This window comes from Telopea speciosissima, chromosome 2, assembly GCF_018873765.1.
Source record: "Telopea speciosissima isolate NSW1024214 ecotype Mountain lineage chromosome 2, Tspe_v1, whole genome shotgun sequence".
Lineage (NCBI taxonomy): Eukaryota > Viridiplantae > Streptophyta > Magnoliopsida > Proteales > Proteaceae > Telopea > Telopea speciosissima.
Genome location: NC_057917.1, coordinates 75,346,697 through 75,407,644, shown reverse-complemented (window position 1 = coordinate 75,407,644; position 60,948 = coordinate 75,346,697). Strand labels below are relative to the sequence as shown.

The 60,948-nt window shown below is 38.3% G+C and overlaps 3 protein-coding genes across 6 annotated transcripts; 1 reads left to right on the top strand and 2 right to left on the bottom strand.

Annotated features, from left to right (window-relative positions):
- The first annotated feature begins 605 nt into the window (after window positions 1-605).
- On the top strand, window positions 606-22,145 carry LOC122652373 (glutamine-dependent NAD(+) synthetase-like). The gene is made up of 14 exons (XM_043846089.1): window positions 606-717; window positions 1,994-2,198; window positions 3,011-3,316; window positions 3,765-3,988; window positions 7,272-7,375; window positions 8,040-8,174; window positions 9,514-9,682; window positions 14,423-14,558; window positions 15,047-15,185; window positions 18,431-18,607; window positions 18,976-19,143; window positions 20,090-20,185; window positions 21,481-21,609; window positions 21,708-22,145. Exons 2-14 carry the CDS (start codon window positions 2,005-2,007, stop codon window positions 21,930-21,932), a joined length of 2,202 nt encoding a protein of 733 aa, XP_043702024.1. The 5' UTR covers window positions 606-717; window positions 1,994-2,004; the 3' UTR covers window positions 21,933-22,145.
- Window positions 22,146-23,182: 1,037 nt separating this feature from the next.
- On the bottom strand, window positions 23,183-42,343 carry LOC122652237. 2 transcript variants are annotated; one of them, XM_043845924.1, is made up of 8 exons: window positions 42,156-42,343; window positions 41,473-41,638; window positions 38,950-39,055; window positions 32,378-32,560; window positions 25,390-25,881; window positions 25,172-25,258; window positions 25,016-25,096; window positions 23,183-23,526 (listed from the first exon to the last, which is right to left on the bottom strand). In XM_043845924.1, exons 2-7 carry the CDS (start codon window positions 41,518-41,520, stop codon window positions 25,032-25,034), a joined length of 981 nt encoding a protein of 326 aa, XP_043701859.1. In that variant the 5' UTR covers window positions 41,521-41,638; window positions 42,156-42,343; the 3' UTR covers window positions 23,183-23,526; window positions 25,016-25,031. The 2 variants fall into 2 exon arrangements, with proteins under 2 accessions (XP_043701859.1, XP_043701860.1); XM_043845925.1 differs by having other exon boundaries at window positions 25,390-25,878; window positions 42,156-42,342.
- Window positions 42,344-56,330: 13,987 nt separating this feature from the next.
- LOC122652991 (beta carbonic anhydrase 5, chloroplastic) lies at window positions 56,331-60,269 on the bottom strand. 3 transcript variants are annotated; one of them, XM_043846895.1, is made up of 10 exons: window positions 59,917-60,108; window positions 59,182-59,249; window positions 58,431-58,492; window positions 58,150-58,302; window positions 58,018-58,066; window positions 57,715-57,828; window positions 57,510-57,563; window positions 57,110-57,192; window positions 56,908-57,013; window positions 56,331-56,651 (listed from the first exon to the last, which is right to left on the bottom strand). In XM_043846895.1, the coding sequence occupies exons 3-10, from the start codon at window positions 58,445-58,447 to the stop codon at window positions 56,448-56,450; spliced, it is 780 nt and encodes a 259-aa protein (XP_043702830.1). In that variant the 5' UTR covers window positions 58,448-58,492; window positions 59,182-59,249; window positions 59,917-60,108; the 3' UTR covers window positions 56,331-56,447. The 3 variants fall into 3 exon arrangements, with proteins under 3 accessions (XP_043702830.1, XP_043702829.1, XP_043702828.1); XM_043846894.1 differs by lacking the exon at window positions 58,431-58,492 and having other exon boundaries at window positions 56,908-57,010; window positions 59,917-60,269; XM_043846893.1 differs by lacking the exon at window positions 58,431-58,492 and having other exon boundaries at window positions 59,917-60,267.
- Window positions 60,270-60,948: the final 679 nt, after the last annotated feature.

Below are 60,948 nucleotides of genomic sequence, written 5' to 3'. Positions count from 1 at the left end.
CTTCAGGTATGATCGTCTTCAGACACTACTTCAGCTTTCATCCAAACCAGTATACGAAACCCTAGTTCCTCTTCTTCCTCTATGAACTAGGTTTCCTTCTCTATACCAGAATTTAAAAACGATATTGGTTACAGTTCTAATATCATATGAAAAGACATATCTATCCCTTTGTTTCGAGGAAGAGATATACAATTATACAAGGGAGTGTTGGCGTAGGCCACACTAACGGAACAACTTCCCCCCGAATTCTCTTTTCTTCTGCCCTTTACGATTTTGTTTTCTTTTTCTGTCCTTCCGAACAAAGCCTTAGCGTGGCCAAATCGAAACTAGTTTGGTGAGAAATTTGAGGCTATTTATTTGGTGGACTTGGGATGGGCCAGTTGAGCCCAAAATATATAGTGAGTCTCACAAGTCCACAGGACCTTAACCTGGATCTGTAGGGTCAACGTGGCACGAATCACGTCACTGCATGTTTCAATGACGGAACACGTTTGGTCATGAGTGACGGAGAAAGAATTCTCCCACAAAAACGCTATCTTTCTTCCTACCCTGGCGGAATATAGAATTTACCGTTACTTCTCTCGTTTGTTATTTCCGTTATACAGGATCCTTCACTATTTGGTGTTCATAGCTTCTTCCAAGACCTCTTCTGTTAACTTTCATTATTTTCTCACTAAACTTCTCTATCGGAAAGGAAGTCCTTGTAGAGACAAGAAGGTGATAAAATCTCATTGATTTTTGTTTTTTATTTTGTTTAATTTTTCTTATATGCAATGAACCTCGATTGTTTTCTAATTGGGTTTCTTCTATTTTGAATGATCAACTAGTCTTGCTGACGGCTCAGAGTGAATCAAATGATTTTAGTATCTTCTGGGTTGTCTCTAATCCAAACGTCTGCCATCCATTTGATTTAATTTTTCAATTAATTAATAACTTCAAGGAATGCTTCCCATAATCTTTATAGTATTTGCCTTATCTTTCACTATGTTCTTTTACATCCAAGGAATAGTGAAACAGTAAGTGGCAATAACAATTAACCAAGTTTGGTGTGATCCCTTGGTTGAGGATGTAGACTTTTGTATCAATTTGATTTCCAATGAGTCCAATATACTAAATAAAACAAGGATGAAGCTTATGTTAAGGTCACCAATTTGCTGTTAATCTGGAGTCTTGTTTCAGCCTCTATGGTGTTTCTTCGATCTCATAGCCTCAAAACGACTATTTTAGTTTGGTCAGTTTCTTTTAGATAGTTATATCTTAGTTTAGGATCTAGAATTCTCACAAGTTCAATGCTTGCTTGCATTTGAAATTTAGAACTTCTTGTATTATTTTGATAATTCTAATTAGAGCTGTTGCATTTGAAATTTAGAACTTGTTGTATTATTTTGATAATTCTACCATGAATGTATTTGGATAGTTATGTCTTAGTTTGCTTTTGATTCTTAAATAACCAAATACCTTAGTGGATGAGCTGGCCAGACAAGGAGGTTGATGGCCTTTGTTAGTTTTTTTTAATAGCATATACATTGTAACTGGTTGCCTTTATAAAAGAATCTTGCCCGTCTCCTCCTCTCCCCCCCCCCCACCCCCAAAAAAAAAATAATAATAATAATAATAAAGGAAAAGGAGGTCGTGCTTGGCGCGTTAGTCAAGTGCTCACTTGCTGAGCACTTGGTCATGGGTTCAAGTCCTGGAAACAGCCTCTTTGGAAATAGGGGTAAGGCTCCGTACATTTGACCCTTCCCAAACCCTGCTAAATGCGGGAGCCTTGTGCACTGGGTACGGCCTTTAATAATAATATAGGAAAAAGATCACCACTGTTACTGCCATCATTATTGTCATATTTTGATTTATGACATATCCATTTTGTAGTTCTATTTGAGTTGTGCTCAATGGTTGTTTCTTTTGTTGAATCTAGATTATTATAAGAGAGGAAACATATTTCTAGTTATCTGCCATGATGTTGCTGAAAATGTGAAATGTTTGTATGCAGATCAATAAACGATGAGGTTGCTGAAGGTGGCGACCTGTAACTTGAACCAATGGGCCATGGATTTCGATTGCAATTTGCGGAACATCAAGGAGTCAATTGAGAGAGCTAAAGAAGCAGGGGCAGTAATAAGGCTTGGGCCGGAGCTTGAGATTACTGGCTATGGCTGTGAAGACCATTTCTTGGAGCTTGATACTGTAACTCATGCGTAAGTTTTACTGTATTGTTGCCTCCCCTTTTCTATCTGTGTTGGATTTGGACTCTGATTAAAAATGTGGCAGGAGAATAAAAATGGGAAGTTTAGGTTTTCTAATTAAGACAGAGACTCAGACTTCAATACTGATTGTTCATCAGTTGATCCTTTTCCTGTTCAGCTGCGCCTTTCCTTTGATTTTCTTCTTACTACCTATTACTAATGTTAAGTTTGGATTAATATGGTTTATTAAAATGCTAGTGGGAAAATAGGTAAGCTCACCAATGTGGGGATGCCTTGCAATCCTATCTTGAGCTGATGCATAATTGAATTATTGGAACTAGATATCTATTTTAACTTGTAATTATCCCTTGCAATGCTTTATGGGGTTGGTGCAAAATTGAATTCTGAGGACATAAGAGTATACTTTAACTTGTACTTTTGCATGAGCATGAAAGGTATAGGTATACAGTTACACACTAATAAAACTCAAAACTGAACTCTGTCCTCAGAAATTTCTTTTATACAACCATTGAGAGAAAAATGGTAAAGGATATGGAATAAGGGGTTAATAGACAAACTTGTACCTCATGTTCTAGAGGTGTTAATTTGGATGATCTTAGAAATGGTTTTATTTCAATTTTCTGTCATGTTGCTGAGATTTCCATCCAATTGATATACATTTTTTTAATGGTTCTGTTGTTTCTCACTCTGTGCATCACCTATTTCTTATCCCCTTGATTGAGAGTACTGATTTTGGATTTGCTTAATGGCAGAGATCTCACAAGATTGGTAGTGTTAATTTTGTACTTCATATGTATGTGCAGGTGGGAGTGCTTGAAAGATATTTTAGTTGGTGATTATACTAGAGGTATATTATGCAGCATCGGTATGCCCATCATTAAAGGATCTGAGCGCTACAACTGTCAAGTTCTTTGTTTAAACGGAAGAATACTCATGATCCGCCCAAAGATGTGGCTTGCAAATGATGGCAATTACAGGGAACTCAGATGGTTTACTGCATGGAAACAAGAAGACCAGCTTGTTGACTTTGAGCTCCCAAAAGACATTTCTGAGGCTTTGTTTCAGCAGTCTGTACCTTTTGGTTATGGATACATTCAATTTCTAGACACGTAAGAGCCAACATCAGTTGTATCTTTCCTGTTGATTTGGAAAATTGCCTAACTCTTTGTATTTACTCTAGCTGTTGCATTTGTTCTTCTCTAATATTAAAAGGAAAAAAAGTGTCTAAAATGATCCTTGAATTAAAAGTTTCTACAGAATTTTTTTTTTCAAGATATCACTTGTTGTTTCTTATAGATAATTCTTAGAGGAAGTATATATATGAGAATTATTCTACAGAACTACTACAAATATGTTCAGAGTTTGTTGTTTATGGAGCCTTTGCCCTGATTAATCTTCCTGGTTGAGATTCTTATATATGTTGTTGGAGTAGTAGAAATTTTTCATGAAGATTTATTTATTTACTTTTTAATTTTTTTCTGGGACTGGCGTTGTTGTTCTATCTAATAAACTATATATCATAGTAAGCTTATTCTTAACTGCCTATATTCTCATTAGAGCTGTTGCTGCTGAAGTCTGTGAAGAGCTTTTTACACCTGTACCTCCACATGCTCAGCTTGCACTGAATGGTGTGGAAGTGTTCATGAATGCAAGCGGAAGCCACCACCAATTAAGAAAGCTTGATCTCCGTCTTCGTGCTTTTATAGGTGCCACCCATACCCGTGGAGGGGTTTACATGTACAGTAATCACCAAGGATGTGATGGTGGCCGTCTTTATTATGGTAAAATGCATGCCTTTATTTAAAAAGAACTTGAACATGAAACTCTAATTCATATTATTTCTAGGGAGAAAGAACACTATCTGGGCGCGTGCGGTGCGCTGCCCCTGTGCCCAGACACAGGGGCGCACGCAAAATGACCACCGCACCCCCATGGAAATGCAGAAATTTCTGGGGGCACAGCGGTCATTTTGTGCCCGTGTCTGGGAGCAGGGGCAGCACACCGCATGCACCCAGGTAGTGTTCTCTTTCCCTTATTTCTATTATTAAAAGTTTATTTTACTTTTATGCAAGGTCCTTTCCTTTTTCTCTTCTTTTTATTCCCCGGCCATTATCAGACAAATCTGTCATTTTACAGCTTAATTCCATTGTAAGATAATCAAATTATTAGCATTCCCTGCTTTTGCTTTTGAGTTGAATCCAGTAGCATTGGTGCAGTGTAAGAGCCAGGTCACAAGCTTTTGTATGAGAGAGAGAGAGAGAGACAGAGAGCTGATGTTGTGGATGATAAGAAAGAGTTTTCATGTTGATCTGTGGGGCTACCTTGGGCCTTGAAGGTATGAGGTTTTATTCAAGCTGAGGTTCGTTGAGATCTGATGTTGTTTGTTGAGGCTCCAAAACCAGTCCAGAATTGCTGTGGGAGACAGCCTGTACTGGTGTAGGCTGGGAAGATATTTATCATATTTCATGGGGCAAGCTTGTTATATGCATGGAGGCTTTTGTGGGAGTGTTTGTTGCTTGCATAGAAGGCTTTGAGAGGTATTATGTGGGGCCCATGGACAGCTTGGCATGGGAGATTAAATCCAAGATATGATGATCTTTTAATAGACCTTGTGGGACCCATTAGCCTTGCGTGGAGCAATTGAAGATAAGATTTCTGTGTTAAGTTTATTTTGTTAAGCAAATATTTAGTTTCCTATTTAATTGTAACTAGAACTTAGTTTTAGTTTTTTTGGGTTTCTAAGTGATAAGGGAAAGAATCTAGTCACTATTTGGGCGGCCCTCTTCAGACCACGCTTGTAATTCCTTTTTCACTTTATACTTGCAATATTATAAATAAAGATGTGACTATTTCAGCCTCGAGCGATTTTAGATGAATGAAAACTGAATGTTGCTTTGTGCAATGGCTGTGAGAGACAGGTACGATGAAAGGCGGTGGGTGAGAGACCCATCCCTATCCTTTCTTTCTTTCTTCTCTATATTATGTTTATCCTTTTGTTCTGTTTTATTTTTTTAATTCAACCTATTCCTGAGAAGCATTTGAAGGCCTGTTGCTACCGCTGAAAGTTATTGTTGGACAGCCTAGTGATCCCTACTGTAGGATAGGTTAATAGTGCCCTATTTCTACATTAGTTATGCTGTTTGTTTTTTAAGTCTTTCTTGCATCTTCTGTTTTTTTAGGATCTACCCTTTCTATTTTTTTTCCAAAATGATTGGAAATATTGAAGAGAGTAGCACGTTGACTTCCTTACTTTGATACAGGGACCCTTCATTCTACCTATTAGTATCCATGTTGAACAATACCCAATGTGGATATTGGAATGCATGTCAGATCCTTCGAAACTGGATGCATCTTTGTTTCTCTTTTTTTGGAATGTGGTGTTTATCCATTGCCTGAACATGCGTAAAACATAATCTGTGACATGTATTATTACGAGTCTGTGCTCTTCTAACTTTATAGATTGTAGGTTTTTCTTCCATGATTACATTTGGAGTTCTTAATGTCATCTTGTAAGTCAACAATTTGCATTCATTTCTGGATTCAAATAATGAATGCAGCTGTCAGGGATAATCCCGCATTAACTAACTATGGGACCTTGGATGACTTCATATATCAAATGGGTTTTCTCCACCTAATAGCTTAAGCTTGTGGATTAGATAATTAAAGAGAACATCCGTGCAAATAATGAATGCATTAGATTAGTGGGCGAGCCTTGGTGCAACCGTTAAGTTGAGGTATTGCAACCATTAGGTTGAGGATTCAAAACATGGCAACAGCCTCTCCTCGAAGCGAGGGTAAGGCTGTGTACATTTGCCCCTCCCAGACCCTGCAGTAGCAGGAGCCTCATGCTCTGGGACGTTCTTTTAATGAATGCATTAGGTTATTATCTACCTTGTGCAGTTGAAAATTGTATACCAGTTTTATGTATGCAATTGGTTCTGGATTTCTGTAAGCAGGATTGTCAGCAGGTTCATCATTACATACTCTCTCTCTCTCTCTCTCTCTCTCTCCCCCCTCCCCAAAGAAAAAAACCATCCCAAAAGGAAGGGGGGTTAGAGCAGAGGATTCCTTGTTTGGTTGTTAGATAGGATCTTTGCCTTTTAAGAACTCAAAAATTGCTCGATGATGCACCTTGCCTCTTTTACCGCTACTCATCAAATAATGCTATTTAGAACCTCCAGACACAGGCTGAGTAGCTTGAACCTCAGATTGGTCCCTTACAGATTCTGTTAAGAGGTGAAGGTATGGAAGTATTGTCAAGGACTAAACCTTTGGGGGCGGGTATTTGCTCTAGTCAGGTCTGTGCATGCAGATAGAAGAAGGGCTTGAGATTTTGCTGGTAGGGGAATTAAGCTAGGGAAGATCTATTCTGATTCTTAGGTAGCTGCAGGCTTAAGGCTATTTCTTTCATGCTTTCTTTGTCCATGTTTGTCCGTGTTTATGGAGAGACAAATTGAGCGGGGCTCACTATTTTCACTTATGTACATGAAAGAGGTTTCTGTATGCATAGGTAGCTGCAGGCTTAAGGCCGTTTCTTTCATGCTTTCTTTGTCCATGTTTGTCCGTGTTTATGGAGAGATAAATTGAGCGGGGGTCACTATTTTCACGTATGTACATGAAAAAGGTTTCTGTGTGCATGGTTGTGTCTCAGCATCACCTCAGTTTTCTCTGAGGAAAGCTGGGCCTGTAGATTTAATCTGTTTTCTTGTTTTTGGAAATAGAAATTCTTCTCTCCAAAAAGAAAAAAGAATGCTTGATTTAATATTTTCTCCTTAAGAGTTGTTTGTTTGAGTGTCCAGATATTTTCGTGTATTTGGTTTTCATATCTCTTTTCTCCTCTTTCCAATTTGCGTTACACTGACATAGGATTGCAATTGTTTTATTATGTAATTTGTTATTCTTGAATTGCGTACAATATGATTATCTTCTGTTTTTTTTTTAACTTTATTTTTTTTGGTTGGTGAATGATTGGATAACTGTAATATTAAATTTTCAATATATGATAACATTATCATTATTTACTTTTTCAGTGGTGACACTGGTTCAAAATTTTATTTATGACAGATGGATGCTGTTGCATTGCGATTAATGGAGATGTGGTTGCTCAAGGATCGCAGTTTTCTCTAAAGGATGTCGAGGTTTTGGTAGCTCAAGTTGACCTAGATGCTGTAAGATGTAATTTTCACATTCTTATTCTTGTTTTGTAGTTGTAATGGAGACTGAGGAACCATGTCTTCTTGTAAATCCTAATAAATGGTATCATATCAGTTTTGAAGTTCATTAAGTTGAAGCATGAATGATATGCAAATCATTTGAAGGATGTATATGATTTTATTCCATACAGATGGCTTCATTCTACTTGCATGGCGTGTTCTGGGAATGTGAAATTTCTACATGAAGTGTTACTGTACAAAATATTCCTTCCAGCACAAGAAGATTATTTTAGATGATAATAAGATAAGAAAATGTTATATCCTTGGGGTAGTTGACATGGTTATCCAGCTGTAATCTTCAGTTCACCTGCTTTATGTTGCCCCCTCTCCTATGTTTTGTGTTCGCACAACCAACATAAAGCGTTTTAAACATTTTAACTCTTCACCCCCAAATGTTGGATAAGATCTTTCCCATGTGCTTTTATGTGTTGTGAGTCACATTTGAATTGTAACCTGTAGGAAAATCTGTCAAAGCACATTCATACTTTATCATCCACCAAACGTTGGGACGTTTTATTCTTAAATTTGTGGCTTCTAAACTCAACTCTGTTTTTTTTTTTTATATACATATCATACGTTAAGATTTTAAATTCTGGTTCCTTTGATTGCTGAATGGCAGGTGGCTAGTCTTAGGGGATCGATCAGTAGTTTTCAACAGCAAGCAAGTTGCACATCGAAGGTCTCAGCAGTGAAGGCACCTTTCAAGCTCTGTCAGTCTTTCAACCTCCAAATGTCCCTTTCCAGTCCACTTAAGGTCAGTTCTCCTCAACCTTTTGACTGTGCAAGGGAAGTTTAACTTCAGTCGTATACTATTTGTATTCCCTTTTATCCCTTCATTTCAGAGGTGGTTGATATAGATTTTCTTCAAGATGATGAAAGTGACAATGACAGTTGCTTTATCATGTTTCAACTTTCAAGAGAACCTTGGGTTCAGCGATGGGATGTTTTATAATCCCATTTCTAATGCTAATGATCAATGTTGTAATGCCTTTGCATTTTGCAGCCTCTTTTGGTTCATCTTGCTATTCTTTCTTCACCTTTGTGTAGATTGTCTCTTCTTCCTTCCTTAGAGTATGTACTTAAATAGGACTTTTGTGAACTGATTTGGGAGTTGAACCTTTTCGCATATAAAGCAGGGCAAAACAAAGACCTGTAGCTTTAAGCACGCTCCGAACCAAAGGAGGCAAATACATACTTATCCAAACATCCACTAGATGCACTTGCTCCTTTCATTCCTCTATCCATGATTCTGTTCTGCCCCACCATTCTCCAGAGTCAAGAAAAGGCTCCACTACTTTGGAAACTAAATAACTTCATAATTAACCACCTCGTCCACCCAACCTGTATATCATTATGCACAAGGTTTAAAATCTCATTTCATTTCGGTGTTTCAGTCACACCAAAATATCCGAAATACTCAAAATTTCGGATATGTTGACTTTTTATGATTTGATGTGGCTTAATATTGATTTTGATGACTAATGTTGATTTTTGATGACTTGATGTGGCTTAATGCTGGTTTTTTATGATATAAGGTACATATTGTAGCATACTAAAGAATGTTAGAAAAGAGGGGAAATAAAAAATAACACTTGGGCGCCTTGGTCGCCTAGGCAACACCTAGACAGGCGTCTTGTCGCCTAATCGCTTAGACACCCCTCCACCGTCTTGGGTCGCCTTACCGCCTTGACAACTATGGATGAATGTGGACAATAGATCTAAAGAACTCTACAGAAACTCCTATTTGTAAGACATGACATGGTTCTGAAACAAGGAAACCGCCGCATTGGAGTACTGAAACTTGGAAATAACCCTTATGGTGGAGTAGAGGATTGAACATAATTGTGCACGATTTACTGAACCTTAAAAGTCTGCATCTGCAACTGTGAGATCTTACATAGCTCTTGGCCATTGTAAGCATTAGGGCCCCCCCCCCCAACCGACCTATTTTCAGCAAGAGATTTTTTTGGCAGTAGATAGAGTTCTTGTCATTTCTAGCTGATAAAGATGATTTTTATTTATTGTGTCACTCATCTATTAGTTTGCGGACTTTTCCAGTCTTCTTTGCCAATTAATCATTTATTCTATTGCAGATTAGGTATCATTCTCCAGAGGAGGAAATAGCTTTTGGACCTGGTTGCTGGTTGTGGGACTATTTACGAAGAAGTGGAGCTTCTGGATTTTTGCTTCCTCTTTCTGGTGGAGCAGATAGTTCTTCTGTAGCTGCTATAGTTGGCTGCATGTGCCAGCTTGTTGTAAGAGGTCAGTTATACGAACTCTAAGGCATTATTGTTCCACTATTAACTTCTGGGATCACTCGCCTGTTTTGATTTGAATCAAATCATTAATTGATTTATAGTCTGCATTTTCTGTTTCTTTTATGAGAAATGCTTGCCTTGAATGGAAGATGGTAAGAAACCTCCCTAGTGACCCTTTAATTGTGGGTTGTCATGGTCATCTGGTTCTGATCAAGAATTGAGCACAGAAAATGTTTACATTAATCAGATCCTAGAACTAACCTTATGGCCTTATAGGCCTGTCTGCCCTTGTCTAAACATTCTACAGGAATGGTATCTAATAGTTAGAGAAGTTAGAACTTTCAACTCAGTCTTTTTCTCTGGGATATGTCCTCGTGGAAACTAGGGCTGCAACAGGGTTGGGCCTGGCTTTTAAAAACCCAGCACAATCCTGAGTCCCCCTTAGCTGGGCCCAGGCCCGGTCTGGCCCTGACTCAGGGCCTAAAAATGTTCAGTTTTAGAGAGGAAGGAGAAGAAGGAAACGAGAGGGAAAGAGAAGAGCACATACGGTTGTGTTTAATCTCATTTTTCTCAAACTAGAGACAAACTTCCTTATATTGAAAAAGAATAACTAATTACACGAGGGGCCCTGGCCTTATACAAATAACGGAAGAAACATAAAATACATGTGGTTATATACAAGAATACCCTTAAACTCCTATTCTTAACACTCCCCCTTAAGTTTGGGTGGTATATGTCATACATACCCGACTTGTTCAATAAGCGATCAAAGTGATGAGTGCTAAGTCCTTTGGTGAAGATGTCGGCCACTTGTTCATTCGTCTTCACAAAGAGTCTGAGATGGTCTTTGACTCAATCTTTTCCTTGATAAAATGTCTATCAACCTCAACATGCTTGGTCCTATCATGTTGCCTTTGGGTTGTGGGCAATACTTATAGCTGCCTTGTTGTCACAATATAAACTCATAGGTTTGAGTCTCAAATCCCAATTCTGAACAAGTCTCTTGACCACAAGACTTCCACACTCAGTGAGCCTATAGCTCTAAATTACGCCTCGGCCTTGACCTAGCCACCACAGGTTGCTTCTTACTTCTCAAGTAACAAATTCCCACCAACAAAAAGTACGATATCCGAAGTGGATCTTCGATCGAAAATAGATCCGGCCATCGGCATCGGTGTATGCTTGATCCTCAGTGACCATTTCTAGAGAAGAAGACCTTTTCCAGGGCATGACTTTAAGTATCGAGGATCCTATACTGCTGCATCAAGATGTCCCATTTTGGGTGCATGCATAAAGCCCGACTTACCACGCCTGACATAGGCTATGTCCGGTCGGGTAAGGGAAAGATAGATTAGCTTGCCTACTAATCTCGATATTTTTCAGCATCTACAAGGGGCTCACCACAATCTTCTCCTAGTTTGTGATTCGATCAATAGGAGAGAGGTTGGTTTACACCCTAAGTACCACTGTCTCTGTAAGTAGATCAGGACAAACTTCCTCGACAAACAACGATCCCTTGCTTGGATCTTGAAACTTCAATCCCGGAAAAATACTTCAATGGACCAAGATCTTTGATCTCAAACTGCGAGCCAAGTAAAGTTTAAGCTTTGTGATTTCGGTTTATTTGTTCTACGTGACCACAATGTCATCAACATATACAATAAGAGGTAATAGTGTTGCCCTTCCTTTGTATAAACAAAGTGTGATTAGCTTGACTTTGGATGTATCCGTGCAAGAATAGCTTGCCTAAACCTCTCAAACCAAGCCTTAGGAGATTGTTTAAGGCCATAAAGCGCTTTCTGAGCGACACACTTTTCCATTGCCACTAGGATGCTTGAACCCGGGGGAGAGTGCATGTAGACTTCTTCTTCTAAGTCACCATGTAAGAAAGCATTCTTTACATCAAGTTGGTATAATGGCCAATCAAGGTTGCAGCCATTGAGAGAGTACCGAATGGAGTTATGCTTGGCTTTGGAGAGCGAAAGGTTTCACGATAATCAATGCCATACACAGGTATAGCCCTTAGCGATCTTGCCTTATATCTCTCTCAGATGCCATCGGACTTGAACTTGTTGTGAATACCCATCTGCATCCAACGGAACTCTCCCTTTGGGAGTTCAACAAGATCCCAAGTGTGGTTCTTCTCAAGGGCCACCATCTCGTATTCATTGCTTCTCTCCATTTTGGATCAGCCATGGCCTCTACTACATTCTTAGGAATAGAGATGGAGGAGATAGCCCTTGAAAGCAATCCGTGGGGAGACGAGAATCATAGGAGACAAACTTGGCAATGGGATTAGTACAAGCTCGAGTTCCTTTGCGGTGAGCAATAGGAAGATCTAAGTACGAGGGTGTAGGAGTAGAGGAAGGTATACTGTCTCGGGGATGAGGAGACGAAGGAGGATTTTGGCGGGTCTTACGTATAGGGAGCCATGAAGGAGGATTTCTCTTGTCCTTTGTATACACAAGTAGCTCCCCTGCTCTCTGTTCACCTCTGCGCTCGGAGACTCCCCTCAACAACGGTATCCTCGGACCTTTTCTTTCCCTTGTCAATTTGAAATGGGAAATAGGGACGAGAGAGAGGAAGGAAATGGGGAAGGAAATGATAGAAACTCGGAGCCTCTTCAACCTCACTACCACGACCTCCCACGAAGAGATGAGAAAATACGGAGATGTTCAAAGAAAGAAACATCTTTGGAGAGAAGCCACCGACGGGTAGGAGGGTGATAACATGTGTAGCCTTTAGAGGTAGAGGAATACCCAAGAAAGATGCACCGAGGACTTAGGATCCAATTTAGTGTGGGCAGATTTGCTAAGATGGACATAGCGAGATGCAACCAAAGACCCGTGGGGAGTGAAAAAGAAGAAGAAAGTAAGGGTAAGACCCAAGAGGTACTTTGAAGTTCAAGACAACTGGAGGGCATATGATTGATAAGAAAGACTGCGTGAGTAAGGCATCGGACCAAAAGGTTTTGGAACATGCATTGTAAACCAAAGAGCCGGGCTACTTCCAATGAGGTGGCGGTTTTTCTTTCGAAACCCCATTTTGTTGAGGGTATCAACACAAGCCACAGTGGATAATGCCACGGTCGAGAAAAAAGGACTCCAAACCACCATACATATACTCTCCACCTTTATCGAACGGACAATCGAATACGAGTTTGGCGAGTGTAAACCAACTCATAAAAGTTTTTAAATGCAACATAGACATCACTCTTTTGTTTCAAGAGATAAACCCAAGTAACTCGAGAGAAGTCATCAATAAAGGAGACAAAGTAGCGGAAGCCACGTAAAGTAACGAGGAAGGGCCCCAAACATCGAGTATGAACAATGTGAAAAGGTGAAATAGATCTATTGCTAGAAGATGGATAAATGTCTTACAACTTTTTGCAAAAAGCAAGGTTCACAATGAAAAACATGATTGACAAGGAAAAGAGGTAAATAAATGTGGCAACATTTTTCTCATAATGAAAAGGAAGGATGTCCCAAACGCCGGTGCAAGCAAAATGTCCTCCGTATGCGTCCGCCATATTGCCCCACACACATAAGATTGAGCTATCGTCCGCAGGGAAAGCTGAGTGTCGAAACATATAATCCATCGGTTTCACGTCATCCGCGTCGCTCACTCTTCGTCACCAAATCCTGAAAAAGACAATGGGTAGGAAAAAATGTGACAAAGCGGTTCAAAGATTTAGTCGATTGGCTAATGGAAAGAAGATTAGTGGCAAAGTTGGGAACATGAAAGAGCAGACTTCAAAGGGATAAGTGGAGTAACTTGGACATCTCCCTTACCCGAGATGGAAGAAAGGGAACCATCGGCCAATTTTTACCTTATCTTTCCCGAACAAAGCGGAGTAGGAGTTAAAAAGCGAGACCTACGGTCATGTGTGATCCGTGGCCCCTGAGTCAATTACCCGGGTGTAGTGGTAGATGAAGAAAAAGGCTCCACAGGGTGGGAGCAAAGCTCCCAAACAAAGCTCTGTGAGAGCCCCACACTCTGGGGGCGGGGGACGGGTCCGGCCGGCTCTCCTGGTGCTCCCAATCCAACCCTGACCTGCCCTCGGGGTCGGGCGGGGCTGACCCTGATTAGCCCTGACCATGGGGAAGGGGAAGGGAGATGCAGGGGATGGGCCAGGCCAGGGAGAAGAAGAAGAAGAAGAAGAAGACAGGGTCGGGCCGGGCTCAGCCCAAGGCCTCAACCCTGGACTGGCCCGGCCCTGACTCAGGGCCAGAAATTTCCAGTCCTGACCCGCCCTCAGGGTCAGGGTATCTCAGCCCAGGCCCTGTTCAGGCTCAGGGCGGGACAGGTCCAATATGGCCAAATTTGCACCTCTAGTGGAAACCATTAGACTCCTAACACAACTTGCTGCTAAATGAGGACTATGTGCTTCCTAATGCTACAGTGTCAATGGGTCAGTTCCAAGTGACCCAGAAGTAGACCCTGCTATATGAGCCATGTACAATTTGGTACTCCTTGGATCAGGTCTTAGGGAACTCAAATTGTGCCGGCAATACTTTGAAACAGGTTTTGCGGCCAAAACTGCCCTAAAAACACAACTAAGTTTTGATTAGGATTACCAACATGAAAAAGTTTATGGCACCAAGTTCCAGACAAGTATACGATTTAGTAGGGTAAAGTAGCTTTGTGGTATTTACTACTTCTCACTCAAAACATTAGTCCTCTTGGATATCCTCTTTTTCCTCTTTCCATTTTGTTTACTTCTTGATGCCGTGTGTACATGCAGAAATTGCAAATGGGGATGAACAAGTAAAAGCTGATGCGATACGAATTGGTCAATACACTGATGGACAGTTCCCAACAGACAGTAAAGAATTTGCTAAGCGTATATTCTATACAGTATTCATGGGGTCTGAAAACAGGTGGTAACATGTACCAGAATTAGGGATTCTTGCATTAATTTATTTTGACACAGTTTGCTAATATCTCGTGGCAGAAGTTCTATTTGGACAAATTGATGACAGAGGATGTCTCCTTTCTCTAGTTTTTTTTTTTTTTTTTTTGAAAACAGTTTTAGTAGGTAATTTGTTTTTACCGTCATACATTTCTTTTTAGATTTATCAATTTAAGTAATGTGTTTTTTTATTTGCCCTCACATTCAGGTTTTGAGCATGTTCTTCTCTAGTGCATTGACATTATGTTGATTCATCTCTATGCAAATTTTCATATTTTAGTATCAATAATAGGATAACTTCTATTTTCCAGGTTCTTTGATATATGTGTTTTAAATTTTACCAAAAAAAAAAAGAAGATATATGTGTTTTAAAAAGCTCTTGAGGCTTAGACTCAAATTTACATATTTTGCCCTCACATTCAAGTTTTTAACATGTTTGCTTCGGATGGCCTGCAGTTCAGATGCCACAAGGTTACGGGCAAAGACTCTAGCAGATGAGATTGGGTCATGGCACCTTGATGTTTCTATAGATAGTGTCATTTCTTCTTTGCTCTCCTTGTTCGAAAAACTTACAGGAAAGCGTCCACGCTATAAGGTAAAAGTCAATAATCTAAATTCCTGCATTGGCTTGGGATCTAGTTTTCTGTGAGATCTATTGTTAAATTGAAAGAAGGTTTCTTCCATTTTTAATTGATTGGGAATTTTTGTCTAGCATCAATTTGGCACACATGGCCTGCCAACTCATTGATTAGAAATTTTCAATTGGTGGGCCAGGCCTAGAAATAATCGTAGGCTTGTAGCATTATCATAAACCATGAGTAGGATTAACTGATGAGGGTCCAAAGTCTAGCAAAAGAAAGAACAAGAATAAAAGCTTAACTAGTTAAACTAGCTGGGCATACTTGCTGTAGACCAGATTTGGATTTTTTTCTGTTCAGGTCCACTTGACTACTCATTTTGTGTTTATTTTTATGTCATTTAAGTAGGGTTTGCAAAGTAATATGTGTGGTTACAATATTACTCCTAGTTTCACCCTAAACTGTGTTTTATCTTCACTGCTTATGCTGCCAATATCCAAAGCAGCAATCTTTCTTTCTCTTCTACCATCAAGCCTAAGGCTAGTTGAGACTTAAACCCACTCCTTGAAGACAACCTTAGGGTTCTACATCATAAACTATAATTAAATAATCTTAACCTTCCAACATATGTTCATCATATTTGTGTTGCAGTTTTCAATTTTAGTTAGGCTAAATAATTGCAGCATAAAGTATAGGGCGAGGGCTCACTGATCGACGGCGCAACAACTGTTTGGGGAGTTGGATGGGATACAATCATGAGTCTGAGGACATTTCAGGCACTTCTTATATAGGGAGTTCCATTTACATGGTGTATTGCTCTAGACCACGGACCCTTTTAGCTGGTCGATGAAGCAGTTAACCTTTTGCCTAAAGCATATAATAAATTTAATATTATATTATGCATAGTAATTTTGGTAGTTAAATTTTTTAAAATGTTCCTTTTCACAGGTTTCTGCTTCCTGCTTCCCCTCCCCCACCTCCACCCTCAAAAGAAAATTTAATTGCGTTTAGTTGGGATATAAATTTTTTATTTGTAGCATCACAATACCTGAAGTTTGAAATATATTGGCTTTGGGGTATGGCCGTTTTCAAAGACAACCATATACTTTGTAATAACTGATATTTTTTGCAAATACCAGTGATTCAAGTCTCCCAACCAAGCAAACATATTCCCTGCTTGGAGCTGATTGTTTCCAGTTTTTGTATAAGCTGCAAAGAAAAATAATTATCGAGGAAAAATTATTGAATTTTATGAATGAATGAGTCAAAGACTGATTTATTATATATAAAGAAAAAGATGTGTGACAAGTGAGATAAAATAATGTTCTGGTGAAGCATTCATAAAGAGACATTGTCTCAACTTCTGATAAGGGGATACACCTTTGAAAGAAAGGAAGGTATAAGTTCTGAAGGTGGCAGAAAGTTTTTCATCAATTAGTTTAAGGATTGAAGCTCTTTGAAGAGTTTCTCCCACAGGTACATATTACCAGTTACCCAGTTCGTATGTTTCAAGGAAACTATTTGACACTTAATATTGTCGAAATCTTCTTACATCTTCCACTTTGGAACTCTTATTCAAGGATTTTTTGTGTTATTGTATCTCAGTTGAAAACTGAAGTGAGTTCTCTGAGATAGAAAAATTGATATATATGATTAAAAAATTAATGCTTTTAAGGATTTAGATCGGGCACCACTAGGTGACAAGATGGATTTGGGTTGATTTAGATGATTTGGTCACATGTAACAAACTGGTCAGTGCACCTTTGAGAATGAGTGACATTAGGTGTTAAACTTTTAAAAAAAATGGAATAAAAATAAACACATTCAATGGAACTTAGGGCTAGCACCAATAAGGGGCAAGATGGAGGGAAGTCAACTGAGATGATTTAGCCACATGTAACAAAGATCAATGGACAGCTCACAGAAAGACTGATAAAATTTGTGTTGAAGGTGTTAAAAGTGTAAGCGGAAGGTCGAAAGTGACTTTTATCGATATAAATATAGGACTTCTTATTAGTTAAACAATTGAGTTTACCCTGTTTTAAACAGCTACTCATGTGCTGTCTATCATGAATTTCATATATATCAGCTTACCATGATGGATTCATCCTTTTGTTGTTTTAATTGTTACAAAAATGTTGTGCTTACTGCATGGAATAGATATCTTAAAGGAAAAAGGTCCGATAAATGGCCCACCGAGGAAGGTCTTCCTAGGTGAATTTGTCATCCCCTCAAGTTTTGTTGGGTTCAATGTTTGATGCCAAAACTGCATGAAGGGCCCGTATTTCAATGTAATATCCCTAGTTTGCAGATTTTAGTGCCGAATCACAGTAAAGCTAGACTCCCAAATTTCTCGCATCATAGGGTTGTAATTCTACTTATTGTGCTTTTGTGAATATGAGACCATCATAGAAACTCACTCATCTATAAGCACTGCAGAGGAAATCCAACCTCTCCCCCCCCCCAAAAAAAAAAAAAAAAAGAATAATAATAATAATTAAAGGTTCCACAACATTGGGAATTCCAATCAGTCAGTCAAAATTTGTCTCTCCATTTTTAATTTCTGAAGGAGAAAAACAAACAAAACTCGCATAGTATATTAGAATATTTCAATCCATTGGCCAATTCAGTTGATCGCATTAGATCCAATTTTATGTTTTTCTTGCCCGAAATATTCCCAAGAATTATTGAAATTACAACCATACCATCTGTGTAAATTTGGTTCTCCAAAAATGCTCCATAATTTAGGAGCTTTTCAAATTTGGCTTTTAAAAAAAAAAAATTCACTCTACTCCACAATTCAGTCACTGAAGCTCTCCAAAATTTTGATGTGTTTAAATTTGATTTCCACTGCATTCCACAATTTGGTCAGAAAGATCCAGTATTTTAAAACTTTCTTTGCGAGACACTTGTCCACATGTGAATTCTAAGTGGCCATGTTGTCATAACTTGTGGTTTCACTTACCCTTTAGGCCTTCCTCTATGGGACAAAGTCCTTATATTTATTTTGTTATGTTTCACACTCCCCTCCCCTTCCCCCCAAATTTTTATATGCAACTAGTGTAGCTTCATATGTTTTAGTCCATCCAGCTCAATGGCAGTAATAATCTTTTTGGTTGAACCCTTGTCCAAATAAAGTAGAGTGGGTGTGTTCTATTCTTTTAACTAGTGTTGATATTCATTGAATTATAAACTTGTCTGTAACCATAATATGTTCATCAATATGTATTGATTCATATCATATCTCTCTCTTGGTGCACAGGTAGATGGGGGTTCTAGTACTGAGAACTTAGGGTTACAAAACATTCAAGCTCGGATTCGAATGGTGCTAGCCTTCATGTTAGCATCACTTCTGCCTTGGGTTCACAATAAGGCTGGATTTTATCTAGTGTTGGGTAGCTCCAATGTTGATGAAGGATTGCGGGGATACTTAACAAAGGTACGATCCGAATTTTCCAATCTATTGAAGTTGACTTATGGACACTAGATATAGTATGTTTTTGAGCGCTGGACAAATTATATTTGGATTTTGGTGAGCTCATTTACCCCATTAACTTGAACTCCTTATCAACTTGGGTCAACAAGGGCTCGACTTTCAGTTACTTGATTTAGTTTTACAATCTGCTTTGCTTCTAACTTATTTCTCAGTTGGGTCAAGTCAGCTACCCTCATGGTGGCTTAACTGAGTTGTTTATGGGTTACTGTAAAAGAATCCCCAGAGATCCAATGGAATAGCTATTTTCTTTTCGAGTTAGTGAACCTAGCATTTTTGTATGTGATCATTCAGTTGCGCCTTTTCTGTTGCAGTATGATTGCAGCTCTGCAGATATAAATCCTATTGGAAGTATTAGTAAGCAGGATCTTCGAGCCTTTCTACGATGGGCTGCCTCCCATCTTGGCTACTCATCTTTGGCAGAAATAGAAGCAGCTCCTCCAACTGCTGAACTGGAGCCTATACGTTCCAATTACAGCCAGGTATTGCATACCCTATGAATGTATCGACTTGACAAACTACCTTCACCTTTATAGCCAGGGTTGAATGATTCCAAAATCCAGAAACTTTCTGTTTAGGCTGTGCACATGTGTATCCTATCCAAATTTTTTTGTTCTTTAGTAATATTTACATTTCTCTTCTCTTCTCTTCTTCTGTTCCCTTGGTTTGAGTAGTCTCCTAGAATATTCTCTTATGCTCAGAAATCCCTTAGTATCCATTGGAATTCTTTGTGTGGTCTACTTACTGCATGCAAGTTGTTTGGTGTACATACAGGAGGTGGGATCCACTACAGTGGGTCCAACTCGAACTGGGCAAAATCTTAATGTGTTGAACCTACATAATACATCGTCGTCTGTTGGCACGTTTTCTTATATATGCGATCATGCATAAGAAATAGATTGGCTGATGAGAATGAAAAATACTAGCACTACGACAGTCGTAACTTAACTGTTGATTCAGCCACCAAATACAGTGGGCCCAACAATGTAAAGCAGTGGGACTCAGTGTGCGAGTGTCATAGCCACACCATTGTATTGCAAGTTCCTTGATTGATTTATCAAATCAGATCATGTTTGGCCTGATGATCTTGTGGAAGGTACCTAGTGAATGGATCGCACCCCTGTATGTCTTAGACTTGTAGCACTAAACCCTTGTTATGCTGTCTATTGAGTGTCCTTTCCAGGTACCCTTGATTTCTTATCTTCCTCAAATAGTGCCCAATCAATGTGTTTGCACCCCCTTCATGTATTAAGCTGTAAACCTTTTGTATTATGTCCTTTCGGTAACTTACATCCTACATGCCCTTTTGACTTAAACAACATTTCCTAGATTCAATTATCCGGTATGCCTAATTCTAGTGAATTCAAGTGGGTGTGATTGCAAACTGTCAGGTGATATATATCTGTTCATCTCTTTTCTTTGTTACAGTTGGATGAAGTGGATATGGGAATGACATACGAGGAGCTCTCAGTCTATGGAAGGTTGCGTAAGATTTTCCGCTGTGGTCCTGTGTCAATGTTTCAGGTTAGTCTTATAATTCTAATATGTTTGTGGAGACTAAGAAAAGCTCTACTATAATTAGAGCCTTGCCTTCTACCTTTAGTGGGAAAGCCCATTGGTCTGGACCGGCGAATCGATGAAGCACAGTCTGGAATTGTTTGCTGTTGAAATATCCAGGGGTTTGCTCATCGGTGTCTGATCTCAAGTTCCCAACTTGTAATAACACTTAAGCTGAGTGCAATGTAAAGGTTGATTCGGGTGTATTCCTCATTACCGTCAATGTTCATGTGATTGGATTCTTTCCCCCCCGCCCCATATCGTCACTGAACTCTTTTAGCTGTGAGTGCCCCATAGTTGTCAAGGCATCCGTCCGGCAAAGGGCATCTGGACTCCTAGGGGTCGCCTTGATTTTTTCCCTCCTCCAACCTAGGGTTGACTATGGAATATCCAACTTGACCCTGTAATCTGAAATTTTTATTTGAAAATTGAAATTTAGTTGACCCATTATACGAAGTATATTAGTGAATTTTGCAATGACCTCAGTCAGAAATGATTTGGTAAGTGAATTTTTTTCTCTTAACCATTTACTCAAAACTGATCTCCCTAATTTCTGTAGAAGCTTTTTATGGCTCCGTAGCTATACGTCTCCAGTTATGTGGTTCTAAATAGGCTTGAGACAAGCTTCACCCCCCTCCCCCCAGGCCATCTACCGTACTTCCTCTGGTGGTATAAACAAGCCACTCATAGTGTCAACCATGTAGAATAAGCCTGGTTGTGTCTGGTGAGCATTGTCCTGATTTCAGTCAATTGTCCATGATAGGTTTCTCAAAATGTCTAGAAAGACATAACTGGAAGGCGCCATGAGTAGAGAACTCACAGAGAAATTTCCAGACAATCTCAGACTAGTTAATGTAAGCCTTACAGCCCAATCACTTGTTGGAAAAATAATTTTCATTTTCCATCCCCCTATTTTCTGTGAGGTTAGCGATACCCTTCTTTTTTCCATTTCCATAATACACTACTTAGTCCTATGTTCAATTTGCCATGCTCAATGACTGACTCTTCTTTCAGCCAAGTTGAGCTTTTTCTTTCAGTTTCACTCTTCTCTATGATATATATTTGCTATAACCAAACAATAGTGAGAGACATCCTGAACTCCTGGGTATTTGGTTTTATGGTATTTTCGGATGTTCATCACTTGTCAATTAAAATATGTGAACGAGTCAGAGGGCCATGATTTGGTGTGAGACTGTAAAGTATAGTGAATTTGATGTAGCCAACCACTGGTTTCTTTTTCCTTATCCTTTCTCTTGTTTTAGAATCTCTGCTACAAATGGGGTGGAATATTAACTCCGTCAGAGGTAGCTGATAAGGTGAAGCACTTCTTCAAGTACTACTCGATCAATCGACACAAGATGACTGTCTTGACACCCTCTTATCATGCTGAGGTATCTTCTTTACTCACTCCTCAGAGCAAAATTTATCAACTCAAACTTCATTTCAGTTGAATATTTCTCAAGACTAAATAACCATATGGTTTGTGCAGAGTTATTCCCCCGAGGACAACCGATTTGATCTTCGTCAGTTCCTCTATAATGCACGATGGCCATATCAGTTCCGCAAGATCGATGAACTTGTACATGACTGTGATGAAGAGAAAGTGGCTGCTATGAATTCACAGGATAACGGCAAAGTGGGGCCTACACTAGAACACGGAGGTGGGATGGGGGTCATTGCAGCAGGCTCAAGTGATCCAAAGACCGGTCTCTAGGTCTAAATACAATGCTTGGGACGTTGCAGTTTGGCTAGAGGGTCAGTTTTATGGGCTAGGGGAATGCAAGAACAATATTTTTGATCATGTTGTTGACCTGTTTTAGGATTTGACAAACCCCTTTGCAGAGCCAAAGCCAAAAATCCTTGGCTCTCCCTATAGATTGTATCATCCAATATGATCAAAATTCATTTATTTGTGCGACAGGTTCTGAAAACTCAAGTGTTTCAAGCTGGGAATATTGATCAATGAAACACTTTATACAAATTTGCAAGATATATTTGACTTTAGAGTGAAAAACTCAAGTTCTTCAAGCTAGGAATAAAGCATCAATAAAATTCATTTATTTGGACTTTTTGTGTCTTGGCCCGTAGTGAAATTTTTTTGTTCCAACTACTTGGAGCATACATGTACTGAATCGGCAAACAAAAGTGCAGCTGCCTGGGTTTTGAGAATGTATTACAATCATATTCTCTAAAGCCCAGGTACCACTTCTTCAAATCTGGCAACCATCTTGAAATGGAAGCACCTGCAATTTTGGTTCCTACTTGTTCAATAAAGAGAAGGTGGAAATGCTTTTAAGTAAAGAGATTCTCACAAGCTATGGTACAAATGCTGAAAAGAGTGATAATTTCAAGGACTGGCCATGGAAGCTTTTACGCTTCTCTTTAACATCAGTCTTTTATTCCTCTTTCAATGTTTGATCAGTCATGTATTTTTGGCCTATTTTGACCGTCAAGCTTGCTGTGAGTTTCATTGCCTTGCAAGTTCGTCCGTCAGGTTACCAAAGAATCAGAAATGAGTAGGAGTCACAAGTGTTCGTCCCAAGAATTTCAATATCCAGTTTTGGAGAGAGAGAGAATGTGGACCTATGAAAGTATCCGCACACGGACAACGTGCAAATCTTTTTTTGGGTAAAATATAATTGGGAAAATCTTGTTGTAACCACCTTTGATTACAAGAAGATTATAACCTAACCTTTTTGCTATTTTATACAGCAAACCTTTTTTTTTTTTTTCTCAATGAAGATAAATCTAGAATTTCACATAAAAAAATACAATAAATGCTGCCTTAAATAACTTTCAACATTTTGAAATCCCTTACCCCTGCATTAAATAAATTTTGGGAATAAGACAACGGAAAATTAAAAAAACCATTACAACTTGTTAGTTCACCACTTTGGTGACAATAAGTTTTACCAAAATAATCAGACTTACCAAAAAGGTTGGGGGTTGGGGAAAACCATTTAATGTCATGGATCATTGCATACAAATAAAATTACATTGTTTTCCCCTACGCATATAATAGCGCTAACCATGACAAAAATCATCCACATCTCCATCATCATCGTAAAACAGAAATATATATGGCATGCCTAATCACATATGACCTAATAGTGTCAGCCCCGCTTGCGTGGGTTCCATGGTTTTAAAGAACACATGCATATTTTAGGTCACCCATCATCAAGACCCAAATGACACAATGTAGACTACATGGTAATCTCTTCCTTTGAATGAATATAATTTTGAGTAGTCCCCCCTCAACTTCAAAATACTATGTACAAGCACCTAAGTCCTAAGGTCATCCACTTGCCCTGCAGCACAGAGGAAACAAGGTTAGTTATTCTGCATTGTTTTTCATCCATTATGAACAGAAAAGAAAAAATGAATAGTAGGTTGAACAATAAAGACTTTTTCAGAATATTTGATAGAGACTACTAAATGTAGAATGTACAGATAGAATATAATCTATAGGCCATTTAAATCTTACAGCAACTCTAAAACAATATGGAAATGCAATAAAAGACTGTAAAAAGGGAAAGAAGTGAACATTGGTTGCAGAATTCCACATGCCAGAACTGTTGAAGCATCACCTTGGTGAAGCCTATGTGCCTAATCTACCTACCACTTTGCGTTGTTCGACAGAACTTAGGTAAAAGCTATCTTTTGTCCATGGCTTAGGGTTTAGAACAGCCCCCTCAGATACCCAACCACCATTCCTAGTAATACAGATATGAAGTACACAAATCATACACCTTGTATTATGACATATTGTATGTGATAGGTACGATAAGCTTCTATGCAACCATCGAAGGTATTATCATTGTAAAATAGCATAAAACTGTGCCACAATGGGTGTTCTTCAGTCAATTACAGCTCAACCAGGATCATGCTGATTACTGATGATGGAACTAGTCACTTTATGGTTTGGCCTGATCCTGGTTCGGACTATTTGACCATCAGATCATTCGATTAAACCAGTCACAAGGATTTCGAACGGAAAAAGGTTTACATAAGTATATATATAAAGTTCAATATTAATGAAGCCGTGATATCTTACCAATGTTTGCAACCATGCGGGAGGACTAGGTGGGGGGGGTGTTCAAACAAGATGCACAAGTCAACAACCATGCAGATCTGGGGAACCAAGATAGAGGATGCACCAGCGGTGGGAAATGCATTTAGGCTTCACAGTGGCTACCTTTCTTTCCTCTTTTATGAAGGGAGTGGGGAGTGGTCTGATAATGGTGGATACAGTTTACTTAAAGTGCTGGGTTTATGCCTTGCTTCCATGGAAGAGTAGTAAGTAAATATTTTAGAAATTTGTTTTCCATATTCCTAACTAAAAGCAGGCCTGTTTGGATGGCTTGATCAGGCTTCTCTTCTAAGGCATTTCAAGAGGAACAGAACAAGCCATAATCATGCGGTTTCCAGTCCAAGTTGAAAGTAATGCAAGGATCAAGGTGAGAGGAGAAAAGGAGACAAGAGGTGAGAAGAGGAGAGGAGAGGAAGAAGGGATGAGAAGAAGAGACAGAGTGAGTACAATGCCTTGGGGAGAGAATCGATTTCTCTCCCATATATTCACTTGCTTATAATATGGGTAATTACAGAAATACCCCCATACTAACATAAGGTAGTCTAGGGAGATTTTTTTTTTTTTTAAAAATGAAAAATACAATACAAGATAATGTCACAGTACCCTAAATACCCTTATTATATGAATTCCAACCGTCCAAACGTCTAGTCTTGGACAGTATGAAAACAATATAACTAAGAATGGTAATTGGCGTTAAAAAAACTTACAATAAAGAACATCCAATCAATCACTGGCAAATTCTTCATAACTTAAACCTTCTGATATGGTATCCAGTCTCTTATTCTCTCCTGATGGGCCAAGATACACAAATAAGCTAACATGTAATCGATTTCACAAATTAACACACATCACAGATCCCTCACCTTGACATTCACCCCTTACAGGGGATTCCAGGAAATCTTCTGCATTTGTTGTGAGGAATGGTGACCTGGAGTAACTATCCAATATATCTTCAGATAATAAGGGAAGAATGATTAGTATTTAGCACTAGAAAATAATAACTGAAAACCTGGGAGAAGACAGATATAGAGACAGTGACACACATACACAAAGAGAGAGAGAGAGAGAGAGCAACACACACCAGAACTGTGATTAAAGTCAGCTGTCAAATCTGAAAGACTGAAGTTTCGAGGGATCCGCCCTAAAAATCCAAATGCAGAGTTGTCAGCATCCAGAAGTGGATCATTCAGCGGTTGAAAGTTTGACCCTACACTCCTGAATGATGCAACAGACACATCAGCCATTGTTGGACGCATATCCAAGACATTGCTACCAGAACCAACTGTAAAAGCAGAGTTGTTTGAGTAGCCAGCTTCTTGTTTGATCACCACCCCATTCATTCCTTGTGTTATTCCCATGAGTGAATTCTGAGTTGACAGCATACTAGGGGAGACATCTGCCCTGTGTGTATGAGCAGAGACATCATCAGCAATGTGCATGATGTGGTGCACCGAACGCCCATCATTTATGATTGTATTAGATATGTTAGGACCAATTGGGTGGTGCATGTTCTCCATCCTTGAAGATGGTATTGTATGCTCTGATACATAACACGCTGGAGTCTGCTGTACTGCAACAGAAAGCAATACTATCAGCTTTACGGGAGTAAAAATTGCAAAAGCCTAACTACATATGGTGAAAACTCAAATTTGTCGAATGCTGGAATCCAGAAATTGGAATTGTACATGACCATTCCACAAACTAATTTTGTGATCTGTAACTCTCCACCAAGCATCAACATAACTTTCCAGGGATGATATAAAATGATATACTGAAAGTTGCTCAGATGGATAAGAGGAAATCAATCTTAACAGAAAATTTTCAATTCAGATAAAAAAATTATTATTATTAATATTTGTGACATTTTGAACAATCGAATATGTGCATTTAGTATTCGTTGAATCTAACTCTGATAGTGGTTAAGCTCTTCCAACAAATATTGTGAAGATCCTGTTCCACGTTTTAAACAGATGGGAAGGGGGGAATAACTTCTAAATACCCCCTCCACATATGGAAAAATAAACATAAACTTAAGAAGAGTGAACATGCTCATTGGTCAAGTAGGGTATCTTACTGAGGATTTGCCCGTAATAGGGCTTCATGAAGATTGGATTAGAGGACACTGGAATAATGTATGGAACAGAATGTGAATAAACCTAAGCATTCACAGAAAACAATTGGTCTGGGTAATTCAAAGACATCCAAGGTAGCAAGACTGACATGGTGGCATACCATGACACATAAGTCATAGTACTGCATCATCCAGGAATCTGAACTGAGTTGCCTTCAGTGAGGTAATGGATTCCAAATATATACACGTCTTAAGGCATTTCTTATTCTGATATTTAATTGATCACAACGCAACAGCATCCATCTGACCATACTCTGTTTATCAAAATGAATGGTGATAAAGTAACCATTCTCATAGTCTCTGTGGATGATATTGGGTGACAAGGAATGATGGTGATGAGATCAACAAGTTGAAGACTTTCTTTGCCGTGAATTTGAAATAAAGGATCTGGGAAAGTTGAAGTACTTTCCAGGGAGAGGTTGCACGATTTTCAAAGGGCATTTTTCTTTCTCAAAGGAAGTATATCCTAGATCTATTATCTGAGACCAGGATTTTAGGGTGTCACCCTGCTGATACACCTATGGAGGCTACTACAAGACTCAAGGAAAAAGAGGGTGAACCGGTTGACAAAGGTCGCTACCAGCGGCTGGTAGGGAAACTTAATTACCTCTCTCATACACGGCCAGACATAGCCATTGTCGTGAGTTTGGTAAGTCAATTCATGCATGATCCTTATTCCTCTCATATGGATGTTGTTCTTCGTATTCTTCGTTATTTGAAGTCAGCCCCGGGAAAATGAATTCTCTTATCTCCTCATGGCCATCTACAAGTTGAAGCGAATACTGATACTGATTGGGCTGGATCTTCTGATAGAAAGTCCATATCTGGTTATTTCTCCTTTGTAGGTGAAAATCTTGTCACTTGGCGTAGCAAGAAACAGAACATGGTGCAAGGTCCAATGTTGAAGTAGAGTTTCGTGCTATAGCACAAGGCATTTGTGAGATGTTATGGCTTAGAGGTTTATTACAAGATCTTGGTGTTCCTGTCCGTCTCCCTATGATGATGTATTATGACAACAAGGTTGCCATTAGCATTGCTCACAATCCAGTTCAGCATGATCGTAACAAGCATCTGGAGATTGATAGGCACTTCATCAAAGAGAAGCTGGAAGAAGGACTGATCTGTGTTCCTTTTGTGAAGTCTACTGATCAATTGGCTGATGTGTTCACTAAAGGGTTGAGTGGAAAAGGTCTTTCATCCTATTTTAGTCAAGTTAGGCATGTTTGATATTTATGCTCCAACTTGAGGGGGAGTGTTAAAATATTGTATTTAGTGCCATGGGAGTATTTTAGTCATCCTTGTTATTTTCCATTATAACCGACTCTAATTAAATAGAGTCGGCCAAGTGGGGGCAATTCTGTAATTTTTTTCTCCCCTCTTCTATTATAAATAAAGGGGCTTGGATGTTCATTAAGACATCCAAGCATTGAGCTCTAAATTCTTTCCTATTAACATATCCATTCTTAGTTCTACTTATCTTCAGACCTTTTGATTCCAAGATTGATTTTCATAGTTCCGCTTTGGCATTAATCCCTGCTTTAGCCTCGTCTACCAATACAATATCATCTGCAAAGATCATACACTATAGGACCTCATCTTGTATGCCTCTGGTTAAGTCGTCCATGATAAGTGCGAACAAATAAGGGCTTAAGGCTGATCCCTGGTGTAACCCCAATTGAGATTGGGAATTCACTGCCTTGGCCCCCCGCCATTCTAACTCTAGTCACCACATCAGCATACATATCTTTAATTACGTCTACGTATTTACATAACACTCTTCTCTTCTCTAGTATGTTCCAGACTAGCTCTCTAGGGACTCTGTCATAGGCCTTTTCTAGGTCTACAAAGACCATATGGAGATCCTTTTTGCCCTCATCAATTCTCACTGGCTTGAAACAACTCGTCCTTGAGTTTTGCAATTATGAGGGATCACTTTTGGTCAGATCTGGTTGGTCTAGTTCAGTTGAACCAGAACAGGTTCATTGAAGGAACTGCAGGCCTGGTTTGACCTAGGGACCGATTCAATATTAAACCAGACCAACCCAAATCACAGAAAAGTTTTTTGCTTCCTCATCTTTCTAGCTGAATACTGCATCAAAAACAATGCAAATCCCTGAGGACCAAGATCACCCATCCTCCATGGAGAATGGTTCCTTAATAATGATGAAGTATTGCATGGGATCTTCTTGACATAAATGTCCATGTCAGAGACACTTCAGATTTCAGTTCTTGGATGATATAAAGTTCCATTTCTTCTCAGTAATTATTTGAAATTGATGAACAAATAGCACATATTATTCATATTTTGCTATCATCACCAGGGAAAAGCCATCTTCAAGATTAGTACTCAGCACTTTTCAAACATCAAATTACACAATTAGGATTAGGACATCAACACCCATGATCACCTCTACTTCTGCTCCCAATTTTTTGTGTCATTCTTCCAATCATCAAAGGTTTTAACGTTCAGTTTGGATTATGAGAGTCCAAACAGCTGACAATATCCATAAATCATGTTTGTTATTGTAAAGTAACTGGAAATCAAGGAAACTATAACCTCCATCTTTGAGCTTATTCCCATGATCATTAGAAATCGAGACCTCCATCTTTCGTTTCTTAAGAGAGAATCTGATCTGACAGAGGTATAACTAATCATTAACAAATATAATTCAACTGACAAATTCCTGGCTGTTCTCTCACGATCCAAGCGGAACATCAAAGATGAAAGTTGTTACGTTTACACATCCTCACATCCTATGAAGAACAACCCAGAGCAGAACTTTATCTTCCAACAAAAATCGCTAACACAAAAATTATTCAAATGACCTTACCTTTGCACAATATTGACCTATCATACAATCCATTCTTGCCTCAATGGCGCAGCATATTCTCTGCTGTAGTGAGTCCCATGTTAAATCCAATAGAACTCCTGAGTGCCGAATTCCCCTTGTACATGCATGTTGACAGGCAGACACTCGACTCTTAAGACCTTGTGTCAGCAAATGTATTGCATTAACAAAATTAGGAAAGATTTTCTCTGGACTTTCCAAGGCTGTTATCGAGGATCCAAACAAACCCATCTCATGAGTCATGATATCAACACTGGTAAATTCAGCAAACACCGGTAATGCAGAAGATGAAGCTTCAGGCTGGCTGAGTCGATATGATCCATTAGGAGGGCCCAAACCAAGGTTAGAAGGCCCAAATGGGGCTGGAATCACTAAGAGGGTAGTCTGGCTATTTACCAAGGTAGTTGGGGGGTTTCTGTAATAAGGAATTAATTTTACTTGGGTTCCATAGGAGCTGTCACTAGATACCACTTTGCTGATTTGTTTAGTTTTAAATAATAGAGTTCGAGTGCTATTAGGGGTCTGCTAAAGCCGGTAGGAGGATAGTAAGAGCTTTGCTTCAAGTTTGATTATTTTATTTAGATTGAGAGAGTGAATAGGAGTCCTTATGAGAGTCAATTTTTTAATTTAAAAAGTCTATTTATAGGTAATAATTTCCCCATTAATCATAGTTTTTGAGTAATAAAATTTGGGTTTTGTTAAACTATTGTGTGCTGGGTGCCATGCATGACTAGTGAAGGACAATTGCCGAATGCTCTTCTTCATTCTCCTCCTTTTCGAATCTACAGGTCTGGTGATTCTGTTTCAGGTCAGATTCTGTTCATCTCCTCCTGTTATTTTCTAGTTTCTCTCTTCTTCTTCGAATTCATATATCAGTTTCAGAGTTTCTCCTACACCCTTTCTGATTCTTATTTGATTCTCCAAACCTGATCATCTAAGTTTGGTAGACTCAAATTTAATCTGTCTATTAGCTCTGATTATCAATACCTACTATATTTTCTCAGAAGTTGTTCCTAGCTTGAATATTAAGCAAGCAGGGATTCATCTAGATCCCCTCACCTGATTTATAAGATTCTTTCATAGTTTGATTCAACTGTCCAAGTAGAACAATCAACCAGAAAAATAGGGACATTTGTGCATTATTTCATGAATTATATTAAATCTCCTAAATCTGGCTAATTCTGTCCTATAAAAGCGATCCTGGTCCATCAGTGTGGTTCCAGCACTAGTGTGCTTCCCAGTTCTTCTCTAGAACTCTGAACCACTCCCAACATTTGTCATCATATTTTTTTGCACATGGGGAGGCATCCAGGTGCTTTCCTACTTCAGCTAATGGGTTTAGGCACATTTGCTTTTGTTTCCTTACTATACTGTTGTGTTACCCTTTTTCTTTTTGAAAGTGATTGCTTGAATAACAAGAAAATATATATTAGCCTGTGTCAGTGTCTGTATGCTAGAGAGAGAACGAAAGGTGTTTTAGGCTACAGAGATCTTTATGCTTCACCTTTGCACGCTCTTGTGCCTTGTGCCATTAACAGATTTACTTTAACCTCATGGTAGCAACCACATTGAAATTTCAAACATCCTTCAAAATTAGGAACTATACTAAGTGAATGACAACAAGAGGGCTTTGACCTAGCTCCCTCATCTACCACTGCAAAAAGCATCGCCTTCCATGTCAATCTTCATCTCCAAACGCCAATCTTTAACCTCTTATTCTTCAAGGACAACCAAAAAGAGTGTTGGAAGACCCAATCACCCTTTCTCTCATACTTGCATATTATCCACAAATATTGTATAAGTTCAGATTGTACTCAATCTTGGCACAAACAGCAACCTCAAAATATCCCTTATCGTCCAGACTGGAACCTCATTGGGTTTTAACAGAATCGTAACTTTCCAGAACCTGCCCTACAGATCTGAGAAGATTCACAATAAATGGATCCACATATCAGAATTACAAGGACTCAGTTCATTGGGTATATCTGTAAACCTAAGCTCGATTTGAAATCAAATGCACTTCAATATCATTCTGTGACATCAGAATCTTCACAAATCAACATCTCTTTCAAGAACCATATCATTACTATACTATAATGAGACTCTCTCATCATTCCCAATTCTACGAGCTCACCAAAAACCTTGCTTTAAGACTGTGGAGACCCTAAAGCTTCTTTTCAATCACCTTCAACATAGAGAAAATATCTAAAGAGCAAGGATACTTTTCAAACATCCATCCACATAAATCAAATATTGTAGCAATACTGACTCACACAAAGAAATCCTCAGCTCCACATCTATAAATCCCCAAGCATATTTGATAGCCATGAACAGGGTGCAACACGAGCATGGGGTAGAAAAGGCAAATATACTGATGAACCTTCACAAACACACATGCACAAAAGGAAATTCTGGCTTATATCTAGAGGAGGGTGCAAGTACCACTCCAGTCTCCAAATGCAATTCCAATGAGCATTTGCATGAGACTTCCCCGAAAGGAAGTCCAAGAGAAGTAAAGTGACAAGTACAGGGCACCGAAAGAAGATTCCAAAACAAAAACATAGTTTTTTAATGAATAACACATTATTAAGATAAAATTATTTCATTGGAATTTGTCTAAAGCAACGCTTCAAATGATGGGAATCAATACAGGCAACTTCAGTAAGAACTCAATGTTCAGCTAGCATATTCGATCTAAAATGCACCCATCAAATGCATAAACATCAAAACCATCTCCACAAATATACAATATCTATGTAGTCAAATTGTTTCCTTATAAAAATCTAAAGGAACAACTTCCTAAAGCACCAATTTAAATGCATAATGATTAAAATTTCAGATGCATATGCAGTGATGGAGGATACACCCTTTGCAAAATGTAATTAATAACATCATTTATATAACTAATGAAGAGAAGTGCATGAATCTGTATCATCCATCTCCAAGAATAGTTAACTGGAATTCCATGTAATGGTATCTAGGGAACCATAAGAAACTGAGAATAAGCACAAGGATAAAATCTACCATAAACTGAGACATGCCAATTTACAGATCAATGACAGTAAAAAAGAATCAGTTGTTCAGCCTACACGGTGTGGTATGAGATCCATTAGAATTAGGCATGGGAGCAACTCCAGCTGGACATATCTTATGCATGAGCTCAACCTGTTTCTCAAGCAACTTGTTGAAAACATCTATCTGCTGCTTCACCATCAACCTAACATGGTAGGCTTTGAAAAATTCCTTGTTCTCTTCTTCAAGTTTTTGCCAAACTGCAGAATAAGCAAAAAAAGAATGGTATGAATAAATAAATAGCAAACATTTACAATACAAGAAGGCAAAAGGTTCTTTGAACAGTCCACAATAGGAAGGCTTGGTATGGTCCGCTTAATTGTGCAATGTCAAAGGGTGACTCTGGCAATTCCAATCATTGGTTAGATAGGCCATGGTCTAGATGGGCCATGTGTCAAATTTTAGAGCCATATTCAATCATATACCCCTCACGTATTAGCATTTCCCCCTGTATTTTTAGCCGTCTATTTGTTCAACCATTTTTAAAAGTTTCTCCTTCTTAAGGATTTTCAAAGCTTTATGCTGCCACATAATCAACTCCATTTCGGCTGAAACTTCACATGTGAAGTGGGCCCTAACTTCTCATAAATCTGGGCCCCATCCAACTTGCCATGTGCCAGATATTAGGTTCATACAAGAATGCCTTAATAAAAGCTCCGTCTAAGAAATCATCCCTCAAAAATAAAAAACATTCCTTTAAAATTAAGTAATCTTCTAAATGAAAATGTTATTCAGCAGTTGGTTAAAATATAAGGGACTAAATAATTTATGGGAAATCTCTGTTATATGGTCCAGTTAAGACAAGTTTGTCCACAACCACCATTTTGAGCCACATTGAGGGGTGATGAGATCAAAGCTAGGAAACTCATGCCCTAAGCATATTTGTAAAAAGCTCAAAGGTATATACAAGAAGAGAATAGAAAAGGAGACAAACAGCCCACAGACAAGGCCCAGAGAACCAAAGAGAAAAATGAGGGTCCTGTTAAAGTTCAACTAGGTTAGTGAATTCTGTAAATTTTACAAATAGCCGCATGGCAAGTAATTGTTAGGACACTAGAATATTAGGTGGGTCTATGTTATAAAGGAACTCCCAACAATCCTATTGGTCAATTCTCAACCCAAAATGAGCATGTTATAGGTACTTACTTACTCATTACAAACATGCTAGTAACCTCAATTATTACACAATGGAGGTTTGTGGCATTTCGTAACTTGGTAACTTTGATCTATGTTTTGAACCCTATCATATTGGCTTGAAACTTGATTGGTGAAACGGCTGCAGCACCCCCATAACATGGACCCACCCATGTCCACCACATGGCAACTGGTGACAGTTTACATGTTCACCAATGACCAACCTTGGTGAACATTAACTCTATCGAAAAAACAGATGGAAAAAGCCCTGCCTAACAAATTCTGCGGACACAACAAAGCAAATGATAACAAAGAAGATCACAACATCCAACTGAGAACACTTGCTCCATGCTCAACTAATAAAGGAGAGCAGCACATGGTGAAAGAGTCAAAGAAATAGAAAATTCAACCCCAAGCAGCGCCCCCCCCCCCCCCGCCCCCCCAGTGAACCAGGCACAGTCACAGAAAGCACGGACTGAATATTCACTTTCAGACAGCGGTTCCTAGCCCTCCTCATATGAACCCCCTCCTTGATTAAAGGAAATTTAGGTTGTCATGGATGACCAAATGAAGGGACAAAAGACTGGGGTTGCCAAGGAACAAGCCAAGCTTATTATTCTGTTGTAATATGGGTTCAAGGGTGGTTTGGTCTTTATTTATTTTCAGGGCTATTCTTGTCCTTGTACCTATTCTAGAACATTTTCCCATCTATTATATATATAGTAGGGTTGTGATCTCAAATTCACAAGCCATTATTCCAAAAATTCCATCATGGCATCAGAGTTAGGATCACCCTCGAGATCCACAACCTAATGCCTCTAGCCGCCGCCGCCATTCAACCCTAGCACCACCTCGCCTCCGCCTCTCTCTCCCTTTCTCACCTAAGTCCCTGCCTCCCTACCTTTATCTCTCTCTTCTCATTTTTCCCTCTCTCTCTCTTGATTTTTCCACCACCTCTCGGCCCCTCCATCTCTCACCCTCGGTGGTGATTCTCTCCCACCAAGGTCTCTTTTTTGGTTCCCTTCTAATGTTTCAAAGAGATCTCAGGGTTTCTTTCCAAGATCAGTGAACAGATTAGAAGATTTCGGTCATTCTTCTGTGATGTTTCTCCAGGATCTGTTTGAGATTTGAAGATTTCGGCTATTTTCTGTAATGTTCCTCCAGGATCTGTTTGAGATTTGAAGATTTCAGCTGTTTTTGCTCGGTCGTTGTTAGAGCCTTTTGTTCATGATTCTTTCTGACCAGCAGCCATGTTAGACATTACTACTGCATTAACTGTCCAGGACGGAGTCAGCGATCGAACCTTTCCTTCGTTCCTTATCAGCTCTATCAAATTTGATGGGAGAAATGAATTGAAGTGGTCTCACTTTTGCTTCCTTTCTATTGATTCTTGTGGTTTTTCTGGTTATCTTACCGGGGAATCTGAGAAGCCTACTGCTGCTGGCGCTACTCTGTGAAAATGGAGTTCGGACAACTCCCTTGTCATGTCTTTTCTCATCAACTCCATGAACCCTAACATTGCTCGAGGTTACCTTTTGTTGGTTTCGACTGTGCCAAGGATACCTATTTTCAGATCGGCAATGATGCCCAAGTGTATGAGCTATGCAAGAAGATCCATGACACCAAACAGAAAGAGCTGATGCTTTCCTAGTACAATTCCGAGTTGAGAAGTATGTGGCAGGAGTTAGATTATTATGATGACTTCTCTGCTACTTGTTCCACTGATGCCACAAACTTCAAGAAACGGGAAGACAAGCTCCGCGTGTATGATTTTTTGGCTGGCCTCAACGTAGAGTTCGATCAGATTTGGGTTCATGTTTTGAATCATGATCCCTTTCCTATACTGGAGCAGGCATATTCCATGGTTCAATTAGAGGACAGTCGTTGTGCTGCTATGTTGCAACCTGTTTCCCACAATCGATTTGCACTGTTTTCTGGTTCAGGATCTTCATCTCATACTGTTTATCTCTATCTTGAATTCTTTTTGATAAAGTTCATAACATGTCCATCATCTCCTAAGAAAGAAGTCGACACACATGGTGCAGTGTTTAACCACTTCATCCAGATTGGTGGATGATGAACCACCTGCCTAACTTCATTGAGGCAATCAAAACTTGCCCACAAACAGCCAGTCAGCCAGTCATAACAGTTTTTATTATCCTATAGGATGTGTGCCAGTTGTTGGTAAGGCTAAAGGAATCTTCTTAAGTAGCAAATGTCTAGAAAAAACAATTTCTGGTTCAAGACAGTCAGGCATCCTGAGAGTCCAGACACCCGTTCGGACCGTTCCATACCTATCCGAGAGCAAAATTGACTAACAAACATGGGACAACCAGGAAAACCGCTAGACAACCGAGCATCCCAGACAGCCGTCTTGATGTCCTTTTAAAACACTGGAAGTAGAAACACCTTGAGAGCAACCTTAGGCCTCTCAAGTCTTGATCACCACTGAAATCATTTTAAGATTGCAAAGTTAATTGGTATATGTTTAGCTGATATTAAACCAATCCACCACTAACAACAACCTTACTATAATAATGATTTCTAACAAGATCACAACAGGGTCCAAGTCTAGTCATCCCACGACAAGACCCAATTCCATTGAGCTCAACCCTTGGCCATGCCCTTTCAGCTTTGCATCTGGATTCTGGGCCTCCAATGGAAATGTATCTGGATATTCTGTATGCAATTCTTTATATCCACCGGAGTCCTCCCAAGAAGAAGCTGCTTGATGTCTTTTCCCATTATCCTTAGAAGATTACCATTAAAGAACTTTGAATTCTTATTTTGTTTATGATGACATAACCTAGCCTGAAACCTCAAAGATGTCCACGACTAGAGGTTGGTTTACCCTTAACCCATATTCAAAAGATTGTCCTCTCAGTCATCATTAACCGTGAGGGGACCAAGAGAAGAAATAATACGACCCCAACAGCATAATTTGAGATTTTGATTTCACCCCAGGTCAAAACAAAAATATTTCGAATTTTCAACCAAATTTGGAACACTTTGGTTGGCTATTTTTCGGTGGTCAAATGGTCTATTTTGACCCAAAACTTCAGGGAAACCCTAATTAAGCATCTCTAAATATATTTGAACCTTTAGATTGTGGGAAAAAAAACACACCCAAAACGGTAGTTTAGCTTCAGACCCTAGGTTGGTACCATGCGTTGTATGTTTTGGTATCCTCTATCATAGTCTTCACGGCGTCTAGGTGACCAAAGGCATTGGAGAGAGTCCAAATGCAAGGGGATACCAACAAGGCGACGCCTTGCAAACTATGTCCTCTCTTATATAACCTATTCTACATATAATTTAGTACTAGAAAGCACAACATTTAGTAAAAACAATTGAAATATGTATTAAGAATGAAGAAAAACCATTTAATAGTACATCAATGTCAAAAAGTATCATCATCGGCAATTACTGATGACAGAAAGGAAAATCTTTTGAATATGGCTTCTCTCTAGCTTGACAACTAGCATCCAATGGGTGTTCTCCTCTTTGTTGCGGGTGCCAGGACCATCTACTGCTCTGACATCCATAAATGCTCCCTTGTATCCTCCATCATTTTCCCAAGGTGTCTGGTTCCCCCCCTCCCCATTCCCCTAGCCTTTCCCCTATCTGGTCTGCCCTCTCCCCCTCTCCTGGTCGGGCCTCCCTCTCCTTCGGACTCAGTTTCATGGCCTCCTTCCCCCAATGGCCTCTTCAATGCCTCCTCCACTTGGAACTTTTTGAGACCCAGAGCCCCTACTGTCTCGTACTCTCGTGGTGCAGATAGTTTGGTTTAAAGGCCACATTCCCCGCCACAGTTTTACAATTTGGAGAGTACTTTCCCTTTGCCTCCCAACCCAAGCCTTCCTCATTTATAGACACATCCCATGGCCCCCTCTTGTGTCCTTTGTTGGAATGGCCTCGAAGACATTGACTACCTATATTTCTCCTGCCCCTTCTTGGCCTCTATTTGGCAAAGGGTATTAGGCAGTCGCTGGCCCTACCGCAAAAGAATCTTCCCCTTCTCTAGGGAATGACTTTGGGTTGATATGACCTTCTCAGGGACCTCAATTTGTGACACTACAGGGAAGCTCGCCTTCGGTGCCGCTATTTCTCACATCTGGATAGAGCGCAATCTTTGCATATGGACCTCCAACTCTCATTCCTTTGACAAGATTTGGAAAGCCATCTCTTTTGACGTTAGCTCCAAGCTTTCTGTTTCACCCCAAGGAACAGGCTCATTATTGTCTCTTGGGGTTTACATGAGTCCTTGATTCAGCCTCTCCCCTTCTCCTAGAATGGACTTTGCTTCACTCTTTCTCTTCTCTCCCCCTTGTATATCCCCCTCCCCGCTTTGGGGCTTTTGGTAATGAATTTTTTATTCACCCAAAAAAAAAAAAAAAGGAGTGCCTATTTAGGCATATTTACATATGTTTGATGCATTAGTAGGAAAAATAACACTCAAAGTGGTAGGTTGGCTTTAGACCCTATGACATATCGCAGCCATGTCATCCTCTACCTGAAGAATCTCTCAAAGTCCATCACAACAGCCCTATAGGTGAAATTTGAAATTTGAGGAAATTTGGCCAAATAATGCTTCAAACCCACCCAAATGTTGAAGTGAATGCTCCACAATTGACCACCAAATCATGATTCAGTAAAAAATGGACTTTGCCAAAAAAAATTTGAGGTTTTCAAGTAGTTCTAGAGTTCTCAGGCGAAGGGGCGAAAGCCCGAAATTTTGCCGAATTGAGTTGAAATTTCACCGAAATTAGTCAAAATTTCAGTCAAAATCTGGTATGCCTGCAGAGTCGAACCCTGTTTCGTTACGACTTACAAGGCTTCACAAAACCAAAATATTTCGCAAAACTTCGGTCTGAACAAAATTTTGAACCATGCTCAACAGAACTAGAAGATTTCTTTAAGGCCACTATTAAGTAGGAAGACTTATAAACTCCAATGCATTAGTGAGACAAATTAGACCCTAGAACTGCCAACAGATACCATTGAGTTTGAAGCACAAACCTCAACCCACGTCGATTCAGAATACACAAGCAAACAGATTCCAATTCTCAAAGAATCTGGTAAGGGGTTCAAAGCTTTGGCAGAGCGAAAACACAAAAGTCAAAGATATCTGAGGAGTCAGACACACAATGATGCCATCAAGCAAGAACTTCCCATCAAGCTTTATTGCTCTCAATCACTGTTCTTTCAATGGCAGAGGCATCTTGGACATTACAACTTGATAATTCAAATCATCAACAATCACATTAAAATGTGAAGTATTTTCCCAGGTACATGAATCCATTCAAGACTTAACCAAGTCTTCCCATCCAAAGGGTTCTAACAACTGAAGAAACAGTAATGTCTAAGATTGAACAGTCAAAATCTAATCTTTAAAATGTTTGAGTATATCCAAATGAAACGTAAGGGGAAAATAGAAAATCATTATGATGATTACCCAGTTCAGTAAAATCAGGTTCTATTTTTGCCTGATCTAGAAGAGTTTCCACAACCTCTTCCCGGTTCATGTACAACTGAAGACATCGTTCAATAAGATCTTGCACCTGGATTTCAAACAGAGAAAGATGTCAAGAAGATGACAGCAATGATCTAAATTTGGGGTGTGGGGGGGGGGGGGGGGAAGAAAGAGAGACTACAGCTGCATTTTGTCATAACTTTAGCATGTAAATTACCAATGTTTCCACCAAGACTGTCAAAAAACACACAACAGAATATATTCCAAGGAACATTCAGAATATCAACTACATGCCACAAAGATTAATGTAAAATTGGGTTCATATAAACATCACAATGCTAGTGATTTTTCTAGATGTCTCAAACAGAGATCAACCGTCCATTTTCATGGCTTTCACTATCCAACCTGTTCATTTATCAAAGTTGAAAAGCAGCATCCTCTTTCTCTCTGGCAAAATCACTGGAAAGCAGTATAAAACCTTGATATCTTAGATCAAGAAACCTTAACCTTAGACCATTAAACCTTAAATCTTAAGCCTTAAAACATGAAATCCTATCCTTAAGCCACCAGAGTCTAAACCTCAAGTTCGGGGGAAAAAAATTAACCCTATTTTTAACTATTTTGCTGGAGATGAAAGCCCTATGGAGAATAAAAAATGGTTGCCCAAATAGGAACTGGATTTTCAGGAAAAATGGCACCAGAAAAGTGATGGAATTGATCTAAAATAATTGTGGTGAATCACCGTTGTTGCTACCATGGTAATCAGCGTCACCATTCGCTGTTTCCATTATCACCGTAGCCAGTGGAAGTTGTCGTTCATCATTGTAGTTGTCGGAGATGCAGTAGCATTATTGTGGCTGAACCAGCATTATAGATTTGGAATCCCAAACCAAGACGAACCAGATCCAAACCAAGAGGATTTTGATCCAATAGGGGTTGGTAAGGGTTAATCTTGTAATCTTTATTATTTTGGAATTAGATAAGTACGAGCTTTGTTTAGTAGTTTCCTAGTTTGAGATGCTTTCTGTTAAGATATACCGCAGTGGTTGTTAGTCATTAACCACGACAGGAGGAGTGTCCCTACCGTGGTGTGTGTTAGTGTTAGAGTTTGAAGTTATTTTTAGTTGTTAATTAGACTTAGGTTGCCCCAAGCTACCTTCAAAAGAACCATGGACCTAGAAAGTCAACCGACCACACACAATTGGGCAAGATCCAGACCCAAAATTCTAGATAATTTCAAAAATATCATTGACACCACACTTAAAGGAACAATAATAGAAATAGAAGTAAAGTAGCAAAACGTAAGTAGGACCAATCTCCCTCACCAAAGAGACATGTAAATCAACAAAAAGCAGCATCATAAAACAAAAAGTTCCATAATGCAGAAATGGTTCCCTGACTAGCCAAGCTCCAAAATGGGCCTTTCTCCACTTCATATGGATGATCAACCTAGGAAATTGAAGTGATCACTTTAAGATGTTCTCTTGGTCATCAAATTCAAAGATTTCATCTGTCTCTGTCCTTACTCCTTTAAAAAGGTAAACTCCATATGTTTTTTCTTTTGTCACATTTAAAAAATTTATTTTGAACCCCTGAGTTCTAGAGACTCCTAAACAATTTAGTTTTTACCCCACTCTGATCTCAATAATAAAAGCTGCACCTACAAACAACATCTAACATAGAACTAACTATTCTTGTCCATGGACACATTCCATCTGACACCAAAGCAAAGAGAAAAACTAAGTAGAGTTGGACTTGGTGTATACTTTTGATAATAGAAAATTCAAGATTTAATGACCTTTCTTTTCCAAAACATCTGGACTATCATGCTACCCATGTTATAGTTGGACCACTGGGCGTGTTCTTGGTCCATTCTATGATCCACTATGATATTCAACTGGACTGTTACTTGGCCCACTAATCTACCAACGTCACAAACAGACTACTTCATCATGAGATACTGTTCATATGCTTGCATATAAATAGAAGAAACTTTATGAAATATAAGCATATTCTACTGCCCTATCACCTGTGTACTAGGATAGCTTGATATAATGGATTATAGAGCTAATTCACACTCTCTTTGAACTTTTACAAAATCTTACCACTGAAAGCAAAATCAAGTTACTCAGTGAAGATATAAATAAATAAATAAAATACTGGTTTGACTGTATTTATCTGTAATGCCAATATTGAGACAAAAGCAGACAGAATCTATGAACTCAGAAAAAAAAACATATAATGAAAACCTTTAAATATCAATGTTCAACTGAGAAACAGAATGGTGATGAAAAGTAAATTTAAGTCGATGTTGCTTCAATGAAGTTAAGAAATAATATAATAAACATGAGGGGAAAAAATACACATGAAACAAACCTGAAGCATGCCTATCCAGTGGGCATTGAAAAAGCGACCACAAACAGAACAATTTTAACATACAATAGTAAAACTAAACAGAATTATCTATATTCCTTAAAAGAAATCGCAAGCTCAAAACTTCCTTACCACTTGTATATCTTGGCGTGAAACCCTTCTGACCTCTCCACCAGACATTTTTAATTGAAGAACCGAATCAGAACTAGCATGAAATAATATATCGAATGTCTGATTACGCCTTCATACATGATCTAAGGAGAATTCTAAGGAGTGCCCTGCATATCAATGATACTCCCTAGGAAAATGAAAAGAAAACGCTATTAATTCCTTTGCATGGTCATTATAACAAATAGATAACAAGGAAAACTATGACCTGATATAGAAACAACTAAACAGAAAAGAGTCCAACCCAAGTTGATCGCTACATGGGTTGGCTTAGATTTTGTTGAAGAGTGTTCTCCTGCAATTTCCAGTACCGAAATTCTCTAGCCATGAAAGTGAAAGCAAAACAGAACATAGCTCTCTTACAAGAAATTAACGGAACGAGCGAGAGAGAGAGAGGAAGGGAGGAAACCCAACATGCAACAAGAAAAACCCATTGATTCGTTTCTCATGATTAACTTATATTCCAGCAAAAAAAAAAATAGAACCTTTCTGCGCAGGCAAGAAACAGGAAACTATCAAAGGATAGCAAAGCCAGAAACCCATTAAGAAAGAAGTATATAAACAAAACAGAACTAAACCCTTATCCGAAAACTCAAAGAAAAAGGATCAAAAAGCGATTCTCAGCTTACAGAGGCTCTGAACATTACCTTTTTCGGCCTCCTGATTAAGTTACAGAGGTAGCTCTTTCTTCAATCCAGAACAAGGTGGTCACTTCAATGGAGTGATCCAAGCTCTCTTAAGGGTAAAAGAGAAAAAATTTCTAATGTTGAGGGTTTAAATTTGATTCAGATCTGATAACGAACAGAGACGATAGGGAAAGAAGGAAGGGGACGATCAAGGAATAAAGAGAGAAACAGAGAAAAAGAGAAACACGGAAGAAGAAGGAGAAGGAGAGGTGTTTTATTAATATTTAGGTTGCAAACTTGAATTGAAACTCAACTCAGGTGGTTCTGGGAGCCCCTAGATGTATGTCCACGTGTTGATGGATAGATGGGTCCCACTTAGAGATTCCGTACGCCAGAATCCATCCTATGTGTCGTGATTTCCACCCATCAGCTCATCTTCACCGTTGAAAATAGCAATTTATCTGTTTCATATTTAGGGTGGGACCCATTCTTCCTGGAAATTGAGACACGTGAGCAACTTATGGAGGACTTAATATGGACTGTAATAATAGTTCTAGGGACAAGAAAGGCAGAGAGAGAATTAAGAATCCAAAACTTCCCTCCATGGGAAACAGAAGATTTTGGTATTTTGGTCTCTGTCTTCGGTCTTTACACATCTTTGTAAAGACAGATGAGTAGATAGATCTATTCACGTTAATCCCATTGACCTGTTACATACAATAATTTGGTATTTGCAATGCCACCCAATCATTGAGGGAGGTATTTTGATTTGGACTTTTTTTTATTTGAAAGTCTCGCGAATTGAGATTGAAATTTGAAAATTAGTGATTTTTTATTTATATTTATTTTTTAATTAATTATGAGGTTTGTTGTTTGAATAATGATTTGCGTGAGTATTACTCTTACTTCATTTTGGGTCAATGATGATCCAATCCAATCTGACCCAATTTATGTTTTTGTAAAGGGAAGCAGTTTTCAGTCTAGGAATGTGGTCTACGCCAGTAATCTCATGTGTCTATCTTTATTCTACTCAAAACAAGGGGGGCAGAGGTGTCTTTTTTAGACTAATCTTGAACTCAAGGATATAAGTATCGAGATGGGTGGATAGACCAGTATAGATTAGGATTAGACAGCACTAATCCGATCAAGTTTTAAAAAATCATAATTGTGTAGGGATTGGTCTCTATCAATTTGAATTAAAATCATCCTAGAATCAATCAGGAATTGATTGAACTCATCTTGGATCAGCTGCACTCGGCCTAATTGGAATTAGCATTGTCTAAAAATCATAAATTGGTCAAATCAAGACGATTCTGATCCAAATTTTAAAAGCATGAATCCAATCAATATCAGTCATCAATATAGTTGATCTTTCCCCCAAAGATCAACTAACATCAAATAAAATTGATTGATTCCATATCATAATTGTCATTCTTTAAATCAAGCCACAGTGAAGACAACTACTTGCTCAATTGGTTGGTGTCTTGTTAGTAGATTAGAAACTCAGGTTACGAGCTCGACTCTTTAGTTTCACCTTGTATCACAAGACACCTCCTTCAGTAATAATTTAATGGGGTGTTGTTCTCTGTGCGGCAGTGCAGGCTGCGCCCAAGCACATGGGAGTGAGCACAATGATCACCCTGCCCCCTGCACAGGTTGCCCATGCCCCTGGGCGCAGCCTGCGTTGTGGCACAAAAAACATTCTCCCTAATTTAATGACCTGTCGAGTCAGTTCGAGTGCATCCAAGAGTCAAAGAGCTGTACCGCACACATCTCGGTATATGCCTAGGGATGTATACAGTGCAGCCCAACGACTGGCAGCACCCTAGGTGTTCCCTGCTCCCTGGAGACGATCCTATTCCTAATTTTTTTTGGGTTTTAGAAACCGTATATGACACTAATTCAGTTTTTTTTTTCTTGATAACAAGTACGGATATTTGTGTGTTGGTGAGAAAAAGTGGGAAAGCCAAAAAAAGAGTTTAAGAGACGTGCAGAGTATTTGAACAACTACACATGGGGTGATTGTATGAATAATAGAGAAAATTTCCAAAATTTGTTATAATCTATTTTAATTGGTATCCAAATAAAGAAAGAACAGAAAGTGATGGGTGAAAGCTATTGGTGTAATAGTGTTCATTATTGTTGGAATTCCTACCTGGACTTTGTCCTTAATTGGATCACCATAACTTTGGAGCACATGATGCCGCCTTCTTTTTACTTTCTACAAAAGATAAATTAAGGGTTGCTTTAACTATATATACAAAAGGGGAAGTATGGGTGTCTTAGCAATTAAATTAATTTTTATATTAACCTAAACACCTTTGTTGCTTTTGTTGTTTGATCCAATGAAGACAAATGTGCACTTAACCCTAAGTAAATATAATTTGTTTAGTGGGTTTGGCTTGTTTTTGGCTTATTCCAAGGAAAAGACAAGCCATTAAAGTTGACTTGGTTATTAAATAATTTTTGTGAGAGAAGTATTTTTTGAACTTAGTACATATGAGATTTAAAATAACAAGATCCATATTGGAACAAATGATTGGACCAATTTTTATTTTAGTAAAGTTTGAAAAACAAATTGAAAAATCTTATTGGAAGTTTATAACTAAAGTAGTAAACTATGAAATTATCATCTAGTGCTTTATTTGATTTTTACTTTTTAAGATAGGATATTTTTTCAATGCTCAGTCATTAAACACTGTTTAAATAATTTTTTATTTATTGAAATCGTTTTTTTACAATTACATTAAATAACTTTTAAAAATAACACAAAAGATAATCAAAAGAGGATTACAATTTATTAGTTCACTACTTTGAACAAATTGTCTCCAAAGCAAAATTCGTGAAAATTATGACCATGGTTCTAAGTATCGATATCGGATCGCTCAATACTGATTTTGCACCTTGTCGATCCCAATACCATGTTGATACCATACCAGTGACACGGTACAAAAAAAGGGTAACTCGATCAAAAAACCTTTAAAGGAGGATCAAGGACAAATTTTTCCGATACGATCGATTCTCATCAATACCGAACCAATACCAAATCGATTTCTGAGTGATCGATACCGGTTCTGATACCGTGCACTAAAACCATGATTATGACTGTGAAAAAATTAGATGAGCAATAAAAGATATTTAATGATCATTAATTATACTTTGATGGACTTATTGATGTGTTCTTTTTTTCTTTGTATAAATATGGGAAGTAGATTAAGTCCAAGGTCTTCGACCATTGTTTCCATGAACTGTTGAAGATATCAACTAGGCTTTAAATTAACATCCACTCATTTGACACTAAAAATAGCCAATCTTCTTAAACAAAGCATCTACTATTTGCTTCACATTTCTAAATATCCTGTTGTAAAGAATGTGATAAGCACTAAGTCTAAAACATGATTGTTACTTAAGCTTCTGCCTCCCTTCCAATCTTGTGTTCCCACTTAGCTGAAAAAACCAAAAAAATCTATGTGTAACCCTTATCATATTTTACTCTTGAGATAAGTTTCTATTACAACTGTTTTAATAACACTATAAAATAATGGTTAATCTTGGTATAACTGTGCTTGATTACATGGATTTGACAATGTTTACCTGGCATATAAATACAAAGGGAGAAAGAACTGTTACCTGGGTGCATGCGGTGAGCTAATTAACCCTGCGTTCAGATACAAGGGCATGTGAAATTACCACCGCACCCCTTGGAATTTCTGTCTTTCCATGGGATTGCGGCGGTCATTTCATGCATACTTGTATCTAAGTACAGGGGCAGCTCACCGCACACGCCTAGGTAGCGTTCTCTTTCCAAAAATAAAATACCATCATAAAAGCGAGAAAAAAAAAAAAAAAAAAGACTGTCAGGTTACATGGTGCCTGTGCTCCTAGCAGTGAATCTTCTCCCAAAAAATTATTATGACACTAACATGAGACTGATATTCCGATTATCCAAAATACCCACCTCTATTGTACAGATGTCAAACTGAAGGTTTTGCCAGGACTTGGAGGACAAATCCGCCGTGCTAATCAGTGACAGCTCCATGTAACCAGTGTAGGCGGGTTCCACCTCAAAATGATTTGAGTATATAATTTTGGGAGTGTTTGATGTATAGTATTGATGTCTAATAAGCTCGAATCATGATGGACCATATAGCTGATTTTGACAACTAAATTTAGTGTATATGTGGCCAAGAGTTGCTCTTGGCCCTCAAAATGGACAAGTTAGACAGGCTCTATCCACATTAATCAATCAAAAAAGGCTCTATAAACATGACAGAAGTTCAGTTTTTGAAGGATACTGAAAGTGATATGTTTGTTGGTATAAGCATAATATTGCCTATTTTGCAAAACTAATATAAAAGCATGCATTGCTGTTTTTCTGTTTACTGGTATTCCCATGAGGACTGTGTGTAGGGATTTAGGACTTAGGAATCAATATGGGATAATCCTTTCTATGTTTAAAATGGGAGAAAGAACGCTAACTGGGTGCGTGTGGTGCGTTGCTTCTATCACCAAACACAAGGGCACATGAAATGACCATCGTGCCCCCATGAAAAGACGGAAGTTCCCAGGGGTGCGGTGATCATTTCACACGCCCCTGTGTCTGGGGGTATGGACAATGCACCACACGCATCTAGGTAGCGTTCTCTTTCCCATTTAAAATATATTATTTTGCTAACCTTACTAACAGGTGAGCCTCTAGAAATAAGTTTAGTCTCTACTTAAAAGAATTCTTGGTTTCAGGAATCAGGATAACCTAGAAAAGGTTTATAAATTCTGAAGTATCTTTTTAGGCCTTCTAGTTCACAATATAATTGGTTCTTGTGGCATCCCCCTAGATGCAGTTATTAGGTCACTTGTTATGTTTGCAATTGTTAAGTGTGTACACATTCCAAATCCAATTGGTTCCCCATAGCTTGAAGTGATTTGCAAAGGGCTTATTGAGATTCTTACTCAAGTTAGAGTTAATGGGTTGACCTGGTATATAAAATGTTCCTCTATAAAGAACCATTTCTTTAAGCTAAAGCAATGAGATGTGATTCTTATCCTTGGAAACAAATTCTTGAGGCATTTTTTTTTTTTTCTTCTTTAGGGTGCTAAATCTTGAAGGCCATAGGCGATTCCTTGATAATGGAATACAGATATTGTTATGAGCTGACTGATGAATCATGAGCCAATTGTTAGAGCTACAAATTATCTTTAGGGTTAGAGCATATATGATAGATTGGAATGTCAAGGTGGAGCTTTAAAGTTCTTACCATTAACATCTAATGGACTGCTTAAAGTGGGTGTCATTCATATGAAACACATCAAAAATTTTGATGCGAACCTTCAAAAATGAATAACTTTAAGAAAGGGAGTGTGTGAATGACATCTTTATAGGTGTGTTTAGAACTTGACACTTTCATTTAGTTGCCTCTTGTTTTATTCTTAAAAGTTATTTAATGTAAGGAAGAAAAAAAGGTTTTAAAAAGTAAAATGTCATTTAATACAATTCCTATATGAAATGATCTAGAAATAAGGCAAGAGGCGGAAAAAATAGATCTTTTGACACTTTAGGGGTGTCGATAAGAAAATCCCTTTAGAAAATCCCTTTAAAAAATTGCTCTCTCTCTCTCTCTCTCTATTGTGTGTGAATACTGACTTAGACATTGAAATAGTAGATCATATTCTTATTCGTCGCCGCATTGCTTCAAATTCAGCCATTGATATCGATGGGTTTCTCCAACACAAGACTGGATGAAACTTCGCTATCATGGCTTTTATCTCTGTCTTGAAAGAATTAGGGGATGAACAAGGTTCATGTCCTTCTAAAAAGAAAACAGATACTTGAACCTCTATCACGCTTATGTCATGTCAAGTTACTTGTCTTTATCCTTCGCTACAAATTATGAAACAGTAACTTCTTCACTTTCTTCTTCCTTTAATTTGATCTTCTAGTAATGACTCTTTCACCTTTTTTTCCCCCTCTTTTCATGTAGACTAATCCCACCATGTGAGATCATTTAGAGGGCGATCTAAAACTTAATGGAATTTTGTAGAGTTTATAATGATTTCAAAGCATGGTAAGATTCAGTATAATAAAGTCTAAGGGATCTCATACCAAAAACGGAATAAGGTGAAAAAAAAAATTTTGAATGTTAAAAAGCATCACAAAGATTACATTACCATAATTGGACTTAAGAACTAAATAAAGAAACTTAAAAGTAATGCAAGCAATTGGGCATAATAAAGTAGGTAAGATATGTTGTGACTTTGGCTATGGTCATAACTTTTTGTATTTGGCCAAAAAGATTTCAATATGATGCCATTAAAATATTTTGGATTCACTTTGTGACAGATTAAAAATTTGCCCTAAAAAATTCATTAACACATAAACACAAGTACAAAGACAAGAATGAGTTCATATATCAACCAAAAAGGAAAAGAATCTTCTCAATAAATAAAATAAAATAAAAAAACAGTCCCTTCCAAGGAAAAAAATAACATCAAATACAAATAATGAAGATTTAATAGATGGACTATTATTGGATTTGGCACATAAGCACAATTATTAAATGGGTTAGGTGTGGCCATGGGCTTCATATAAGTTATTTTTTAACAAATTTAAACTTAAAGGACTTTAAGCTTACATAGAGGGATATCAATGCAAGGATTTTAAGTTTTTTTTTTTTAAATTAAATGAACCAATTTATGTTTAGGAACTTAATTCAGAAGCCCAAATATTCGCATAGGTATGATTGAGATTGCCATTGTTGACCTAGGAGCCCTTGAACCATGGCCAACCCAAACCCAAAATTTTTTTTGGAAGAGGAACCCTTTAGATTCAATATTTTGCAGAAGATCCTGATATTGGGTTACTATAGAGGCAGGCTGCACAGATTCAAATCAGTTGATGAGTAAGATTTTGCTAGCACACAAGTTACCCAAGTATGCTAATCTCAGGATATCTTCTAGGTTATTTATTTATGATACTCTTTTGAACTAGATGTAGAAATAAGGGAAAATTATGTTTGAGCTGCCGGCAAACGCTACACAAGCAGCTCCTCTCTCTATATCTCTCCTCCTTGCCCCCCATTGACGAATAGTAACTCTTACCCACCCCTCTAATTGGTAGGTTTTCCATACTGTTAGCTTAGAAAACCCTCCCCTATTAGTTAATATTAGTAGATAGTATTAAGGAAAAAAGAACCTTGAAAGACAGTGTGATCTCAACACCTAAACATAGACGGGTGTGAAATGATCGCCCCACCCCCCTATGAAAGGTGGAGATCCCACCCTTGTTGATGCATCCTCACATGCTCCCATTGGTCCCCTGTTGGTGTAAAAGGTACGTTACCTTTCAGAAAACCCTCCCATTAATTAATATTAGTAGATCGATAATATTAATTAGGCAAGAGATCTCTATTTGATTGCATGGTTTCCACACAAGCATATGAGCCAATGGGAGAGTACATTTGGGTATCTACCCAAGGATAGAGGCATCATTTCACAATGTCCTGTGAGAAGGCGTAGGAAACACCACCAAGTAGAGATTTTTTCCCATATTAATTATAAAATTACTTTTAAAAAGAGGAGAACAATAGAAGGGCTAATCACAACATTGGTCAGCCTAGCCAATACATAAGGATGGAGATCTTGGCACTTGGCTAGCTCCAACATGTCAAGCTAATTGGACCCCACAAGGGCTACACAGGAAAACTTTGACCTAAAAACCGCAGGCTAAGGAGTAGTAAACCACTTATACAACTAGTCATAATCAATTTGGTGGGAAGTAGGAGATTAGCTTTACCCTATAATCATGTCTTTTGTTTTAAACAAAGTGTTTTGGGGTCCTAATAAGGTTCTCTATTGGAATCTTCTCGATTTGCTTTTTTAAGCAAATCAAAAAGTGTGCAAGTTGACCAAAAGCTAACTATTGCTATTGGAAAAAAGATGGAAAAAACAGGTTTTAAGTGTAGAATCTATTCCAAAATCTGGATCGATTACACGTCATGGAGATCTAACTTTTTACAGTATAGGGCCAGGGCCAGTGTCATGCACTGATCTACGTTCAGGTTGGGCTAGTATTCCTCCAAGTGGGGTTTGACCTAACACAGCATCGGGGCATGTGAGAAATTTTAATTTAGGGGAAAGATAATGGTTGCTGCACTGACACAGAGTTGGGTAAAATGACCGTCATACCCTCTTGAAACCCTTTACAAAATGACCAGAGATGTGGCGATCATTTTGTCTGGCACGACCAGGTGACGTTTTTTCTCCCTTAATTTAGACATTCAAGCCTCCATGTAAGAGACGTAGATAGTGTTTGACAGACCCACCATGGCCCAAAGTTTATCCAGGTTCTGAAATTAGAATAGCTTTGAATTTTGGGTTAGGTTAATCTTGACCCAGCTTGGGCTAAAATTATATGTTAAGTTGTATTACATTACTGGTTAATATATTTAGCATGGACAAAAGAACACTGCCAGGCTACGCTGCGTAGCATATGCTAGCGCCTTCTGTGTCTATCTCTTTCCTCTCTTATGAAATGACATATCTGCCCCCTATTGTGGGAGGAGAGAGATTGACACAGGGAGACTCTAACTTATGCTATACAGCTGGACGGGGAACTCAATCCCAACTATTTATTATCAGTTTTATTTGATCATAAATGAAACAAGTTTAAGATTGTGTAACTTGACATGGATCATTTAACATGTAAACTCCTCACAAGATCGCATTGCCAGGGAATTGTAAAGAATCATTGATATGGTGACCAGTGACCGATAGAGCATTGCCAACTCGATAGGTTTACTTGAGGCCCAACCTAAAAGGAACCAAAGGTTGAGCGGGGCTCTTTGGGTTTCATGGGTCTCAAACACACCACACAAGACTCTCAGGGCCAAGGCCACTCAATGCTACCCCTCAAATTGATGCAACCAACTCAAGGGCTCCAAATCCGGATCGGTTTTTGCAGCTCGGCCAAAATTAGGATTTGCCTCGATTGATTTGGCCGATCCGATTTCGATTCTTTAAACCCTGAACCAACAACACCTTTTGCATCTAATTGAGTGCATGCCCCCCAAGGAGGTCAAGGGATCGATTCTCCTTAATTGCATATTGTAGATTGTTCACTTGTCTTAGCCTTCCCCCTTAGCTTGGAGTTGGCCTATGGACCCATGAATATTATAGATCAAAAAATAACATCAAATGTTTGGAATCATCTAAGGTACAATAAAATTAATTGAAAAATAACCAAAATAGCATTGGAATGTTGACCGGGTCAAAAAATGGTCAAATGACCTTGAAGTCAGTCGGTCAAGACTTTGTGATTACATGTATTTCAAAAAACATGAAAATACGTGTATTCAAAATTGGTTTGAAAATGGTTCAATTTAAACCTTTTTTTTATATAAAAAAATCTATTTTTGGTTCTTTTGGCTAAAATAGTTTCCAATTTTCAATCTATTAGAAAGTACTTGGAAAGAGCTTTTCCACGACACATAAATCATTGAATTTGGATTAGTAGCTATGAATTTTCAAATATATTATAAAATGAGTATTCAAGAAATAAATTTATTTTATTTGGTTTGACCCACAACCGATCCAATCCAAAACCGAATTCGAACCAGATAAACCATACCGGATGAGTCAGCATCATCCATCGCCGACTGATGAACCAACGTTGGATGTAGCTCTATCGATGCACACCCGAAGTTGATGATTCTTTATTGGACGTTGGATTCGAAGAAGTTGCAGAACATGATTTGAAAATATCATGTTTAAATTGAAATGTGCATATATATATCTAACCTTGAGGTCAAAGATTCAAGGCTCGATAGAAGCAAAGATTTTTTTTTTTTTGAACGGGAGGTATCTGGCCTTTGGCCGACTAATCCCCTAGGGCACGTGTACGACCGTGCAATACATACGAATCGGGAGATACTGGGCCCCCCATGTTCACTAGGAAGTTTCGTCTTAGGCGGGTGGCCCCAAGGGGGGAGGCGGAGTCGAACTCAAGACCTTCAGCTTCCTTAGGTCTCGTCCGTTGCCAACTGCGCTGCCCCTTGGGGTTAGAAGCAAAGAAATTTTTTCTTAAGGAAAATTTCACTAAGCCAATGTGTCTTCAAATTAGAGGAAATGATATCTAAGCTAATGGAATATGAGACTGCAGCCTTTGTTAATCTGTGGATGTAGTGGAATATGAGACTGCCAACTTCTGTAAAACAAAAGCATTCAACCCAAAAAACAAAAACAAAAAATGGAACATTCCATTTCTGGCAAGCCATTCCTAGACCTGCAAAATGATTAAGTTGGAAGCTTTGATGCAATATAAGTAACAGCTTGAGTGCAAGTCTATACTATTATACAAACCTGTCACTTGGTATTTCATTAAGTGATCAACATAAATGCATAGAGTCATAGAAAATAGGTACACAGAAGAAAAGTGAAACCAAATTGCAGGAATGGGCTAAAAGTAGAAAGGCCACTAGAAACAGCAAAATGAAACACACAGAGAGTTCAAAAGTAACACAAGTAAAAGAAAAAGAAATTGGATACAAGGAAGAAACCAGAAATGAGGTTACACTTACTGTCTTAATTTTTCATTGATCTTGCATGCTTTCGACCTGTCAACGAATTAGAAAGCAACATAGAAAGAACCTAAGGAAATTGTAACAGAGGTTGATATTATTCTTAAGACATCTAAATGCTGCAGCATAACTTAAGATCAGTCTAATAGAGACATGACCAAACATCATAGTACAAGCTGACACATTTGTTAACTCAGGGTGCTGTATCTTTTCAGTGGGTTTTTCCTCTGCTTAGGAAACCCACCTGCTCGAATTTGTTTCAGAAGACATTCCCATCATCTTAATGAAAAAAAATTAAAAAGAAGCAAAGAAAGAGTTATTTGATGCCTGCATATTCATTTAAGTACACATTACATATTAGCAAAGCATTGAAGTAAGTGTTACACTTGCCAATAAGGCCATACCAACACCAAACACTTTAGGTGAGATCGTATTCTCCTCCTGAAATGATTGACCAGATGCAAACAAAAATGGTGCAAAGTAAATGCTCAAACATAAAACATGAAAATTTCAAAGCATGCAAAGCTACATAACCCCACACAGCAATTATTATAGAAAAAATCCTAATGAGGTTGTAGAAATCTAAGGAGAGAGAGAGAGAGAGACATTATAAAGAAGGGCACTAGCCATTAGGTGGCAAGTTGGCAATGACAGCAAGATTGACATGAGGCAAGATCCTTGGATTTATAGTACTGAAGGATTCTCGCCAACTCAGCAACACCCAAACTAATCTCAATCCACAAAAGTGGCAGAGCTAATTAGACAGAGTTCGAAGACATGGGGGACAACTATGCTCAGGAAGTAACCCAACTCTAAGAGTTCCTGTAAATGTTTCTGGGGAAGAGGATAGACTAACATGGGACCCGGATAAGAGGGGCAAATTCAGTGCAAATTGGCCTACTGTCCAACTAGAGGTCTTCATCCTCAAGTTCTTCTAATCCAATTTGGAAGAAAATCTAAAATTATTATTATGATTGGGGATCCAAGGAGTTTTGGCAGTAACTGTGACATTCATATAAGAATTCCAAGCAAGCAATTTGTGAGAATAAGGTCGAATCACCCATTCATGCATTGTTCTATAGCGATCATGACAAGGCAACATGGTTCCAATGTACTCAAAAACTCGGAGAAAATGATTTCCTAGGTCAGACTTTTGAGTAAATTTCTCATTTTCTGGAGCAGTTCAACCAAAGAATATGATGTATCAGAAGCAATGTGGCCTGGTCTTCCGCATGCTGGCAAATTTGGAAGAATTAAAATACTGCATCAATGGAGTCTAAGGAGGTGAAGCATTCTGAAAGTGGTTGACATTTCTGTAGCTCAGGTCAATTAGTATTGTGCTGAGTTCCAATCCAAAAAAAAGACGGGTGAATATCAGAGATCAATCAGGACAGTTCGTGGCTGCAAAATGTTCTTGGGGCCCTAAGGCGTCTCCCATTTGTTCTTCTCTCTGACTGTAATGCTCTTCATGACCCTTGAATTTTCTTATTATCAATGAAACCTTACTTTTCTTACTTTTTAGATTTAGTGGTAGCATAACAGATCTTTACACATATTAGCTTCATCCCCTTCTGCTATTCGAACTTGGTAGCACCCCAAGTGTACGTCCAGCTTCGAGAATATCTCGCACTCCCCAATTGATCAAAAAGATCTGCAATAAGGGATGAGCTCTTTGTTTTGTGGTAAAGATCTCTCCACACCAAGGAACCGAATCACAATGGATCGAATCCCTCCTTTTCCTTCCAATTTGTGAGATTACCCCTTACCCAGGCCTGGCAAAATGTTCCTCTTGCATCTGCCAAAAGACAACAATGATGCAAAGATTGGAAGCCCAAAACAGTTAACACCATTTCCATAACTGAGATCAGTGGATTTTTTTTAATTGTAATGGCCCAACCAACTGTTAACAAAATGCCTGAAATTTCAAATAGAATCTGACAACAGATCAGTGGATTTTTGTAATTGTAATGGCCCAACCAACTGTTAACAAAATGCCTGAAATTTCTAATAGAATCTGACAACAGAATACCCAAATCTGTAAATAATCCCCACAAATTAAAGCTCAAAGATTAAAAAGTAATATATTCACCAGTTAGCATCTGAGACGCCGCCCCCCCCCCCCCCCAAAAAAAAAATAATATAAACACATAAGTCAACCTTCCTACTTGTTTTCCAGAGATCAAATGGAAGCAAGATAGTCAATGATTTCAGAAGAGGCTCTTGCTGAATTTCTCTTATTAACTTTGAAAGACGATGCAAACCATAGCAGAATTCACACATTATTAGCTTCCCCTGCAGTGGAAAGGTTAGTGATAAACCCTTAAAAGGGGGGGGGGGGGGAAGGGAGATCCAAAAAATGAAATGAAGCATAAGAATCAATGAGAAGAGGTTGACAAGATCAAGTCCTATGAAAACCACTGTAACTTTGCATGATTATCTTCCATCAATCAACACTACATTGCACTAGGGGATCCCACCCAGACTTGGAGTAAGGAAGATCAATATTGGCTTGGAAGAAAATGGTTTCTGAGGAATACAATCAACTCCCAGAACTCCAAAATTGTGACTCCAAGAAGGACATTGCACTGCCAGTACAGAGCAGCACGGGCATGCAAATGATGGCATTGACAGGTATTGGTCTATGATCACAGAGAAGGGGTTCATCTGGATGAAATCAGGGCTCCATGGAAGAATACTGAGAATAGCGTATTTTGTAAATGGGACTCAGTAAGTGGATTTTACATCCATGAAAAATTTGGTCGACAACCACATTAAGTCATTTTTCCTTAGGAAGGTACTTGATATATTTGGTAATTCTACCCATTAGGATATGTTGGGAACTTCATATAAGGAGTGTCACTTCAGTCAGGGCAATTGATGAATTTTCGATAAGGCTAAAACCACAACCAATCCAATTTAGTTCAAATCAGTCTGATTTTTTCATGGAATAGCTCAAGTTGCACCCTTAGTTCCCTTGACAGGTCACCTATCAAATTTAGTGACATACTTTGTCTACCATGTCTAGGATTTTCTCCTTGTTTTCTCAACCTTCCATGTTCTTCATCGAGAATTAACTTTTCTAAACAATTTTCAAGTATTATTTCTACAAGTGAAAACATCAAATAAAATTGAAAATCAACCCATGATTAGAGGATGTTGTGTTCTATGTTCACAAACATGGTCAAATGATAGAATTAGCCAAGAGCATTAAGGTGTTCCAAGGACCTCTCTTTCTAGGTTACCCACCCCCTCCCTTCAATTCTTTCTTATCTAAAAAATTGCTGATGTCATCAGAAGAAGTGCTGCCCAAACCACTAGAGATGTTCCTTATAAATAAAGTAGTATTCAATTGGCAAACATATGTAATAGGTATTGACAAATACACTTGGTTCCAAAGTTTGCACAACTACGGGTACAAGTACAAATACACCTAAAAAGGATTAGCACAATAAAGTACAACAGGTTTTATTCTTTAAAATAACAAAAGGTAATTATTACATTCAATAGCTGTAATGAATAAAAAATTTCAAAGCAAAGATGCAGGTCTCAGCATCGATATGCTTCATCTTTGACAAAATACACTTGGTTTCAATGTTTGCACAACTACGGGTACAAGTACAAATACCCCAGAAAATGAAAAGCACAATAAAATACAACAGGTTTTATTCTTAAAAAGAAAAAAAGTAATTACTACTTTTAATAGCTGTAATGAATAAAAATTTGCAAAGCAAAGATGCAGGTCTCAGCACCAATATGCTTGATCTTTGACGGCATATCTGCTTTCTTTGTCTTTTATAGTGCTTCCCTTGTAATCAAGCGTCCATTTCTCGAATGTACAGTTGGTGAAGTCATAGTAGCCGCCATGAATAGAGAGAAAACCTTTACACAATCGTTCTTCTATCCATGGGTAAGTTAGCAAGTTCGCTAGTGAACAATTTACTGACTCCTGTAACATACAAAATATAACTCATTTCAGCAAGCAATAGGGCAAACCTCAAGTAAATTTGATAAATGAACATCTCTGGCTCTGTGTGTATGTGAAGAACATAGAAATATTACCCTACCACCTATTGCTTCATCTTAAAACCACTCTAACCTCATAAGTATAAAGTTTGTTGACAGAAAATATATGGAATTATTATATCAAGAGGACTTATTGTAGTATGTATTGAGTGATGGAAGATTGAAAGCATAGAACAGACCTTCTCACAATGTCTACATTGCTGATCAAAGCAGAGGTGGGCAGCAGCAGCCTTTGCGCTTAACCTCGCAGGTTTCCCAATAACAACCCACTTTTTTATCAAGCTACTGGTAAACAGAAATTAACGGAAATCAGAAATTAGTAAAGGTCATTGAATATACTAATGTTCTCCAAGATAATCATAGGAAGCTATCCCGCCAAACCTTGAATCTTCTTCGTCTTGCATACTCATTAGTGCTTGAATACCTCCACAACAGCTGTGACCAATTACTAATATATTTTTAACCTACAAATAATAGAACCCATTATAATTCTTGATTCTTATGGAAAGAGCAAAACCTAGACTTATAGATTGAGGGAAGAAAATGTTATCCAAATATGATTGTTGGACGTTTAATTAAATACACATCACTTATAGTGTGACCTATGAGTGACCTAACTACAGCAGTGCAACCTTTCTACCAAAAATAAAATAAAAAACACCACAGAAACATAATGTGTATGCCTGTCTCCCTCTCCCCCCAGGTGTGTTGGGTTGGAGCTATAAAAAGAAGGTAGAATCATTAACAACATATGCATATGAATATGACACAAAATACTTACCTCCAGTGAATTCACAGCAAATTCAAGCGCAGCATTAGTTTCTGATGGCCCTCTCTGTAAAAGATGGAATGCAAGTTGAGTCTTTTTTTTTTCAAGTTACTTAAGATAGATCTCTGAACTTTTCAAACAAAAATAAACTAGTATAAAAAAGCATTACAGCTAAGAAGATGGAGACAAAACAGAAGAAATGCATCACAATTAATACCTCAAATGGGGGAACCAGATTTGCCACATTTCGAATCATAAAGGCCTCTCCAGGTTGAAACCCCAGGATGTTAGAAGGGCATACTCTAGAGTCTGCACAAGCAATAACCATGAACTGTTGCTCAAGTTGTTAGTTCACACGAAATTATCCAAGTCAGTTACCAACAAAAATAAGGCATATCATTATGGGCTACTCCCTTCTTTATCAGATTTAGAAATGAACACACAGGGTAAAGAGAGATGACCTAATATTTTTAACTCGCATCAAAACAAGAACAGGAAAGAAGCCTAGTTAGGTTATCACCTTGGGTGCTTGAGCTTTTGCAAGGACTTCAAAATGCTCTGAATTTTCCCTGTTCAAAAGTATGTTCGGTTAATGGAAATACTAATCAGTCTCCAGGGTAGAAAACCTCTATTGCCACCAGATGCTACTCACAAGTATTTGTGCTTTTTGAAATTCAAGAATCTATGTTTCAAGTCAGCAAACACATCTAAACCATCCTCAACTTCATCTACAGTCTCCATTTTATTGCTTGTAATTTGTTGTGTCATTTCTCTAGAAGCCTCCACTCGCAAAGGTTGATTATTCCTACAAATAGAGAATTCAAACAATAGAGAAGCATAAAGTGGATTTCGTAGTATGTATTAGGATCCAAAGAGATCAACAATAGAATCACAAAGCATAGGCGACTCAGACAAAAAAAAATGTATATGTACTTATTTCTTGGCATCATGCCGAAGGTTGCATTGAAGTCTGTAATCTTAAAAGTACATTTTTCCTATAAATAGATAATCAAAAGATCAATATTAGAAGCTTGAGATATCATGCCACGGAAACCCAAGAAATTTCATAAAATTTTTACTGTCTATGGGCGGGATTCAGGATTGAGAGGATAAGAGATAATAAAACAAAAACATGAAAATCTAAAGGCAACCTGAATGGCTGAATCACTATTGTGAGAAATAAAAGGCATAATCAGCCAAAAACATGACTCATTAATGCTATCAATAGATAACTAATTAAATCACCCATAACTCAAGTTTTTGAAAAAGATCATTCCGTAGAGACATATATCACAAATAGCTATCATCTGAATGTAAATTAAGAGGATCACATAAAAAATAGAAATTAGTAAACTAAAACTACGAGTTTTAATGAAACAAACACTCATCCATTAATTTGATGGAGCAAATTATAGAAATTGATGGAATTTAGATGAGCAACAAATTTAGGAAACAAAGCAAAATTATGGTTTTCTACCTTTAAAGTAACTGGATTTTTTCTCAACTATCTTTTAGAACACAAGAAGTTTCAACATAACCACTCCTCAACTTATATTTTTAAAATATGTGCAGAAATTTATGCTAGAGCACCAGTGAATGTAACAGATTTTCTCAGACCAAAAGCTTCTTTTTTTGTTCCCCCCCCTTCTGCAACCAAAAATTAGAGGAAGATTGTAAGACTTACTTGACTGAAACCAATAATCCTAGATGCTTATCACTAGTTTTTTCCGATCTCTTCAGGGAACCATAAATCTGCAGCAAAAAGAGATCAGCAGAGATAATAAAAATAAAAAAAATAAAAAAAAACAAGAAAACAAAGGTAGCATTCCGTATAGTTTTTCATTTCCTCAGTTTCACTTCCAAAAGAAAAATTGAACTTTCTAATTATTAAATAAAAATTAAGGCAACCTATGGTATGCTTTTTCCTTTCTCATGTTAGTCTTGGAATGGATTTTTGGACAAATTAATTCTTAATCTGCAACCGAGACCCCTTTCTCAAGTTCGGACAGACGAAAAGCTTTAATTTTTCCCCAACACTCTATGAAGCCAGCGAAACCAGAGACATCATTGTCTGGGGTTCCCAGGACAGGTATTGGAGAATTTAAGTTGGAATTGCTGAAATTAAGTTGAAGCCATGACCTAGTGAGAATTGAGTCAAAAGACTTTGACTGAACAGAGACGATGGAGGAATTAGTTGCGGAGTAGGAGAGATATCGAAAAGCAATCTATGGCAGAGAAGAGTTGCAGGGTTCTCATTTCTCTTGAAACAAAAAATTTATACCTGAAAAAAAAAATAAAAAAATCTTGGGATGGGGGGGAGGAGAGATGGAGAAGCCATTTCTGGCTCAAAAAGAGGAACTAAAATCTATATCAAACGCTAACCAATAGAGCGAAGAAGGGAAGATGCTTGAAAACTTACACTGGTAATCCCAATTGAAGATCTCGCAAGACCCACATAGGAATTGGTGGGGCGAGCAATGGAGGACCTGAACAAAGAATCCTGATACAGAGGTTGAGCTGCCATTTTAGATCCCACCAAAAGGGTTTTCGATCTACAAATGGAGAAAGCAGTTAAAGAATCTGGATGAACGTAATGAAGAAGACGGACGAGGTGGTGGGTGTTAATGTTCTTATGATCCCTATTTTGTCTCCAAAAATGGCGAAGAAACCGAAGATGGAGGTGGGTGTTAGGATTACTGTTTGGTCTCCAAAAATGGCGGAGATACCGAAGCAAATAAAAGTATTTAAATGGGCAACTAGTACTTGAACGGTGGAAGACCATTAAGAGACAGCTAACATGCGCCGGTGGCACACAAACTTTTTATAGTATATGTGTATCTACTGTTCTGACTTCTGATCAACTTTTTTCCTCTGTACCATGAATGGACCAAAGAACAAGAAGATAAACAACAACCATGGAGGAATTACAGAACAGGCAACTAAAGTGATTCCAATTTTGTTGGATCTTCCATGGAATTGGAAACTACTTTTTATGAGGAAATTCATATAAGTTCTTCTTAGAGTGGTCATGACGTCATGGCAGTATGTGGTTTTTTGTATTGGTCGATTCATCATTTTATCGTTTATAAGGGATAAGGTGTTATGATCTGACGTGTTGATCAAACCCGTGACCCATCTCTCTCTCTCTCTCTTTTCCTTTGAGGTCAGCCATTTTCGTATCTGCTACGTTTGACAAGTGTTCCTTAATGTTTTGATCCACCAGATTTGACTATTGGATTGATAACGGAATCTGGGCTTAGACCCGGTTCGGATTTTGGCACCCACCCATGAGGTAGTCGAGTGGACCTGGGTAGGCCTTCGGTCTTTTTCTTTACAAAAGTTTTTCAACATATCTAGAGATTATAGACGATCGTTAACATTTGTGAAGCTTATAATCGAACAAAAATTGGCTGGGTATTTCGGAAAAAGTAAAGCCTAAGAGGGTATTTGT

What these genes read in the sequence shown, in the direction of transcription:
- LOC122652373 (XM_043846089.1), top strand. Translation starts at nt 2,005, where the DNA reads ATGAGGTTGCTGAAGGTGGCGACCTGTAACTTGAACCAATGGGCCATG. An exon ending in TACGTTCCAATTACAGCCAG is followed by an intron (nt 19,144 to 20,089) that starts GTATTGCATACC and finishes TCTTTGTTACAG; the next exon opens with TTGGATGAAGTGGATATGGG. An exon ending in CACCCTCTTATCATGCTGAG is followed by an intron (nt 21,610 to 21,707) that starts GTATCTTCTTTA and finishes TGGTTTGTGCAG; the next exon opens with AGTTATTCCCCCGAGGACAA.
- LOC122652237 (XM_043845924.1), bottom strand. Translation starts at nt 41,520, where the DNA reads ATGTCTGGTGGAGAGGTCAGAAGGGTTTCACGCCAAGATATACAAGTG. An exon ending in ACCTGATTTTACTGAACTGG is followed by an intron (nt 32,561 to 38,949) that starts GTAATCATCATA and finishes CTTATTCTGCAG; the next exon opens with TTTGGCAAAAACTTGAAGAA. An exon ending in TGACTTTAATCACAGTTCTG is followed by an intron (nt 25,259 to 25,389) that starts GTGTGTGTTGCT and finishes TATTATCTGAAG; the next exon opens with ATATATTGGATAGTTACTCC.
- LOC122652991 (XM_043846893.1), bottom strand. Translation starts at nt 60,021, where the DNA reads ATGGCAGCTCAACCTCTGTATCAGGATTCTTTGTTCAGGTCCTCCATT. An exon ending in TTGCTGTGAATTCACTGGAG is followed by an intron (nt 57,193 to 57,509) that starts GTAAGTATTTTG and finishes TATTATTTGTAG; the next exon opens with GTTAAAAATATATTAGTAAT. An exon ending in AATGTAGACATTGTGAGAAG is followed by an intron (nt 56,652 to 56,907) that starts GTCTGTTCTATG and finishes TGTATGTTACAG; the next exon opens with GAGTCAGTAAATTGTTCACT.